This window comes from Adiantum capillus-veneris, chromosome 6 (genome assembly GCF_014529385.1).
Source record: "Adiantum capillus-veneris isolate H3 chromosome 6, ASM1452938v2, whole genome shotgun sequence".
In the NCBI taxonomy this organism is placed as follows: domain Eukaryota; kingdom Viridiplantae; phylum Streptophyta; class Polypodiopsida; order Polypodiales; family Pteridaceae; genus Adiantum; species Adiantum capillus-veneris.
Genome location: NC_140936.1, coordinates 91,185,062 through 91,257,150, shown reverse-complemented (window position 1 = coordinate 91,257,150; position 72,089 = coordinate 91,185,062). Strand labels below are relative to the sequence as shown.

At 43.8% G+C, this 72,089-nt stretch overlaps 1 protein-coding gene and 1 pseudogene across 1 annotated transcript; both read left to right on the top strand.

Moving 5' to 3' along the window:
• Positions 1 to 30,522: 30,522 nt before the first annotated feature.
• Positions 30,523 to 52,915, top strand: LOC147455881 (uncharacterized; annotated as a pseudogene).
• A 1,348-nt stretch (positions 52,916 to 54,263) lies between these two features.
• Positions 54,264 to 56,784, top strand: LOC147455880 (polyphenol oxidase, chloroplastic-like). The gene is made up of 3 exons (XM_086514509.1): positions 54,264 to 54,962; positions 55,334 to 55,677; positions 55,778 to 56,784. Exons 1-3 carry the CDS (start codon positions 54,525 to 54,527, stop codon positions 56,628 to 56,630), a joined length of 1,635 nt encoding a protein of 544 aa, XP_086370635.1. The 5' UTR covers positions 54,264 to 54,524; the 3' UTR covers positions 56,631 to 56,784.
• The last annotated feature ends 15,305 nt before the right edge of the window (positions 56,785 to 72,089 follow it).

Sequence of the window (72,089 nt, the reverse complement as noted above, 5' to 3'; positions counted from 1 at the left end):
AAGTAGCCACCGGCCTTGTCGGTGCATCAAAGATCAAGCTTGGAAATTCGTTATGTATGAGTCTAAAAAGTAACATCACATAGGGATTAAGAAAATCCGTGGAATGATGAAAAAAAACAAACCTGATGAGCATGGCATTCATCCATGGACGTTGCAAGCATATCCTCATCTTTGTGATTCCCTTGCGAGAAACAGCTTGCATGCCGCATAATCATCTCTGCCAAGCTTTCCCTGTCGAAAACCACGTTGGTAACCGACGAAAATGCAAAAATGGGGATATCTCCGTAAGCGGAATATCGAAATTTGCATGGCTCCTTGAGCAGTCTGTGACTATGTCCGAAAAACTTGCCTAATCAGCATAGGCTTTTGAGGTCTTTCTATAAGCAACAGAGGCTTTTGAGGTTTGTCAATGGCTCCTTGAGCCGTCTATAGTGCCCCCTTGAGGAAAGACCACCATGTGCATAGACTCTGTGTTCCTCAGCAAGACCACCATGTGCATGGCTATGCCTCGGATGCCAGTTACACAGGCGGAATCCAGTTCGCCATGGGTTCAAGCCCTTAAAAGAGATGGGTGCCCAAAATAGGGTGCCCAAAAGGTCAGAATATTTTCAATTTTCTGAAAAAAAATAAACCTGCACAGGCTATGGCGATTTTGGTGACTCTACGCAAGGTAATTTGCCAACATGCCGACTCATATGTTGCTCCAATCACTTCCATCAAGTGACGAAAAACCCTCTAGAGCCTGGGGCGCTTCCAACAAGGCCGAAATCGGAAATTTTTGTGCAGACCGAATTCATACCTGTCCTCAAGGAAGAAACCGTTCCCGCGTCCTCTGTCGACTTCTACTCCCAACACAGGGGTTTCTCCCCACGGCTTGCTTGTCCGAGCGGCAGCAATTTCTTTAACCATGCATGCATGCTTGCATGCAATCCTTCTAATCTTCTTCTTCTTTGATTCGGTTTTTCTGCGTTCTAATTCAGGCTTGCCATGAAAGAGAGTCCATCCTTCACTAGAGAGATCTAGAGAGAGAGAGAGAGAGAACGAAAGGGAGAGAGAGAGGACTCGAGAGAAGGCCCTGCCTCTTCCCCTCCTCCATGGCTGCTCCCTCCCCTGAGCTCTGCTACCAATGTAAGACCGCGGAGGACTGGACCATGCAACTCTCCACCCAACCGTGCCATATATAGACTCCTAGCCCCTAAATATAGCGCCCCTTGACCGCATGTCCGTCCTGGCCCTTGGCCCTGCCCTTGGCCTGACAGAATGAGAGAAAAAGCCTTCCTCTTTCTTCATGCACGAGAGAGAGAGAGAGAGCCGCTTTCTTGCTTTGCTTCTCCAACACGAGAGAGAGAGAGAGAGAGAGAGAGAGAGAGAGAGAGAGAGAGAGAGACTTCGCTTAGGTTCTCAAGCACGAGAGAGAGAGAGAGACTTCGCTTTCTTCTTCTTACCCTTCTTGCTTTACTTACCCTTCTCCAGCACGATGATGCCCTCCAAATATAGCCCCACCACGCTAAAAACCCATATTTTTGCCCCACCACGCAATCCCGGTGCCGTGGCATGGCAGTGGCGTCGATGATGTGGCAGTCAGCGGGGTCGAGCAACACGAAATGTCGCGAGCAACCAAACATGGTTGCCTTGGTAAGTTGAGCAAATTTCTCTTCTTTTGTGTGCTTGTATCAGCTTCCCTTGGCCACTACGAACCATTTTTTCCCTGCGCCATCTCTTCCATGCTGCCTGGTCGACCCCATGCCCCCTATTTCTTCTTTTGTTCACACTTGCTTCCCCTTTAATTGAGTGGCCATACTTTAAGTTCTTTGGTGGGTGGTCGGCTTACCTTCTTGGGCGGCCATAAGCTTTGTAAGGGCACCATATTTGGCATGCATATCTAGCAAAGCATTGCCAAGCATCTTTATAAGGGCACCACATTTAGCATACATAATGGTCAAGGCATTGCTAAGCACGGCATTCTCCTCCGACTTTCCACTACCATTTTGAGCATTTCCCGCATATAATGCTCTCCAAGCTGCAAGTGTAGGTGAATGCATTGGAAGAAACGCCTTCCCTTGCATTTAATTAACAAGCCTGATATTCTTTGCCGCAACCTTATCAACATCTGGCAGCTCCTAAATGACAATAATGTCTCGAATTTCATTGCTCATATGAGTGTCTTAAAGAATGCAAGAAATTCATCTAGCTCAGTAGCACCGACAACTCACATCGAGCCTCAAGCCGTCGACCTCAAGCCATATTATCTCATCAACCCGGACTCTGTCTGACGAGCTGTAAATTCTTGTAGACTTTTCAAGCTGCATAGACTGCATACAAACCTTACTGAGCCTATAAAATTCCTAGATGGCACACCGATCGAGCAGACCAGACTGGTACAGAACCGACCCCCGATGAAATTTAACCTGACGTTATCTTGGTAACCGTAACTCCGATCACTGATCTGAAAAGACCAAATCACTTTACAAAGTGAGCACTTCACAGCCATGCATTCATTTTGTTTCTGTCCCCTTAGTTGCACTTGCCCAATCCGCTACGGATCTGCAATCAACTTAAACTTCAAACTGCCATAACTTCTTCACAGTAGCTCCAATTGACGAGCCGTAAATACAAGTCGGTAAAGCACTTCAAGCACTGTAGTTCTAGATCATAATCTCCCATTTGTGATCACTTTAGGTATACTACTTTTTAGCATCATCAAGGCATCTGTTGGCCCTTCAAAGCCGCATCTTACATACATTAATCAAAAACTAGCTTGTTAGCAAGCAATGAACACTGACCAATTATCAAGTAAGCTTCAAATAAGCTTGACATGAATTTTTCTCGTATCTTTCTTAGCATGGGAGCGAGTTTCACGACAACGCATGTCGTTAGTTGGACAGTAGCAACAACGGCTAGTGCTTTCAACAAGCCATGTACGCAATCATACAACTAACGAGATCTGTTCCTCATGCCACCGAATGCATGATCCACCATGCCATGTGTGCACTACATCTCTCTCTCTCTCTCTCTCTCTCTCTCTCTCTCTCTCTCTCTCTCTCTCTCTCTCTCTCTCTCTCTCTCTCTCTCTCTCTCTCTCTCTCTCTCTCTCTCTCTCTCTCTCTCTCTCTCTCACACACACACACACACACACACACACACACACCACCTGTTGAGCACTTGGCGGTTGTTGACTATGGTTGGGCATAATGGCTAAGCCTAGACACGGGGTTAGCCTTTGGTATTCCCGACCTTTTTGAAGGCGCTATTATATCATTTCATCTCTCTCTCTCACCCACCCCTGAATTATCACTCTCTTTGTAACTTTTTTGGTCTCATAGGTCACTTTGGCCTTTTTGAAGACATTTATATATCATTTTATTTATCACTCTCTTCCTCCCTCTCTCTCCCCCCACGCCTTATCACACTTCACAACTCTGTGTGTGTGTGTGTGTGTGTGTGTGCACGCGCACGCAATCAGGTGCAAATAGTGGGGTTCAATAGCTTGCAGTCCTATAGTTGTCTCGCACATGTGCTAAAAGTTGAGATCTCGCAAGAGTTCTCTCTCTCTCTCTCTCTCTCTCTCTCTCTCTCTCTCTCTCTCTCTCTCTCTCTCTCTCTCTCTCTCTCTCTCTCTCTCTCTCTCTCTCTCTCTCTCTCTCTCTCTCTCTCTCATATCGAAGGATGCTTCGTGCTAAGTAATGGAGGTGGCCTTCAAAATTGAAGGCATCTCAACCTTTTTACCTTCTATCGCTCCGTTACCGCGCTTGATTCTCTCTCATTTTTGCTTTGGCTGTCATCAGACACACACACACACACACACACACACACACACACACACACACACACATGGAGAGGGTTGTGTCTACGTCTCAGTGACAGTGTTAATGGCCCTTGATGCTCTCTCTCTCTCTCTCTCTCTCTCTCTCTCTCTCTCTCTCTCTCACCAGATGTTGTTGGATCCTACCAGAGCTAGGAAATGATGACACTTGGCAAGGAGGGATGCCAGAATTCCTCCATCTTTTACTATCGTATAGATTAGCACATGCACAAAGGAATGAAAGAATGCATGTATGTAATTACCTGTAGGAATGCATGTTAACTTCACCATTCTCCTGAACTACAACAACTCAAAGCTGTTCCAAGAAAATAATAATGAGAGAGAGAGAGACTGCGACATAAAAAGTCTACATCTGCAATTGGTCGAGGTTTTTCATTTCCTGCGACATAAAAAGTCTACATCTGCAATTGGTCGAGGTTTCAATGAAAAACCTCGACCAATTGCAGATGTAGACTTTTTATGTCACAGGAAATGAAAAACCTCGACCAATTGCAGATGTAGACTTTTTATGTCGCAGTCTCTCTCTCTCTCTCTCTCTCTCTCTCTCTCTCTCTCCTCTCTCTCTCTCTCTCTCCTCCTCTCTCTCTCTCTCTCTCTCTCTCTCTCTCTCTCTCTCTCTCTCTCTCTCTCTCTCTCTCTCTCTCTCCCGCACGCGCGTGCGTGGCCTATGCTACACCCTTGAACTTTGGGACAATTGGGTGCGGAGGTTTTATTGAACTCCATTGAATCGACCCCACACTCTCCCTTTCGTGTTGCTTCTCCCATACTGAAGCTCAAATCTCATGCACTACATTTGCTCAACTTGCCTACACCCGTTGAGCTCTTCTTCTTAACGCCAGCCATGCACCCTCCAAACAACAATAGAAAATGGCAAATCCCCTCCATTATTAAACAACAACAACAACATACAACCTCGATAATGCAGTGAGGCTACCAAAGAGTGGGCATCTCGGAAACGCTCGAATGGCACCTACCCCTAGACCTACTGAGTCCTGCCATGGCCGGGGTAGACATTCTATCGTGGTTGCGTGGAACCTTCACACATGTGGGGTGTTGGATGGCATGCTAGCCGCAAAGTCTAAGCTGCCTACGAGCCACCCCCACCCTCCCACAGATCAAGCTAGTCCCAAGAAACCGCCCCAAAAAAGAGACGTGAAATGGCTGCAGCACTAAGATCAGGGCAACGGTGGCACAACCCCTCCCTCTCCCTCTCTCTCTCTCCAATTCACACGATGTCTTGCTATTTCCTGTATGGTGCACGACAAACTTGCCTAAGAGCCAGAGCAAACAGCTGCTGCTGACACGTTCCCGGGGGAGCGACCGAAATCTATAGATAACTATGCCTACCCTTTGTAGCTATGCGGATTTTGGCATAGTTGTGAAGTTCAAGGCTTAGGGCATCGTCACATGAGGCTTAGTTATCAGTAAGCCTTGATCGGGTCTGACCATGGCAGGTACGACGCTCAGAGTATGACGGGTAGAGAGAGAGAGAGAGAGAGAGAGAGACGCAACAGGTGAGCGAATGCTTGAGCTGACAGGCAACTAACCGGCATAGTTTGAAAAGTGTGTCTTTTTTGGCATAGTGACACTACTTTTGCCGGTGGAACTGATAAGGTAGGCTTCGCACGGGAGGAAGGCCGGGTTGAAACGAAAGTCAACAAGCTTGTCCCTTCTACCTCAATGCTCACAAAGAGCTACCATTCGAGGAGAGAGGGCTTGTCATGTAGCAACAACAAGAAGAGAAAGAGTGGCTTTGTTCAGGCTACTCTGCCAATTTTGGCGGAGTTAGAACTTAGAAAAGAAAATCTTTGTTCAACATCGCTGAGCTCACTTGGCAGAATTAAACCCTGTCGTGCGAATGCGCTCTAACTAAGCCTCGTGTGACAATAGCCTAATAAATGAAAAGTGGTGTTGCGAGTTCAAGTCCTCAATGTAAGGCCTGTGTCACACTGGGGCAGGCAAATGTTGGCCATGCCTAGGTGGCCGACTCTCATTTGCGAAGGAAAAAGGAAAGGATGGCCTGCAGCTTTTGCCAGAGGGGCGGGCAAGAGAGCCCGGCCAACTTGTGAGGGAAGCGGCCAGCTGCAAAAAGTGCGCGCGCGAACGAAGCTTAGAGGTTTTGAGCTCTGCTCGTCAGCCTGATACACGGACGCTCTACCACTTGGCTACACCCTATTTGTTGGAGACCTTGGTCATTGTACAGGTGATAACCCAGTGTGACTGTATTTGCCTGGCCACCTTCTGAAAAGTGGTGTGGCTGCCTGCCCAAGTGTGACACATAATTCACATTGAAAAGAGTTTGGACATGTCTTGCTTGTGGGTGGATGATGCCAACTGCTTTTTGGTGGCCCCAGATTAAATTCTCTCGGCAATTTATGCAATTTGAATGGTGCTTAACGCATATTTTAGAGCACTTTCACATGAGAGGCTTGGCAAAGTTTTCTTGATATCATCAAAATCGAATTATTTTTATTAGTGAAAATGTGTAAGCAACAAGTTAGGTTGGGTTCTGATGAGCCCAGCAGTAGAGCGCTCACCTTTGCTTGTTGTTGCCACTGCATCATCTGAACAGCCCTGAAGGTGGACGAATACACGAAAGAAGTGTGCTAAGAGAGGCAAGCACAAGCACTACTTCTGAGAGGAGGTCAGATGATATATGTCGAAGCCAGAGGAAAGACTAGTTTTGCTACAATTATTAAACTCTCTCCACGTAGACTCAATGCCCCTATGGAGATCTTTTTCACCGCATCGTCTGAACACACCCTTACGGTCTTCCTCTTCCATTTTGCTGATCATATTGCATTCGTTTATAAAGAAAGAGGAGTGAGAGAGTGGCCAGGTTGGTTAACTTTGCCAAAATTAGGAGAGTTGAGCAGCCTGTGGTATCGTTGAGGAGGACAAATGCCTAGTGACGTTAGCTTAAACCCTCCTTGCACTAGCATGCGAAAGACACCTTAGTCTGTGAGAGTTGAGCACCCTTTGGGAACGTCAAGACGAGGACAAGACCGTAGCCAACCATTGTTTGAGTTTTCCATTTCTTTCGAGCAACTTTGAAGGTAAAGGGTTTCTGAAGCAGAGAAGATAAATCCCACGATGGTGAGGTTGACTTTGGGAAGAGTGCGACGTTTTACGTGAATGTTCATGGCCCAATTAGCCATGAAATCCTTTCGATTAAAACAAACTGTGTACACTGTACACCATGTGGAGCATTTTATGGAGTCAATAAAGGTTGAAGGCCATAAAATAATAGAAGGTGGATTTAAAAGGTCGTATTTGGGGAAAGGAAATTGTAATGAGAAGAAAAATGTGGTGAGGGCTAGAAAAGACTCTTTAAGTCTCTCTCTCTCTCTCTCTCTCTCTCTGATATGCGCATATTGTAGGCCTATACTGGTGGTTGTTTGCACATGCATTGTCTAATTCACAAGAAGATTTAGAAATTTTCTCTTGTAGGAAAAGGGAGCCTTTTTCAGTGTTTTTCATACAATGCATAACATCATGAGCTTATGCTCGAGAGGCACCGCATACCTAGCTAGGTACGATTGGGGGCAAGGGACCACCGGCCCCTCCACCGGGCTGACGGTCCCTGGCCCCCAATCGTACCTAGCTAGGTATGCCTTGCCTCCCTCACAAAAGCTCATGATGTTGAGGTAAGTCATAATGTGGGAATTATTGTGAGAATCTGTCCAAAGCCTCTTGTATATAATGCCTTCGAGTGGGTTAGAGGAGCGGCCGTGAAGGACATGGTTATCACACACACACACACACACACACACACACACATTGAGGACCTTGTACAAAGGTCATAATATGTGCTCCCATATCGTCTGAAAATGTGGGCTCTTCATTAGAGGAAAAAGACTAAGCATACATCTTGATGTGACATACATTTTGCAGACCGATACTAGGGTTCTCCCTCCCCATTGCAAAAGCTCCCTGCAAAAATCTTGCTTGCCTATCAAAATTGAATTTCCTTTTATCTCGTATTGCATGTTGCTTGTTGTACTTGGCGTCCTCAACAATTGCCAGAGGATCGGAAGCACATAGACAACCTTCCACTCTCCACCATAAAGGGGATGTAAAGAGGCTCCTATTTGCAGCTACTACCCTAGGTTTGCTTTAGGTCTATGTATCCATGGTTGGGTTAGCTCTCTCTCTCTCTCTCTCTCTCTCTCTCTCTCTCTCTCTCTCTCTCTCTCTCTCTCTCTCACACACACACACACACACACACACACACACGCACATTGAAGAAGAAGACTAAATTTGGAACATGGGTAGGGCATCAATGAGAGATTGCAAAGCAGCATGTGGGCAATGTGGAAAAACTTTTTTTGTTACGTTGAAGGTATTAACTTTGGATTTGGTGAGAACTATAGAGAGAGAGAGAGAGAGAGAGAGAGAGAGAGAGACTCAACAAATCTCCTGCTAGTCTGAGAGAGAGAGAGAGAGAGAGAGAGAGAGAGAGAGACTCCCCACGCCATCTTCAATAATTGAAAACAGAAGCGCATGAGGAGGAAAAACAATATTTTATGGAACATTTGAAATTCAAAGGACTTTTCCATCCGTTTTCAGTATATGCTAACAAGCACAAGTAACTAGCATTGTCCGGGACAAGATATTTAGTGACACGTTAACATGCTTCTACCGTTGTATCATCAATCAACTCTATGGTAGAATCTATACCAAAAACATTTTGCTCTAATTTTGGTTCAGTAGCAAAAGTATCGGTTGGAGCTGAATCTTCATATGTCTACTTGAATATGGCTGCACTCATTCACCTGTACAATCTCTTCTTCAAATTCAGCCAATTCGTTGTTTTGATTCCCTGATTTCTTTTCCTCATGTGCTGCCTGTATAAGCTCTTTGCAAAATTCACCTTGTGTATCTTGAGGCTTTAAAGCCTCACCCTCAAAGACTTCTACTTCATGCAAGGCATCTGCAAAACCCAACTTTTCATACATAGCTTTAACTATGTCTTCATCATTAGCTTGTAAGAAGGTATCATCTTGTACAATACACTCATCAATCACAGTTTCTAATTTTGATCGTACTTGTCCTCGAGTATCCGTGTAGTTTGGTAGACTTGGACTCTGTTCTTGATAGCTTTCATAATTCTCATAACTTACTACGGTACAACAGCTTCTTTGAAATATTCCCACTTTTTCATTGCAGGCTTTGATAACCTCTTGAATCTGCTCCTTCAAATCTGAACTCACTAACTACTCAAAAAATCAGACCATTAACTGTTCAGGTATGCCTCTTAACTTGATTTCTAGCTCATAACACTCTAGGTAGCCCTCTGGATCATAACCATCAAATACTCGCCTCTCGTCGTATACCGCATCTAAAGATGCATCCAAAGCTTCATCCATTTGATTTTTCTTCTTTGCGGTCTCCAATTCAAGCACAGATCCTTGAACCAATTGAAGCATCTTTTTGAAAAATCTGGAATTGTTGACTTATCATCAAAACCATTTGCACCTTACTCTTCAATCAACTTCATCATCCGCTCAAAATTCTCCATCTACACCTTCCACCCCAGCTAGTATTGCATCGGGTTCACCAAAGATGTCGGGGGATATGTGTTCGAAACGTGAGTCGGGAAGGCGTCGGGCCTCTGGCTGTGAGAGGTGTGAGAGAGAATAAGAACAGTAGGTGAAAAATTCTATGGCAATCACCGTAAACTTCAATTAATCAAGTCAAGATTTGAGTACAACTTAATACTTGGATTGTTAAGAGCACCGTCACTTGGATCATCTGCTAGCTAGGAGTTTAAGCTCTATGTTATAGGATTAATCGAGTTGTTAACGACACCGGGCTTAACATGATGATTAATCAATCTCTAGCTGATGACGGTAATGAAAATTCTCTTCTGCCACTTTAACTGCTTCAACTGTCCCTTGGATTTTGCAAATCTTTTCTTTCTATGTCGATCTTTCCCTGCTTCGATAGCACTCAAGAGTTCTCTTTTTCCTACTGCCTCAATTACCAACAGTAAGTTTCAGACTTCTGCTTAGACTGTGGCTGCGGGCTGCGGCTTCAGCTACTACGACTTCTACCCCAACTCCTCCTTGGGTTGCTACTGTAGTTCCGCCCTCTATCTCGTCTTTCTGCCTTGCTGTTCCTCCCCTTCTTGCTCATGCACAAGAGAGAAAGATTGTCTCTTTCTTTTCTTCCTTGCTCGTCCGAGAATGAAATAGAGAGATAGTTATCTCTTTGCTTCCGAATGAGAGAGAAAGCCTTCCTCTTTCTTCATGCACGAGACAAAGAGAGAGCCGTTCTCTTGCCTTGCTTCTCCAACACAAGAGAGAGCCGTTCTCTTGCCTTGCTTCTCCAACACAAGAGAGAGAGAGAGAGACTTCGCTTAGGTTCTCAAGCACGAGAGAGAGAGAGAGAGAGAGAGAGCCTTCGCTTTCTTCTTTTTACTCTTCTTGCTTTACTTACCCTTCTCCAACACATTGATGCCCTCCAAAAATAGCCCCAGTATGCTAAAAACCCATATTTTTCCCCCACCATGTAGTCATGGCGCCGTGACTAATGTGGTGTGGGAGTGGAGTCAATGATATGGCAATCGGCGGGGTCGAGCAACACAAAATTTCACGAGCATGGCACCAAACATGGTCACCTTGGTAAGCTGAGCAAATTTCTCTTCTTTTGCGTGATCATACGAGCTTTCCCCTGGCCGCTACAAACCATTCTTTCCATGCGCCATCTCTTCCACGCTGCCTGGTCTACGCCATGGCCCCTTTTTCTTCTTTTGTTCACACTTGCTTCCCCTTTGATTGGGTGGCCACACTTTAAGTTCTTTGGTGGGTGGTGGGCTTACCTTCTTGGGCGGCCATAAGCTTTGTAAGGGCACCATATTTGGCATGCATATCTAGCAAAGAATTGCCAAGCATCTTTATAAGGGCACCACATTTAGCATACATAACTGTCAAGGCATTGCTAAGCATGCCATTCTCCTCCGACTTTCCACTACTATTTTGAGCATTTCCCGCATCTAATGCTCTCCAAGTTGCAAGTATAGGTGAATGCATTCAAAGAAACACCTTCCCTTGCATTCAATTAACAAGCCAGAGCTTCTTTGCCACAACCTTATCAACATCTGTCAGCTCCTAAATGACAATAACGTCTCGAATTTCATTGCTCATATTAGTGACTTAAAGAATGCCAAAATTCATCCAGCTCAACTGTGCCGACAACTGACACCGGCCTCATATTATCTCATCAACCCGGACTCTGTCTGACAAGCCATAAATTCCTCTAGACTTTTCAAGCTGCATAGACTGCATAAAAACCCTACCGAGCTCCCAGAAATGGCACACCGATCGAGCTGACCGGAGGACTAGTACAAAATCGGACCTCTATGAAGTTTCATCTGGCGATATCTTGGTAGCCGTAACTCCTATCACTGATCTGAAAAGACCGACACGCTCCACAAAGTAAGCAATTTAGGCCCATGCATTCATTTCATTTTTGTCCCCTTAGCTGTAGTTGCCCAATCCGGTACGGATCTGCAATCGACTTAAACTTCAAACTGTCATAACTTCTTTATAGTAGCTCCAATTGACGAGCCATAAAGACAGGCCGGTAGAGCACTTCAAGCACTACAGTTCTAGATCATAATCTCCAATCTATGCTCAGTTTAGGCATACTCCTTTTTAGCATCATCAAGACATCTGTTGGCCCTTCGAAGCCGCATTTGGCATACATTAATCATAAACTAGCTTGTTAGCAAGCATTGAACATTGACCATTAATCATGTAAGCTTCAAATAAGCTTGACGTGCATTTTTCTGGTATCTTTCTTAGCATGCGAGCGGAGCTGCACGACAACGCATGTCGTTAGCTAAACAGGAGCATCAATGGCTGGTGCTTTCAGCAAGCCATGTATGCAATCAGACGACCAATGAGATTTGTTCCTCATGCCATCGAATGCATGATCCACCATGCCATGTGCGCACTACATCTCTCTCTCTCTCTCTCTCTCTCTCTCTCTCTCTCTCTCTCACACACACACACACACACACACACACACACACACACACACACACACACACACACACACACACACACACATACACCACATGTTGAGCACTTGGTGGTTGTGGACAATGGTTGGACATAGTGCCTAAGCCTAGACACGGGTCAGCCTTGGGCACTCCTCGACCTTTTTGAAGGCACTAATATATCATTTCATTTCTACCCCTGAATTATCATTCTCTTTGTAACTTTTTTGGTCTCATAGGTCACTTTGGCCTTTTTGAATACATTGATATATCATTTTATTTATCACTCTCTCTCTCCCCCCCCCCCCCCCCCCCATGCCTTATCACACTTTATAGCTCTCTCTCTCTCTCTCTCTCTCTCTCTCTCTCTCTCTCTCTCTCTCTCTCTCTCTCTCTCTCTCTCTCTCTCTCTCTCTCTCTCTCTCTCTCTCTTTGTCTGCGCAATCAGTGCAAAAAGTGGAGGTCAATAGCTTGCAGTCGTATAGTTGTCTCGCACCTGTGCTGAAAGTTGAGATCTTGCAAGATCTCTCTCTCTCTCTCTCTCTCTCTCTCTCTCTCTCTCTCTCTCTCTCTCTCTCTCTCTCTCTCTCTCTCTCTCTCTCACACACACACACACACACACACACACACACACACACACACATAAGGAGGGATGCCTCGTGCTAAGTAATGGAGGCGGCCTTCAAAATTGAAGGCATCTCAACCTTTGAACCCTCTATTCCTCCCTATTCGCCCGATTCTCTCTCGTTTTTTTCTCTGGATGTCGTTAGACACACTCACACACACACACAGGGCTGTGTCTACATCTCAGTGACAATGTCAATGGTCCTTGGTGGTCTCTCTCTCTCTCTCTCTCTCTCTCTCTCTCTCTCTCTCTCTCTCTCTCTCTCTCTCTCTCTCTCTCTCTCTCTCTCTCTCTCTCTCTCGTGCGTGGCCTGTGTTACACCTTGAACTTTGGAATAATTGGGTGGGGAGGTTTTGTTGAACTCCACTAAATCGACCCCACTCTTCCTTTCGTGTTGTTTCTCCCATACACAAGCTCAAATCTCATGTACTACTTTGCTCAACTTGCCTACACTCGTTGAGCTCTGCTTCTTAACGCCACTCACGCACCTTCCAAACAACAATAAAAAACGACAAGTCCCCTCCATTATTAAACAGCAACAACAACATACAACCTAGATGTTTGAAAGCCATCAGATGCACCGCGCACATTGATATCAAAATTTTGGATCTTCTGGAGTAGAAAGTGAGGCTGCGAATGTCGAACAGGAGGCGATAATGCAGGGAGGCTACCAAAGGGTGCGCATCTAGGAAACACTAGAATGGCACCTGTCCCTAGACCTATGGAGTCCTGCCATGGCTGGGGTAGACATTCCATCCTGGTTGCGTAGTAGCTTACACGTGTGGGGTCGTGGAGACATGCTGGCCGCTAAGGCTAAGCTGCGTGCGGGCTACCCTCCCACTGATAAAGCTGGCCCCAAGGAACCACCCCAAAAAGGAGACGTGAAATGGTTGTAGCACTAAGAGCAGGGCGACGGTGGCACATCCCCTCCCTCTCCCTCTCCCTCTCTCTCTCCCTCTCTCCAATTTGCAGGATGTCTAGTTGTTTCCTGTATGGCGCACGACACACTTGCCTAAGGGCCAGAGCAAGCAGCTACGTTGACACGTTTCCAGGGAGCGTTCGAAATCTATAGATAACTATTCCTACCCTTTGTAGCTATGCCAATTTTGGCATATTTGTGAAGTTCAAGGCTTTGCGCATGGTCACACGAGGCTTAGTTATCAGTAAGCCTTGACCGGGTCTGACCATGGCAGGTACGATGCTCAGAGTATGACAAATAGAGAGAGAGAGAGAGAGAGAGAGAGAGAGAGAGAGAGAGAGAGAGAGAGAGAGAGAGAGAGAGAGAGAGAGAGAGAGAGAGAGAGAGACGTAACAAGTGAGCGAATGCTTGAGCCTGACTGAAAACTAACCGGCATAGTTTGAAAACTGTGCCTTTTTCGGCATATTGACACTACTTTGCCGGCGGTGAAACCTGCGCCGTCGTCAGATTTGGTCGGTTGCTGCAATTGAAAACTAAGCCTCTCGTTGACCATAGCCTTTGTTAAGAGGATGAATGAATAACTAAGCCTTGTGTGCCCATGCAGGAGGCTTAGTTGTTCGTTTAATGTTGTGTCTAGGAGTAGTTGACTTAGTTATCTATTGTCACACGGAAGGAAGGCCGGGTTGAAACGAAAGTCAACAAGCTTGTCCCTTCTACCTCAATGCTCACGAAGAGCTACCATTTGAGGAGAGAGAGCTTGTCATGTAGCAGTAGCGAGAAGAGAGATAGTGGCTTTGTTGAGGCTACTCTGCCAATTTTGGCGGAGTTAGAACTTAGAAAAGAAAAGCTTCTTTCAACATCGTTGAGCTGAGCTAGTAGAATTAAACCCTGCCATGCGAATGCGCTCTAACTAAGCTTCGTGTGACAAATAGGCTAATAAATGAAAAGTGGCGTTGCGAGTCCAAGTCCTCGATGTAATGCAAATTGAAAAGGGTTTGAATATGCGTTGCTTGTGGGTGGATGATGCCACCTGCTTTTTGGTGGCCCCATATTAAATTCTCTCGCTAATTTATGCAATTTGAATGGTGCTTAAGGCATATTTTAGAGCACTTTCACACGGGAGCATTGGCAAAGTTTTCTTGACATCATCAAAATCGAGTTATTTTTATTAGTGAAAATGTGTAAGCAACAAGTTAGATTGGGTTCTGATGAGCCGCGCTCACCTTTGCTTGCTGTCGCCACTGCATCATCTGAACAACCCTGATGGTGGACGAATACATGAAGGAAGTGTGCTAAGAGAGGCAAGCACTACTTCTGAGAGGAGGTCAGAAGATATATGTCGAAGCCGGAGGAAAGGCTAGTTTTGCTACAATTATTCAGCTCTCTCCACGTAGACTCAATGCCCCTATGTAGATTCTTTTCACCGCATCGTCTGAACACACCCTTATTGTCTTCCTCTTTCATTTTTCTGATCATATTGCATTCATTTATAAAGAGAACGAGTGAGAGAGTGGCAAGTTTGGTTAACTTTGCCAAAATTGGGAGAGTTGAGCATCCTGTGGTATCGTTGAGGAGGACAAATTCCTAGTGACGTTAGCTTAAACCCTCCTTGCACTAGCATGCGAAAGACACCTTACCCTATTGAAAGAAACATTGGCTAGCTTTGCCACAATCGTGAGAGTTGAGCATCCTTTGGGAACGTCGAGACGAGGACAATACCGTATCGAAACATTGCTTGCATCCATGTGTGCAAGGTACCTTAGCATGCCAAAACTTGAAGTTTGATCGGTAAACTTTTTTTTTTTTTTGGGGAAAAAACAGCTTTGAATTAGATAAAAAGAAAAAGTACAAGGACCCTAAGGTAGGATAGGATCAATCCTGGCTCCAAAAGGGAGAGCCTAAAGGAAGGGTTAAGAAGGAGGGAAGAGAGAACGATATCTGGAGATGACATACTATCTGATTGGTTCATAAAAGGCTAGCAGGGTTTTTCTCCATTGCTGCCATCGAAGGGTTCTTTGCATCTCTTTAACTTCTAGCTGTGAAGCTTCCTTTATGTGACTTTGGATCCCCTTCATGGTGTTGAGAAAACCCAAGGAGAGGGGGATGGGGGAGGTGGAGTGAGGTTGCCCAAAAGTGGCCCTGTTCCTTTCATTCCATACATGCCAAAGGTAGACTCCCTTTAAGCATGTCCAAAAGGGAATATCAGAAAAATTACACTCTCCAAGCAATACCGCTCTCCAAGATCCGGTAAACTTTGAATGAGTGTCCTTCGTGATTTATGAAGGTTTTGCGACGTGTGGGATGACGTTTAAGCTTCAAAATAAATTTGTAGGGTTAGACCTATGGATTTGTGAAACAAAAAATCTACAAGAAATCTACAATAAAAGAGACTAGGATTTGCCCCCAGTGGAGGGTTTTCCATTTTTTTCGAGCAACTTTGAAGGGAAAGGGTTTCTGAAGGAGAGAAGATAAATCCCACGATGGTGAGGTTGACTTTGGGAAGATTGCGACGTTCTAAGTGAATGTCCATGGCCCAAAGTAGGCGTGCCCAATTCTGGTTTGGGGTGAATTAAAGCGAATGTCACTAGATGCTCTTGAGGCTTTGAGGCAAAAGAGGGGCGGGGGGGGGGGGGGGGGGGCGGGGGCACGTGCTGGAGAGAGAGAGAGAGAGAGAGAGAGAGAGTGAAGAAGAAGAGAATTTAAACGTCGTGAAAAATATCCGACGAACAGAGTTAGTCAAGGCATCTTATGAGAGAGAGAGAGGTTGCGTCGGTGTAGTATTCGCAGAAGCAAGGCTGCTGATAGGAATTGTTCGGAGCCAAGGTTGGCCGCGCAGGAGTGGATAGGTTGGGAGGCCTGTTGACGGGTTGAAGGAGTGACAGGAGTAGGACGAGCTTGTTCGGGAAAGGGGCAAAAGCAAGGCGAATCTGCCGCCATGGGAGAAGAGCAAACGCGCGCACGTGTGTGTGTGTGCGTGTGCGCACGCGCAGGGCGCAAAGGGCGGACTGATGGAGGAGAGAGGAGAGAGAGGGGCGGGCATATCTGGGGAGATTCCGGTTAATGGTGCGTGTAGACCGATTTTCGAAAATAGAAAAGAGGTGAATTAGGGAGAATCTGGAAAGATCCTTTCGATTAAAACAAACTGTGTACGCTGTATACCATGTGGAGCATTTTATGGAGTCAATAAAGGTTGAAGGCCATAAAATAATAGAAGGTGGATTTCAAAGGTCGTATTTGGCGGAAGGAAATTCTAATGAGAAAAAAAATGTGGTGAGGGCTAGAAAAGACTCTTTAATTAAGTCTATCTCTCTCTCTCTCTCTCACATTCATATGCGCATATGGTATTGGTGGTTGTTTGCACATGCATTGTCTAATTCACAAGAAGATTTAAAAATTTTCTCTTGTAGGAAAAGGGAGCCTTTTTCAGTGTTTTTCATACAATGCATAACATCATGAGCTTTTGCTCGAAAGGCACCGCATACCTAGCTAGGTACCGCCGGCCCAGTGTTTTTCATACAATGCATAACATCATGAGCTTTTGCTCGAGAGGCACCGCATACCTAGCTAGGTACGATTGGGGGCAAGGGACCATACCCACCCCCCCGGGCCGGTGGTCCTCTGCCCCCAATCGTACCTAGCTAGGTATGCCGTGACTCCCTCACAAAAGCTCACAATGTTGAGGTAAGTCATAATGTGGGAATCATTGTGAGAATATGTCCAAACTTCTTGTGTATAATGCCTTCCAGCGGGTTAGAGGAGCGGCTCTGAAGGACATGGTTATCACACACACACACACACACACACACACACACACACACACACAGAGGACCTTGTACAAAGGTCATAATATGTGCTCCGAGTGCTCCCATATGATTTGAAAATGTGGCCTCTTCATTAGAGGAAAAACACTAAGCATACATCTTGATGCGACATACATTTTGCAAACCGATACTAGGGTTCTCCCTCCCCATTGCAAAAGCTCCCTGCAAAAATCTTGCTTGCCTATCAAAATTGAATTTCCTTTTATCTCCTATCGCATGTTGCTTGTTGTACTTGGTGTCCTCAACAATTGCCAAAGGATCGGAAGCACATAGACAACCTTCCACTCTCCACCATGAAGGGGATGTAAAGAGGCTCCTACTTGCAGCTACTACCCTAGGTTTGCTTTAGGTCTATGTATCTATGGTTGGGTTAGCTCTCTCTCTCTCTCTCTCTCTCTCTCTCTCTCTCTCTCTCTCTCTCTCTCTCTCTCTCTCTCTCTCTCACTCTCACACACACACACACACACACACACACACACACATGGAAGAAGAAGACTGAATTTGGAACATGGGTAGGGCATCAATGAGTGATTGCAAAGCAGCATGTAGGCAATGTGGAAAACCTTTTTTTGGTACTTTCAAGGTATTATCTTTGGATTTGGTGAGAACTATAGAGAGAAGGAGAAGAGAGAGAGAGAGAGAGAGAGAGAGAGAGAGAGGGTTGTAAGCATAGCAAAGATCATAGCCGGAAGCCGCACATTACTTCTAGAGATGATATTGATCGATGATGGGGTGTAAAAGCATGAGCTTCATAGCATCTTTGGAAGGAATAGCGCATGAAGCTCATGATTGCCTCATAGAACCAACTAGCTCGCGCGACCCGCCTACCGGCGGGTCTTGCTCGCTCTTGCCACCTCACTCTGTATGTGTTTGTGTGTGTGTGTGTGTCTTTATACAGCTCTCCGTGACACACACACGATCGACACTATCACCAATAATCTACGGATACTTATTTACCCATTGTTCAAATGCAAGTTTTTGTCTCACTTTGTCTTTGGCCCCTTTAGACTACTCCTGCGACATTGAACCTTTTTGCATCTTTCTCTTCTCCTTCCCCCTTTTGCACACACACACACACAGATTGCTCTAGGCAATTACATCAAGCCCGAGATCTTTGGAAACCCTCTCTATGACATTAAAATCTACGCCTATGTTTATGTATAAGTTTTAGATGAAATTGTGCGAGGACTCAAACACCCTAAGTGCACTTATAAAGTTTGATCTAATACGCTCTCACTATTTTTTAAATAATTTTATCTCTCTTTTTTTATTTCCATCTCTCTCTCTCTCTCTCTCTCTCTCTCAGATAAGTTATTTTGGCCTAGCTTTTGCAAACTTTAATATAAAATCTCATTTCACTTCATCTCTCTCTCTCTCTCTCTCATATATCTCTCTGTGTTTTTTTCTCTCTCTCTCTCTCTCTCTCTCTCTCTCTCTCTCTCTCTTGTTTAGGCTATGGACATGCGAGGCTTAGTTTCCTCTAATCCTCTCTGATGGCCATGGATCTCTCTCCTGTCTGTCCTTTGCTTTCCCTCTCTCTACCTACTGCTCACGATGATTCCCTAAGCTCTTGCCAGACACCCATTGTATCAGTGAGGACACACACCCCACGTAGTTCCAATTAGTAGCAACTCTAGATTCATTTTATCATCAGACACCCACTGTATCAGTGATGACACACACCCCACATAGTTACAGTTAATAGCAATTCTAGATTCATTTTAACATCTCTTTTTTTTAAAACCCAGACACTGACATCTTGAAGATGTTAATATATCATTTCATCTCTCTCTCCCTCTCTCTCTCTCTCTCTCTCTCTCTCTCTCTCTTCTTGAACATAAATCAATTAAATGAAAAAAAAAACCAGAACACTAATTTTGATTAATGAATGAAATATATCTAACACAATTTTTGCTTACCTAGTTAACCCCACTGAGAATCACTCTCGACCACCCGCTGACTCGACAGGTCTGCAATGGGCAAGAAAATGCTCTCTCTCTCTCTCTCTCTCTCTCTCTCTCTCTCTCTCTCTCTCTCTCTCTCTTCTTTCTATCACCCAAGTGTGGTAGATTGGTTATGCCATTTCCCTCTTGAATAACAGGTCTTGAGTTCAACTCCTTGTAAGGTCTCTTGAGATAGTTTCCTACGACGTTAAAACTCTCTTCTTCTTCTTCTTCTTCTCTCTCTCTCTCTGGCTGCGCTATGCCAACCTGCATTCATTAGGAAAAATGTGGACTCTCCTTGGGCCATATAGGATTAAGGTTAATTAGGCTCCAGCCAATAGGAAGAGAGCAATGTATATAAGTCTAGAGCCTAAGAAAGTAGAGGGAATAACAGGGTTGTCCACTCATTTATTGCTTTGTCTCGTAGAGGGAGGTGGATGGATAAAAGGGGGAAGGGGAAAGGGGGGGGGGGGGGGGGGGGGGGGGGGGGGGAGTGGTGGGTCCACATATACGTTTTTGCAAAAACTCTAAAATTTCCAAAATTTCAAAAAAAACTTAAATTCAAAATATTCCATCCAAAACTCCCCCCAAACCTACCCTATGATCAAGAAGTCATTTTCTCACTCTAGAACCTCTTTCCCAAGACTCCCTTCCTCCATAGCCCCTTTCCATAACACAAAGCTCCCACTCTCTCTCTAAACTCTTACACCCTCCTCCTTCCTCAAGCTCTCCATTGCAACTTTAAGCTCCCACTCTCTCTCTAAACTCTATCTCCCTCCTCCTTCCTCAAGCTCTCCATTGCAACTTTAAGCTCCCACTCTCTCTCTAAACTCTGTCTCCCTCCTCCTTCCCCAAGCTCTCCATTGCAATTTCAAGCTCCCACTTAAGCATCCATGGCCAACAATGGTCAAAATAGACGCCCCAAAACCATCATTCAAAGTATGGTTCTCCACAACTCGAAGAATGAGGAGCAGCAATGGGAACCTCAGGTTTTTCAAGAAGGTGCTTAGGTCTACATGCAACCTTCCGCAGTCGGTCCCCATCGTGTTCGTGAAAGAACAACGTTTATCTCCATTGAAAGGGAAGACTAATAGGCTTCAAGCAAGTAAGAGACAAGGGTACAGTGGCAATCGTTCAACATGTCTTCATGTTTGGACACATGCGTCTACGAGGGATCACCAACCCAAGGGATTTTCCTTGTAATTCTATGTCCCTTGCACTTCAATGGTTTTGGTGGTAAAACAATTGGACTTTTTACATCTCACGGGCTGTTTTGTTTCTATGTAGATGTTTTTCCTTCTAGCCTTGTGGAGGAGCAACCACTCTTGTGCCTTTCAGACATATTTATGGCCATGTATGCAAGTCTTGGGGATATGCTCTTCCCCAACACAACTTCATCAAACCTTGCACGGCAAAGGGTGTTCTTCTACACCCACAAGTACATTGTACCTACAGATGAGCAAGGCTACAGAGAGCTACAACCCTTGGAGGCTACAACCTTGCGTAGCATGGAGTGGCCAAAGCCAGATGCATTCACTGTAATGTCTTTGAAATCCAAGATTGTAGCTGATGTGAGAGCATCATTAAAATTTGGAAAAGCCTCGCGTTCCGTTGGGCTTGGATGGTGTTGTCCTGCTCATGTCTTCGCTAGAATAATCGGATGTTTTCCTTTCCATCATACAAACACTATGTATGTTTGCAAATATCTACATTACGATACATTGGAAGCCATCCTTGGCGAGAAGTGGGGGTATCTTGAAGGACTTCACAATGGAGATCGCTTTCGGTGTCAGGTTGGAAGTTTCGGCATTGCTATCCGTTTCATCAAGGTGCGCTCCACCCTTTACGTGCGGTACTTCTATGAAAGATGGATGTGCAAGCTTGGTGAATGGATTCCATTGCAATCCACCAATGCTATAATTGAGGTATTTGAAATTGCAATCAAATTGTCGAGTGGTGCCGTTGAGACCGTCCAAGTGAACAAGCATTGGACATTGGCCAATGTGCGGGAGCACTTAGTGATAATGGGTTCAGAGCATGGAGAAGCTACAAAGTTTTGCATTGGATGACGTAAGGTGAATGATCTTTCTCTCTTAATTATGTTATCTTTATGTTCTTTGGATTATTCCTCACTCTAAGGTGGGTATGCTATTTCTTATTTTTTTGCTAGATTGGTAGCCGCATGGAGAGCACGATTCAAATTGAAAAGGCGTGGCTGATGGAAGAGAATCCGATTTTATCATTAGAGTAGTTATGTTTTGTACTTAAATTTCCTATAATATCACAATTGTAAGTTCAAACAGATGGTTCTATCAAATTTTGGCAATGCACATTATCTTAAAGTCGTAGTGATGTGTTTTTAGAGTTAAATGATTGTAATTTAATTTGAAAGTTTTGTATAACTTCTTGTTATTTGTGTTACTGTGTGAAGATTGTTTAATATTTCAATTATTGCTATTATTTTTTTTGGGGGGGGGGGGGGGGGGGGGCGCTATATAAAACCTCCTAAACCCTACCATTTTCATAATTCACCTACATAGCCTGTTCACACTCTCATTTGAGCTCTAGCACTCTTTGCATTCCTACCTTAGCAGCTAGCATCATGGCATCCTCCTCCACCCCTCCCGTAGCCATTGGCGTTACAACGCTTCCAAGCATTTTTACAAACAACCGAGTGGCAAGATCGTGACGATCTCCACAATTTCTTCACCCAATTCCCTGATGTGAACGCAACTATTCACCTAAACATCCAATCTTTTCATCTTATGTTGGAATTTTTTGAAATCTACATCGACAAGTATGTTGTACCAATTGTCGGACAAGAGGAATTGTGGATTCCATGCTATTTGCTTCGCTACATACACGAAGGCGATCGGCCTTTCACCCAGCGGCTTCAACAATTTTGTGTAATTGCGGGTGAGGCAGGTCAGTATATTGAAGATTCACGTTTGATAAAGAAGAAGGTCGGCACCCAGTTTCTAAGTCGCTTGGCGACTTTTGTGTTTCTTCTTGCGGAGGAGCCTGAAAGATCTGAGGTGAGTTTGCCTCATTTGTGCCTTGGGGGTGTCGTCAAGGACACAAAGGAGTCCATTACAGCGCCCTAGGATGCAAGCAAAGAGGGCAATATTCTTGCCCTAACCTAACCAGGAGGTGTCATGGATGCCGCAAAATCCATGGGTGATAAGGGTGCAGAAGCATCCTTCAAGCCCGTTGCAGATGCGCCCGAGGAGACATTAACTCCGAAGGTTTTTTTTGAACACCTCTCCCCAATTGTCATAAATGAGGAGGAATATTTGTTTTTACATGATCTTGAAAAAACTTTTGAGATCCGCATGGATGAGTGCCTGTCCATCCTCTGTGCCACTGTAGAGTCCTCTGCCATTGACCCCTCCTCCGATCCACTAGATTGAAGCCTCCTAGCCCTTGGAGAGAGTGTGGTAGATACAATGGAGTTGGCAATGGTGGTGGTGATTGCGGTGACAGATGCACCGCACTCATCTGTGTCGGAGGATGAGTTTTTAGCTACACGCGCATTGCTTGAAGCCCAACGCACTCCTATGCCAGTTCATATGTATGAACTTGAGAGTGTCGCTATGGCTCCCAATTCATCCATTTCTCTTGACAGCAAAGGCATAAACGATGAGGATGACGAAAAACAAGAGGTATCAATTAATTTTTGTTTTGTGATTATGCTAATTTTCATTGCTGCATTCTGAAATCTTATTTACCTATTGATTTATTTGTAGAATGTTGTGGAGCTGGATGAGCATGCAGGCTGGGGAGGAGATGGTAGGCGCCAAGCTTTCGGATGGCAGTCATCCCTTGTGCATTACCTTGGCAAGCTCCCCCAGGACGGCTTTGCTATAATTTACAAGGAGTACACTCCTTGTGGTCAATTTTGGGTGTCAATGATGAAAGCAATGAGCCGCATCCTATGCCTGTCAACCATATCTCAAGCCTCCCAAGTCATTTATCTTGTAAATAAATCTCTGGCCAGTGCATTTGCGACACACATTCGTGGTCGTGTACTTTGTAACGTGGCCTTAAGCCAAGTTGTAGGTCTAAGCAATGTGGAACAAATTTCTTGGGATGTGCTGCACAAACAGCTTCCCTACGCCCAAGAGCGACGAGAAAACATTGCTCGCCATATCTTAGATGGCTCAAGCACTCAATAGCTGCATATATCTTACAATTAACTCTTTCAAATTTGTAATGAGATATATCACATCTTTGTACTTTGCTATTTCTAATTTGGAATGGGACTTGATTTTAACTGTGAAATTCTATATTAAGTTTATGGTACGATAGCAGTAGGTGATTGGCTCTATATTGTGGTATGATTGTGCAATTCTCTGAACCAAGATCAAGAATTTTTTTTCATATAAATAATAAAAAGAAGGCATAATATTAGTGCAGCCTGACAAACCTAGCCAAGAAAAGGTGGGCTATCTGGGGGCTTGCCGCAGAGGCGCGCGGGGGAGCAAAAGTAACTGTTACCCACAGTTACTTTTGCTCCCCGCGCGCCTCTACGGCAAGCCCCCAGACAGGCTTTTTTCACCTTTTCTTGGCTAGGTTTGTCAGGCTGCATTGATATTATGCCTTTTTTGTTTTTCAATTAACCACAATCGGTTGACAACTCTTGAAATCAACTTCTATCGACATGTCTCTCTCTCTCTCTCTCTCTCTCTCTCTCTCTCTCTCTCTCTCTCTCTCTCTCTCTCTCTCTCTCTCTACCTAGTTCTACTTAAAATCATTTTTTCTTTGAAAGCCATTTCAACCACAAGAACTCACTTTTGAAAGAAAGAACCGACATCTAGAATAAATCTCACAGCATCATATCACTTATAAACACAAATGTTCAGTACGATGGAAAAGAAATCACTAAAGCCACAACTCGTTATATTTGAAAAAGATATCTTTACATTGTCAAAATTGCATAAAAGTCAAATTCAGTCTCTCTCTTCTCTGATTCGACGCGCAAGAGCTATATCCTTGGGCATTATTGTCACCCGTTTTGCATGAATAGCACACAAGTTTGTGTCTTCAAAAAGAGAAACTAGTTGATATTCTGCCGCTTCCTGTAGAGCTTCTACGACGATACCTTGAACTCGAAACGTCATTCGATAACTTTGCATGATCTCTTTCACCAAACGTGCGAATGGTGCCTTGCGGATGAGAAGGTCTGAAGTCTTTTGATAGTGACGAATCTCTTGCAAGGCCTTTGGCATGCGTCGCTTCACAGCAGGAGCCCGTTGTTGAGGGATGGTAGGTTCTGGGACATGGGCCTTGCGAGGGCGAACCTTGAAAAACTTTTTCTTTCTACGTGAGGGCTTGGGATGAGGAACTTGTGCATCTTCAAGCCCACCATGTGCTCCGACTGGCTCTTGAACTCCACCGTGTGCTCCAACTGGCTCGTCTTCTACATCCTCAAAATCCTCTTCATTTAGTAACCCATGATCACGTCTAGGCTCATCTGACGGCAGAGCTCCGAAGCCACGTGGCAATGTCTTCCCAGCCGAGACTCAATGATTTCTTGGGATCTCCTGTCCACTCCATGGTGGGCTTGGTGCTTCGCTGTCCGTCTCGGTTTCAGTGTCTGAAGTCACTACCCGTTTCTTCTTGCGTGAAGGTTGTCCATCTTGTTGCTCTTCACCTGACCATTCCCTCTCCATCTCTTCTAGGAGCTCTTGTTCGTGTATCCAAGGTGGTTTTTGAGCACCTTGGACGGATGAGAGAGGGTGAGCAAAAAAGGGTTGATCTTTTCTTGTTGTTTGCTTTGTGCGTGCCATTGTGTAAGAAGGGGTAATATTGAAAATGAGACTCCCTCTTCTCTAAAAGCCCCCTATTTTAAAAAAATAGGTCTCTTCACACTTGACCAGGCCACTTAAAAAAACTCTTAATATCATGAAAATATAAAAAACAAAAAATCGATAAATGGAGAAGTATTATATGCAACTCAACAAAGACATCTACAAACATAAACATTACATTGCATAGCATCATTTGTTTTACATGTTGGGTAACCAACGTTTGCCCACTCTATGGCGATTTTCACGCCACCTAGAATGATTAAGGGGTCCGGTGGAGTTTCTCCATTTCTCATTAGCATTAAGTCAAGATTGTCTCCTAGCCTCCTTGGCAAGACTTGACTTTCACGCTCACTCTATGGCATGACATCTCCCCAAATAACAACGAAAGAACCAATCAAACATCTCCTTCATGTAGTTGGATATTGTAGTTCCACCACTGTGACGTGTATTTTTAAAGTAAACACCTTTGGCTCGATAATGTGATTTCTCCATTCCTTGAGTGCTCCACATGTCTAATGAACCATATTTTGACATAAAGAATGCTTCATGCGCATACAAAATATATTGCATCAAGAAAAAATGCTTAGATCAAATGAATATTTATGTATAGCATCAAAATTTGAACTGAACAAAGTAACTTACCATGTAGTGTGTGATATTGCTCTCTCCCCACGCTTGCACAAATGCTTTAGTGAAATTAGAAATGTGATCTTTGAATAAATTTTGTTGCTTGCTTGTGGTTTGGGGTTTCCACATGATTTGAAGCACTAACTGGAAGTGGTGCCACACTTGCCTATGCAGATTTACAAGCACGAGATTTGAATCTTGATCGGTCGTACACTTGCAAAGCGCTTTCCATAGCTCCCATGGAGCATCCTCCTCACCCCTCTCCTTTCGCATCTCTGGTTTCTTGAAAAACCTACGTGCTTTCACACCATTCATAGATACTTTTTGTGGCACTTCATGCATATTTTCCACCTCACCGATGATAGAAACATTTCCACCATGACATCCAATCGAATTTAGAATTTCTTCAACTATTCCAATGGCTTTCACGGATCTGGAAAGTGGTTTCATTGTGAAAGCGTACTCTATGTGAAGCTTTAACAAGCGATCAAATATACGCATGAAGGCATGCAAAGTGAAAATGTGTACATTTGTAAGTGGAAAATTGATAATGGGATGCCGTGTTCTATCTTTTGTCGACCGATTGGGGACCTCCATGATAGGACACTTCAACATCGAGCACACCCATTCCCTTGCATCATCATCCATTGACCCTGTTGCCTGACTTTCCTTGACACTTTTCTTTGAAGACGTGGAGCCACGAGTACTCTCCTTGTATCCTCGTACAAAATATGGACAAGGAAGATGTGATGAAGCACCTTGTTTACACCCAAGTATACATTTGATTGTTTTTAGATCACCTCCTAAGTGCCACTCAGCATCAAATGTACCTACTCCATCTACTTCTAGCTTTTCTCCCTCTAGTTGTGCCTTAATAACCTCTGTGATCCACGGGATCATAGAGAAGACCCATGCCAACACCTCATGAGTCTCTTTTGGAACTTCAAAAGCTCTTAACCACCATAATTCCTTTTCCGATTGTACACTAAATGATGGTTTCTGAGAATGATCACTGATAGCATCGACTTTTGCAAAAAACATTGTCTCATTCTTGAGTGTCACACTCATACGTTCCAATATCCGTCCTTTGACAATTTGACATTCATCTAGCTTAAGAATAAATATGAGCTTCTCTCCAAGTACTGAAACAACACAGGAATTGAATTGTTATACTAAATGATATTCAATACAGATAAAAAATGACATTACAATTTGTATTACCTTGTGGAGACAAAGCATAAAATTTAACCATAGCTCGTTGTAGTCGTTTCATGTCAACAAAACTATTGTTGAGTTGATGATAACCAAAAGACTTTGCCCCATTAGGAATAGTATTTCCCCCCTTTATATTACCACGTGACTTGGCACTTGTGGAAGAGTACATCATGGATCCTTCAATGTGTTTGTATTCGCCAAGGGATTCCCGAACGAGATCATTGTTTGATTTTTTTGCAAGTCAGACCCTATGTGGAATAGGAAACAAATTCTCGGCAATGCCTTGCTCTCGTAATGCATCTGTCATCAATCCATGAAGTGCATGGTATACATTTGTGCTGATCCCAACCTTACCACAAGCTCTCTGGACATCATCCTAAGACACAAGGTTAGAGATCTTTTTTAGGATCTCCTTTGTGATGGCATCTTTCATGTGTTTGGCCTTTTCGCAACCTATGATGTAAAGTATATCTTCCTTTGAAATGCATCATAGGAGAAGATTGCAACAGTCCTCTTGTCTAAAACTTCCACACACATCTTGTATATATGTCCTATTTCAAAAGGTGAACCGAGTTACAAATTGATGGAAATTATTATAAGTGATGAACACTGTGAATTCAAAAAAATACCTGGTTGCCGTGATCTGCTTCTTACGTGCCCCTCCATTAGAGGCTAAGTTTTCAATGGAAGAGAACTCTCTCTTACGCTCACGCATGCCAAATGGAGTGGCTTTTAGGTGCATCATTGCAATCTGTAGCTTAGTTACCTCTGTTTCTGTAGCTTTCATCTCCTCTTTAAGATCTTTAAGTTGTTTCTCTGTGGAATGTAGTTGTTGGAGATTTGTGGAATGAATATGTAACACTTGACATTGTTGTCGGAACCATGCCGACGCACCTGCGTGATTGGAGTCCAATCTCTTACAATACCCAAGAAGACCACGTTCTCCTTCTCCCACATATTTGATTAAGCTTGGGAGTGTACGAAATGTCAGATGACGGCCCATGAGCGGATCTTTTGGATACAACCCTCCATCAAGCCACAAGTCAACATTGGTTTCTCCTCGAAACCGTCGTACGGATGCCGGTTGAGATGCTTTCTCGCCATTTTTTTTTGTGGGAGCAAATTCAACTGGTAGACGCAGATTGACATTAGTTGACCTAGTAGATGAGGGTGCAGGTGATTCATTGGTTATGTCGCGAAGAGACATGGTGGAAAGTTATGATGGGAAAAAAATAAATAAGATATACTTTTTGGGATAAACAGACAATTTTTGGGATAAAAAGACTTAATATATATTTTTTCATATGTAAACATATATAGGTTCAATTTTTGAGCTCAAAGGAGGAAAATTTTTAATTTCAATTTTTAGGTTTTATTAAATGGACGTTTGGATGATGTGGCATTATCTATTTATTCTTGGAAATTAATGTAGAGAGGGACCCAAGGAATTTTAGATTTGGAGCTTATAAAAGCTAGATTGTTCTAAAAAAATACTATTATATATATATATATATATATATATATATATATATATATAGGGACCTTTTTAAAGCTTAATTAAAGATCCATTTTGAAGATTTTATAAAAAAATCATTTTTTGGGGTGAATTGATGCACGAGCTGAAAAGTGGATTTTGTCATAACTACTTACTCTCTTTGTTTGGTGATAGGTAGAGAGAGAATGGTTCTTCTCTGTACTTTTACTCCTCTCTCTCTTTTTACCCCCCTCTCTCCTCTACTTTAGCCCCCCTCTTCCTCCTACTTTACCACCCTCATTCCCTACTTTCCCCCCCTCTCCTATCTAGAGAGAGGTTAGAGAGAGAGCTACAAAAGTAGCCCTATTTATTGTCTTTGTTCCCTCCATCCCCTACAAAATTAGCTTTAATCCCTTAAAATTAGGAATCCTTACATGGCCCCAAGGGGGTCCAATTTTTTCCTAATGTGATCTCGTCTCTCACTCTCACTGGGTCATCAGTGGCTGCATGAGCTCTCTCTCTCTCTCTCTCTCTCTCTCTGATCTCTCTCTCTCTCTCTCTCTCTCTCTCTCTCTCTCCCTCTCTCTCTCTCTCTCTCTCTCTCACAAGGCTACACAAGCTCAATCTCTCTGCGGCTAGCCGGCTGCATCGCTATCTCACTCTCTCTTTCTCTGCATGCAACCTATAGACGCCGAACTCTCTCTCTCTCTCTCTCTCTCTCTCTCTCTCTCTCTCTCTCTCTCTCTCTCTGAGCCGCGTCCCACATACCTACTTGCGTGTGCAGGGGCTCCATGCTTGGTAACATGAAAAGGCGAGAGTAGTACGCAGCTGGTTAGCCTCAGCGTCCCACGTACCTACTTGCGTGTGCAGGGGCTCCATGCTTGGTAACATGAAAAGGCGAGAGTAATACGCAGCCGGTTAGCCTCAGAGAGAGAGAGAGAGAGAGAGAGAGAGAGAGAGAGAGAGAGAGGTTAAGCAGCGCATTGGAAGCATAAATCCAACGTTCTCTGATGGATATGAGCAGAATCTCTCTAATGCTCCATGATTGCGTAATTAGCTTCTAATTAGGGAGAGGATTGGTCCCCTGGCGTCTGTTGCCTGGCGACGTTGGTGGGGATAAAAACTAAAAAAGAAGGAGATTTACAACACGACGCTTTTAAAATAATGAGAAAGAAATGGAATATGCACCCCCATGTCTTTTGACAGGCACGAACTGTCATAGAGCTCGATAGCGCATCATAATGTCCTTTGCAGGATTTAGTCGTGCTAAAAATTCAATGGAGCTCGTAGCCGAATCTAATGTACCTGCACTTGATCTAGCCATAGCCTCGCAATAACTTTGCTTGGACACTTTCTTTGCTCCCCATGCGTGAAAAGCTCCTTAGTGAGCTTAATTTTTCAACCCTTGAATTTAATTCATTCTCTATAATAAACCTATATTTCATCGTGCTCTCTGTAATAACCGAGTAGAGAGAGAGAGAGAGAGAGAGAGAGAGAGAGAGAGCGCTTCCTTATTGCCATAGATTGTGGCAGCAACTCACGATGAGGCGAGAAGGAAGAATGACCTTTTATTTTGTGTAACCGATGGCCAAAGTGGGTCACTGACACCGCTTAGTTGGTGCATCAGGGCGAAGGGGTTGCAGAGATGAAGGTGATGCAAGGCGAAGGCGGAGGCGTTGTTGGCGGAGTGGGTACTACAGGCAGCACCATAGGGTGGTACAGGCAAGCACGACAGCGATTCAGATAGGGAAAGACCACAACGTCGGTGGTGGCTCAAGCAGGGAGCGAGCGATGGTGGGCGGACCAATAGCACAGGGCAGGCTATGGCCAGAGTGCAAGGAAGGAGAGAGAGAGATGGAGAGCTTTGGTGCTCGAGCTATGGCGTGGCCTTGGATACTTTATCCTCAAGAAAAATCCCTATCTATCTCTCTCTCTCAGAGGTCATGGCATTGGCGACTTTCTCTGCATGCATGCCTCGAAATCTCTCTCTCTCTCTCTCTCTCTATCTCACACACACACACACACACACAAAGGCTCTAAGCAGGAAAGCAGTGAGCTCTACTCTCTCTCTCTCTCTCTCTCTCTCTCTCTCACACACACACACACACACACACACACACACACACACAGAGTGTTGCAGTGGCACACACAATCAAATTTCTATCTCTCTCTCTCTCTCTCTCTCTCTCTCTCTCACACACACACACACACACACACACACAGTGTTGCAGTGGCACACACAATCAAATTTCCTACCTCGATGCAGCCCAAGCCTTTGAAATACCTTGCTGTTCTCGCACGGGCCTCTGCATACGGTAGCAGGGAATATGAGCTTGCAAGAAATTTGAATTTCACCATGCAGCTAAATCTACTTGAAAGCCTGGCAGAGCTGCGGCCCGCCACCAAGCTTCAGAATACTCATTCGAAGGCGCGTGCTTTTTTTTTTGTTTCAAGCCTTCAGCTCGCAGAAGACGACACGTGGCAAGAGTCTCCCCAGTGCCATACAGTGCCATATTATGTTAGTAGATGACCTCATCTTGATACATGTTCAACCGCATATAACATTTTCTGATCCTTTGCTAAACATTTACAAATATGGGCAAATAAAATCTTCTTGTGTGGGACGAAAAAACAAAGCGAAAAAAGAACCCACCAAGTTGGGTTGAGTTTGCAACATGAATGGTGGGTTGGAGCATGAGCACTCAAAGTGAGACTCCAGAGGAAACTAGTGAAAAAAGCATCTGCCTTAGGATTCTGGGTGCATAGTCCTGGTGGTTCTTCTTGTGCACTTTTCTGGTGTATGAGGAGAGCGGTCGGGCGTGCCCTACCGGACTCCTAAAACAAAACAAAAAACTCAAAGTGAGAGGGAGAGGGAGACCTTGAATAAGAGAGCCATTTTGAAAAGGATGCTTCCTCTTGAAAGTTGAGTGGGTACATAGAGAGACATTGTAGCCTTCCAGGTTTGTAGCCTTATGTGGACGCCTCACTTCGTGAATTCTCGAGTCTTGACTCACAAATGAGAAAGCCAGCCCAGCTGGGTGAAGCCATTGTCCCGTGTTAACCATTGCAATAACATCACTGGCTTCCTTGGAATTGGGCACTCAACCTGCACTCAACAACACGTCATAGATTAGAAAGAGACGGGGATGAATATGAGAGAGAGAGAGAGAGAGAGAGAGAGAGAGAGAGAGAGAGAGAGAGAGAGAGAGAGAGAGAGAGAGAGAGAGAGAGAGAGAGAGAGATTCACACTTCTGGAGTGGTTGGGGATTGCAATGACCTCCGAGGAAGGACTTACTGAGAGCATGAGGCTTGCCTCTCCTTTCCTTTATCAAAGCACCCCTTGATGCCGATGTTTTCCAATGTTGCCCGCTAGTATTGTTCTAGCATAATGCCATGCCCAACAACAAAAGGGCCCACTTCAAGTTGTCAGAACATAAGTGAATTGTGTGTGTGTGTGTGTGTGTGTGTGTGTGTGAGAGAGAGAGAGAGAGAGAGAGAGAGAGAGAGAGAGAGAGAGAGAGAGAGAGAGAGAGAGAGAGAGAGAGAGAGAGAGAGAGAGAGAGAGAGAGAAGACGAAAACGAAGAAGAAGAAGAGAATTTTAATGTCGTAAGAAACTATCGCAAGAGACCTTAAAGATCTATCCAATGAGCAGAGTTGAACTCGAGACCTGTTATTCAAGAGGGAAATGGCATAACCAATCAACCACACTTGAGTGATAGAAAGGTTATGCCATTTTCCTCTATTTATTAGCACACACACCCACACACACACCTGAGAAGAAGAGAATTTTCACGTCGTAGAAAACTATCACAAAAGACCTTAAAGATTTATCCAATGAGGAGAGTTGAACTCAAGACTTGTTATTCAATAGGGAAATGGCGTAACCAATCTACCACACTTGGGTGAGAGAGAGAGAGAGAGAGAGAGAGAGAGAGAGAGAGAGAGAGAGAAGGGGGAGGGGGGTGTCTACCTGCTTCCAACTCGCAAGAGTGGACAAAAGGATGCACTTGGCTTTGCCACAATTGCGAGTGGGCAATTACCTTAGTTAGAAACACCATGCTGAAGAATGAAATACTATCTTGATGATCGATCATCTACAACAACTACACCAGATACAAGGCTAGGACCTCGTCTACATAGACCATAAGGATTCCTCACTGCACAAATTAGGAGTTTGTATGGCTAATGCGGATGTCGATACTCTTACCTGTGAGATCATCAAGTGCACCTTCATGTCTGTCTTGCATACTACGCCTTGTGCTATGGTTTCTACCTCCATCTCTAAACTACATTGAACACCGGGCCTCTAGATTCTCAATGGAGTCCTCACATTCATGGTATCACTGCCCTTGAGATGTTATCATGGTTGCTAGTTGCGAGGCAGCACACTCAAAACACTATATTGGTTAATTCTCACTACTAAGCCAAAACAACTCAATTAAGGGGTAGAGCTCATGTTGCCTGTGGTCATCACACTACTTGTGAGTCACTATCGAAGTTGTTGAAGTTGCAGTGACGTGGTGGTCATGCGAGGCTCAATTATCAGCTATTTGGGAGGATATCTGAGCCGTCTTCGTTGTCAACAGAGCTAGGTCGAGGCTCCATTATCAGTTATTTGGGAGGATATACGAGCCCCCTTCGTGATCACACAGATCCTAGCTCCGTTCTACCAAGCACTCCCTTTTGTAACTATGCCAATATTGGCATAGTTGCAAAAGAGAATCGGGAGAGCCTTTATGGAAGGAGTGCAGCACTCACGTCACTTTATTAGAGTAATCTCTCTCGATGACGCTACAATCTGCACAGATTTCAGTTCCAACGATTCTCTCTCTCTCTTTGTCCCTCTCTCTCTCTCTCTGTGGAAAATCCCTTGTTCTATATTACATTATCTTACATGTTAACATCATGTTCCGGAATTCCATTCTCTCAGGCATTACACCTTCAACCTATTGATGACTTGGAGCACCCTATCCCTCAGGGCTCTATCTTGCAATGACACTATATCCTCCAACATTTGGTCTTTGATGAGACTGATATAGGCATACTTAAATCCTTTGTTACTGTCAAATGTAGACATATTCCTCATAGACCATAGTAAACCACAAAAACCAAACTGTGAATGACTGTACTGCAAATTCTAGGGCATGATCCTGGTGTGTTCACCTTGGAAAAAGTCAATTTGAACTTTGTAATTTGAACTCCCCAAGATGTAGACCACATATATTCAGCCCATTTCCACCACTTTGCAACTAATTTACAATGCCAAAATACATGTCTAACAATCTCATTGCCCTTATATCTGCTGCACTTCCCATCTGTAAATCACTTTTTTTGGAGGTTACAAGCTGTAGCAATATCCCTGTACATAATTCCATAAAAAGACTTTGAATTTGAACTGGTTTGGAATTAACCATATAGCAGATAAAACATTCAACCACCATTTAATGTGCATATGTAATCCCCATTGTTTATTACATCTCTCATCAATACAAGAACCTGGTAAAGAAGATGAGTAAAAAACTACAGGAGATGATTTCCACCAATTGGTCGTACATCCTGGCAAAGTCCAGTCTCTATGTCTGTCTTCCAAGTTTGGTTGTCCAAAAATAGGTAGGCTGAATACATGTGCCCCCAGCTGGTGCCACAGTCCTTTGAACCCGACTCCACGTTTGTACTGTCTTCTAGCTGTAGAAAATAGTTTCAACTCAAGGTTATAGTCTAGCATTTGATTAATTTGAATAACACCCTTTTTGAATAGGGTAATAATAGGTTTTTCCATCAATTTAGCTGGAGGAACTTTAAACACAAAGCTCCAAAATACATTTTTAGCACCCAAAGAATTATCAGTGTACCTTATTCTGCTTTCCCAATGCAAAACATAGAAACTCTTTTTTCATAATTTTACCTTCATATGTTAAACCCAGTTATTAATGGAGCAGTTGAAAATAATTTATCCCAGGTATTCATATGCCAAACACCATGAAAATACACTACAACTGAATCAATCAATTTCCACAAGCATACACACCAAGCAGTATCATTCTCCAACATGTGTTTTATGAGGCAAGCCCTTCTTGCTTGAGCATGGCATTTCATATTTAGAATGTGGAGACCACCCAATTTGTATGGGAAGGTTAATTTATTCCAGGCAATCAAAGCAGCGGGGCAGAATGAATCCTCCACAAAAACCTAGACATGGATGCTGTGCATTTTTGTTCCATGCATTGAGACATCCAAATCGCATTTAGCAATGGGCACACTATTAATTTCAATTTTGACCAAAAGAACTGCATAAATTCCTTTGATAGTCCACAAATTCCAAGACATTTTTCATTTGGTAATTTGCTCAAAGCATATTCCACTTATGCCTCATTCAGTGGGTGCTCCGATCTGTTAGCATTTGCAACCTCAATGCATGGAGTAACTGAACTCAAGAGAGACTCAATAGCATTTATTATTTCAAAAGATACATCTGGGCTTACATTAAGCAGAGCATTGTAATATTGTGTAGCCATATCCATAATTTCAATTCCCTTGGTTATATGAGGCCCATCACCATTGTGAACAACTGACAAATTCTATCTTTTCCTTTTGTACCTGAGTTTTTTATGAAAGGATTTGGATGAGTCTTTCCCATATGGAACCACCCATTGTCTACATAGACATCTCTGTTTTTTACATTTATCCATTTCCCAATCCAAAATTACATCTCTAACAGCAGTTAGATCTTGTATTTCCCTGTGACACAATGTGGTAGATTGTCTGCCAGCTTTTTGTACAAGGTGTTTTGCTCTTTCTCCGGCTTGCATTATCTTTTGACTATCTTTTTTAGCAATCAACTTACCAGTAGTTCTAATACAATGTTGCATACTAGAGATTATACATAGCCAGGCAGAGAGAGGGTTTGAGTTAGCAACATACGCAGATTGAATAAGATCAAGGACCTGATCCTAACAGTTTGTGATTAAGAAATGAATTATTAATCATTAAGGGTTTAGAATGCCCTACTGGTTTCATATTTTGCATTCAATATCAATAAGCTATAAGACAATAGAAAAATGATCAGATAGAGTAGTACCAACATCAACCTCCACTTTTTTGAGTGTGGGAGCCAAGAAGATCCAACAAAGTAGAGTCTATATAATCTGGACAAGGATCCTTGGTGGGATAGGGAGTGAAAGGTAAATCCTGTAGAGGGTCTAGAAGCAACAGTCTAGGCATCATCCAAATGAGCTTGGCTCTGCAAAGTGTCCCATTCAAAGCTTTCAAAAGTCGGCATTACAATAGATAAGGAAGTGGTTTGGTCTAAGTATTGGACCATGTTAAAGTCTTCTCCAAGCATACCTTGTGACCAATTTAGTTGGTCAAGCCATCTCCACAACTCTATTCGAGATGTAGCATCATCAGGAGCATAAACATTAGTTATTTGCATTGGTCTCCATTGGGATTCCACTTGGAAGACAGAGCATCTCCCTAATTGATGGTCAAGGGTCCATTGAGATTTGAGAAAGTTTCTAATGTAAGTCAAAGTACCTGAGTATTGTCCTTTTTTCCCACCAAAAAATAGAATGTATCCTTTAAAGTGCATTACATCCCCAGCTTTATCATGCAGCTTATGCTCTTGAACTAGACAGCTATCCAAATCACAAGTCAGCAACCAATTTTGAAAGACAAGCAGCCTAGAAGCGTGGCTAAGGCCCTTAACATTGAAGGATGCAATTTTCATGAGGAGAATTATTGAGGGGTGTGTATAACTAACTGAGTGTCCTCATCACTAGGACTATCTATCATCAACACTTCAATATTGACATGGGAGAGGTTTGGAGCTGCATTACTCTTAGTGAAAGAGTGTTGCATGAGTAGAGAGTCAATAACTGCCAGAGTATCTGGGAAAGGGATATCTTGAAGAACATCAAACACATTAGGTGAGGTATATCCTGATATACCTGGTCTAGTCTTGAAAGTTTTCTTTGATAACGGGTATCCTTCAGAGTCAACCACTCTTTTGCACTTGTCTAGAGATCTTAGGTTCCTAGAAGAGGAGGGAGGGGAGTTTGCCTCCCTACATGAGGGGAGTTTTTACTCCTACCTGTCTGAATTGCTGCTTTATACCTACCACGAGGGACTTCATATTTAGGGGTAGTTGCCTGAGCAAGGGGGGGAAGGTCTCTCTATAGAATTTGAAGCTGTTTTACCAAAAATCTGTTCTTTGGGCACCAGTTGATTGCTACTAGGATAAGAGGGAATCAACTCAACTGAGCCTTTAGCCAATGTAGGGAAATTCTTGGAGAAATGTCCCATATGTCCATAGTGATAGCATGATCCTGAGAGATTTCCCCACTTAAGGTAAATAACCACCCTGCCTATAGATTCTAACTCAATTTCCATATTGTCAAGAATCTTCTTATCAGTGTTCCACATAACACAAGCTCTGTTCGTGTTGGGACAATTAATAGTGGGGGCAAATAGAACTTTTCCTAGGGAGGCAGCCAAATCCTTCATACAAGGCCACAAAAAAGGAGGTAAGTCCACAAAATCAACCCATACTGGACGTTTAGACAACAATTCCTCCTAAATTTTCTTGATCGGTTGCCAAGGCAGAACATGAACAGCTTGCCCACATAAGATAATTGTTGAGGTAGAATGAAAGGCTTTCTAATCCTCTGCAGAGAAAAACAGAACTTCATAGAGTCCTGAACCATTGTAGAAAACCTTGTCTACTACTGCTTTCTTAAAGCCCTAGTCCAAATAACCTGCTATCTCATTTAGGGCCGAAAGTCTGCTTGTGAAATATAGCACTATAGGACGACTCTTAAAAGCAGAAACTTGAGACATTACTGTTATGGCAGGGATGAAAACTATATGTTGCCCTTTAACCTGAGGGTCTGAGGTTAATGCCTCAGTAAGAAAATTGGTTAATTCAGCTTGGGAGAGTGTTCCCTTGTCAGACCTTACAGGTGGCATGGATGCTTCCTTAGGATTCAAGCGAAACACAGTGGGTAAATCCATGGCTCAAAGAAGTAAAATGAGGACCTGATAGAAGACGTATGACGAGAGTGCCAGCGGGAGGAAGTGGAAGCTCAGTCGGATGGGGTGACCTCCGATTTGGAACCCCGGTAGAAGACACACGATGAGGCGACCTAACCCCAGCCGCTGGGAGAACAAAGAGCTACAATAGGATCTCTCCACCTCTCACTATACTCTAAGAACCCTATAGAAGACGAGCACAACATACCCTCTCTGTCTGTTCACCATCTCTCTCTCTCTCTCTCTCTCTCTCTCTCTCTCTCTCTCTCTCTCTCTCTCTCTCACACACACACACACACACACACACACACACACACACACACACACACACACACACACACACACCCACACGCACACGCACACGCACACGCACACGCACACGCACACGCACACGCACACGCACACGCACACACGCACACACGCACACACGCACACACACACACACACACACACACACACACACACACACACACACACACAATGTACCAAGTGCAGTCAACTTTCGTGCACACATGGATTTTTTAAGGTGGAAACTGGCTGGTGTCGTGCACACAACCTCCAAAGTGGCAGCAAGATATGATCAATTTTTTGTGTGTGACCATATCAATGGCTTAGTAGATGCGTTTAAAATTTAAAAAGAGCATAGTAGGCTCAATTATCAATTATTGACAATTGAGCCTCATCTGACCATGCTCTGATGCAGGTAAGGTACCATCTCTCTCTCTCTCTCTCTCTAAAAAAACAAACACACACACACACACACTATGCATGACCAAGTCGTTCACGTCACATGCTCACCTATAGTGAAACAGTCAATTATCTCTCTCTCTCTAGTGTTGAGCTAGATGTTATAGAGTGGCTGCTAGCCTACTATACAAATTTGAACAGGCTTTGTCATAGAGTAACGGAGTGATATTGCATCATTGAGGCCGAACCCTCACCCAGTGGTTGCTCAGGGTCGCTTGAGCTTGCATTTCTCCTGAGTCCCTAAAGAAATGAAGCGATTTTGTGCTAGAACTCCACCCATAATATAGACAAGCTCGCATGACCCCGGGTCTCACTCGCTCTTACCAACAATCCAATCCTATACATCGTCTTAAGATTTCTCATAAGAACACTCATACTATACCTCTCTCATGCCTCTATTCTCGCTTTCCAATGTCTCTATATATTCACGTATGCATGAAGGACTACAATGTATATGTGTGTCATAAAATCTAATATCTACCTATCCCAAATGGTTTTCTCATATTCAACTGATCATTTAATGTGGAAAAATGAATGGGAATAAGAGTTAGAACATAGATATGTGCTTTTAGACTTATCTTAGCACATGACGAAAGGGAGAGAAAGCTACATCTTATTGAGGGTCCAAAAAGGAGATGGTCTACCAAAGAGCAATGAGCAAATAATGGAGCTTAAAAGACCTTAGGGTTAGCCTCATTAAAGACCTCCAAATTAGGTTAGTGTTAGAAGTCCTTAGACCTAGGAACTTTAGGTACTTTAGACCTTAGGCAAGCTAGGCATGTGCTTGAGCTGTTCAAGTCAAAGATGAGTCCGAAAGGTAGGAGCATGAGAGAGAAAACTTACACACACACTCAAGGCAAGCCAAAGACTCAAGAGCCATTAAGACCACATGTCAGGCCCCTAGCAATATTGCCCTCATAATGTGCATGAACCCTATTGGATGACCTATAAGAAGGTCCAATGAGAATTTAGATTCAATTTAAAAATTAAGGTCTTTCTCTTAGAGGGAAAAAGGACAACATTTGTCCAATTGCTACAATTCAAGAAATTAAAGTCTTTCGCATAAAAGGGAGAAAGGAGGACATTTGTCCAAATGCTACAATTTAAGAAATTAATGCCTTTCTCTTAAAAAGGGAAAAGGAGGACATTTGTCCAAATGATACATTTAAGTAATTAAGGTCTATCTCTTAAAGGAGGAAATGAGGACATTTGTTCATGTGCTACAATTAAGTAATTAAGGTCTTTCTCTTTAACGGGGAAAGGAAGGTGCTTATCCAAATGCTATAATTAAAAAATCAAGATCTTTCTCTCAAAAGGGTTGGAGGACACTTATTCAAATGCTACACCTCTTGCTCTTTAGGACTAGAGCCATTAATTGGCTAGCCCAAAAGCTTGAGCCAATAGGCTTGTAGGAAGAGTAAAGTAGCAAAAACAAATTCTCTCTCTCTCTCTCTCTCTCTCTCTCTCTCTCATATACTCCACAAGCCACACACACTCCCCCATCGTGTGTTGTGCACACAAGTCATCTCCTTTTGCAAGCTTGAGAAGTGGAGAGCCTATACCAACACGCCTTGGCTATGGAATGAAAATCCAACCAAGAGTCATGCTTTAGCCTATACCAACACTCCTTGGCTATGGAATGCAAATCCAACCAAGAGTCATGCTTCAAAGAAATACTTGCGATCTTCTTCATCTTCATTACTATGCTATGCTATGCTCTATGAGTAATGATATGAGAGGAAACTACTTCTTTCTTGTATGATACATCTTCTTTCAATTCCCTTCCCTCACTTCCTTCTAGCTCTCTCCACCTTTAAACGTGTTTGAGGTCTTGAGATTGAGTCCGGGGACAAGTTAATGTTTTTGCAAGGTAGTTACATGCATAAGTTTGGTGCATGAAGTTTACCATCTTCATTGAGAGGAAACTACTTCTTTCTTGTATGATACATCTTCTTTCAATTCCCTTCCCTCACTTCCTTCTAGCTCTCTCCACCTTTGAACATGTTTGAGGTCTTGGGATTGAGGCCGGGGACAAGTTAATGTTTTTGCAAGGTAGTTACATGCATAACTTTGGTGCATGAAGTTTACCATCTTCATTGAATTAACAAGGTCTCAAGGAACACAAAGCACGTATTATACCAAGTATCTTTTCATGGGAGAATCTATAATACAATAGCCTGTCCTCAACTGTTGTTAATTTCTCTAACTTTTCATGGCTCCAAGTAAATTCGGTCCTCAATTGTTGTCAATTTCTATAACTTTTTCTCTCTTTTACAAGTATTGTTCATGCCAAGATAATTAGATATAATGTTCATTTTTCTACCTTTAATCAAGTTCTTTCCTTATGCTATTTAAGAATTCTCTTAAGGAAATGCTTACTATTGTTACTTTAATTTTGCTACAATCAATGTTATAGCCATATTTTATTAAATTTGTATTAGAACTAATGGTTTTTCTTTTCTTGCTTAAGAAGAGAGTTCCTTAAGTTGTCCATGAAAGTTTGGACTTGTTCATTGTTGCAAGAGGGTAAGTGGGACATGGATTTATTATCCCGGTTGAAAAGAACTTAGTTCTAGGTACACCATTGGGAACTGTAGACTTAATAATGGAGTCTTTCGAGGCTTCCCTTTGGATTATCCATTATTGAGCTACTAGAAATCTCAATGGGAACCATAATCAACCAAGAAATTTTAGACCCTCTCCACTACTCTTTGAAATCAATAGTCTCCAAACCATGGGTGTGGCTGCTTTAGAGCTAATTTTCAAAAGTAAAGAAGAGTAGCAACTAAAGTTTTGAGTTTCCAAAGTGCAAAGTAGAACAAATATAAAATTAGTTAGCATAGATGATAGTAATAAAGAGAGTAGAATGAATATTAACAACTTTGATTTTGAACATGAGGTGCTAGTAATGATGCACCCATGTTTGTGAACTATCTTGTTACTAGGTTGCAATAAGCTATGGGCAACCTTGCCTTGCAAGCCGAAGTTGACCAACAACTTTGTACTCATGAGATTCTCCAAACTCCCCAAGTGGAGAGAGAGAGCTTAGGAAACCTCTTGTATAGACTTCTAAAAGAAGACTCTCTCCGGTAAGGGAAGAGGAGGAACGCTATGAAAGAGAAAGAAGTGAATCTCCAAATTTGGAGGATGTGTCCCCACAAAGACGCCGGTCTCTATGATCCCCAACTCCTCCCAATAGGAAAATATTGTCATATAGTCCTGCTCCTCGTCATTCTGAGAGGGAAGAGAGGTATCAAAAAAGAAACAGGCGAGAAAGAGGTCACCCTCTTCTCCATCTTCATTATCTTCCTCCTCTTTCAACGAAAGAAATGGTTTTTCTCCTAGAGATTACAAGAGGAGAGGACATCGCAAATCTTATGCTACTCAAAAAAGGTCCTACAAGCTCAAGAAGTTCAAGGAGGGAGGAAAGAGCATCTCTTTTCTCACCTATGATGGCACCTTTGGTGCTACGAACAAAGTTTTGGCTTTCATCCAACAATTTGATACGGCCTTTGTAGATGAGGGATTCATGGAGTCCTCCAAGCTACGTCATGTAGCTATGCTTTTATAAAATTCTCTCCAACAATCGTGCGTTAGTCTACGAGGTAATGTCGAAGCTCCCAAGACATGGAAAACTCTACAAGTTTTTCCATAATGAAGCAATTGCTTGCAAGAAATGCCAAAGACAAAGTTCTTACCGAATGGCGAACTTTGAAGCTAACTCCCGATGAGTCTATCCACAAGTATGTGGACAAGTTTTGGGATTTACATATTAAAGCTATCGTTTACCAAAGATAGACTTTGCCGAGCAAAAGCAACAATTTTGTGTGAGACTACCTGAAGATATGGCTGAGTATGTCATCTCTCAAAGGCCTAGGATCATCACTGAGGTGATTCACCATACTATGGTCTCTTCACAATTTATTTCCAACAAGGGGCTAAAAGGAATTTTAAGCCCATGGAAACTAAAGACCGAAATGAACCTAGAGGGAAGAGAAATGCTCAAAACTCTTCCCAAGGAAATTCTAACAACAACAACAACAAAAACAACAACAAGAGGAGGCCAAGGAGAAAGGAGTTTACAAAGGTAAAATAAACTCTCTTCTAAAGAGTTAGAAGCTTTTCGCAAAGACCATAAATGTTTTAAATGTGAGGAGCAAGGACATGGCTATTGTTCTTTCTCCAAAAGAAATGCACACAATGAGACTTCTAAAGCTTCCATGGTCAAAGATCCAAAAGAGGATACTCATTGCAAAGGATCGTCCCTTTCCTATGCTTGGAGAAAGGTGAGGGAGCATGATGCATTTATCCTTTTTGGCCGTGGCTCTACTCACAACTGCATATCAACGGAGTTGGGCATTAAGTTGTGCATACACGCTTTTGACATGAGAGATACGGTGACTGCCGATGGAGCTTTCAATAGACAACAAGCCTCCGTTACTCCCTTGATTGGGAAATTGACGCTTCATGTCCCCAAAGCTACATCAACAAAGAGGACTTTTTCATGTCCCCTCTCCAACATGAGAATGTTATCCTTGGGGCACCATGTTTCAACCGCATGGCTACCAATATGAAGTTCCATGAAAGAAGAATTTATTTTACCTACAGGGAAAAGAACATGTATATAGATGCTAAGGAATCAGGCGAGTCAGGATACATCAAAAAGTGGGAGATGTGATTGCCTTGGTGTATAGGATTTAAACATTGAGACACGTCCTCCACATCTTGACTAAGCTCATGTTAACCCTCACGGACACCCTATCACCTTTGACGACCGCATATTATTTATTTGATTGAGTCATGAACCGGGCTTGTCCGTCCAATAGGTGTGTAGGTGATCGCCAATGAGAGGTGCACCACTTATCTTATTTTTATAGTAGTTTTGCAATGATCGGCCACTGTCGGTGCCCATGTGTGAATGGGTCAAACTCTTATAAAAGTTCCATCTGACCTAAAAATCCATATTCTTGGAGGTGTAAGCTGATCTTGCTCCATCTCTGTCTCCTTCTCCTTTGTGTGCTCACGTGTACGTGTGTGTGTGTGTGTGTGTGTGTGTGTGTGTGTGTGTGTGTGAGAGAGAGAGAGAGAGAGAGAGAGAGAGAGAGAGAGAGAGAGAGAGAGAGAGAGTATGTGAGATCGAGCATTGCAACGGCATCAACGGTGGTAAGGCCGTTGAGGACGGAATCGACGGCGGCTCCTTCTTCTTCGTGGCACAGGATCCTTCCGATGAAAGCATTGAGCGGTGAGTGACACACTATTGTTTCTTTGAGCTTGCTAGGTCTCTCTAGTTGTGTGCTTGCAACCGTTTTAGGCTCGCACACAGTGTAGAGGCAAGTTCCCAACCTCCAACATGTTGAAGAGGGGGAACGCACCCAACACAAAAAAGGCTGCCTCTCTATAGCCCAAGGCGTACACAACACCCCAATCCACTACAATTCACCTTTGAAACTCATGAAACATGCTGGCAGGCCACCTCCCACACATCGACGTGTAAACATGCACACAATAGCTAACCATGCATTTCATTGCTCGTCTTGAGCAACACACCGCTGCTGCACAAAAAACCACACTCTCACTTCCATTCAGCACACAAAGAGGGGCCCTGGGGGGCACACACATCTGCACCAGCACCACACACACAAGTAGAAGAAGTATATAAGGGGAGCTAGGGGAAACGACATGAGAGAAACAAAATGTAGGATTCACCACTACTCAAATACTCTTTACAACCCATTTACATCAAACGGCACATCCACATCGTCGCCGATGGGCAAGAAAATGCACGCTTGGGGCTTTGCAGGCACACACCTCTGCACAGAAAGGCAACCCAAGAACTCTCTCTCTCTCTCTCTCTCTCTCACACACACACACACACACACACACTCTATCATGGCTCTCTGCAAGCTCGCTTGCTCAAGCTCCTGGTGCAAGAAGCCTACTATGGAAAAAAGCATGAAAAATGGTTTAAAAATGGCTAATATAGAGGTGCCCCTTTCAATTTGGGCATTTGGGCTTGATTGGTCCATTTTGCATCCACATTTGGTAACCTTGGGAGGGTAGCTGCCTTTGGATTCATCTATTCTTTCTATTTTCTTTAGTAATTGAGGAGGGTGCACTAGCGACATCTCTAATGCCCCTTGGCATTTTTCTTTTAATCTTTTAAATTTTCCATTTATCCCTTTGGGAGGCTTACTTTTGTAGCTCCTTCGACTCCTCACTTTTGACTCTTTTTGTCTAGCCTTGTACTTGATTCACCCTCCACCAATCTTCTCTCTCTGTTTCTCTCTCCTCATTCTCCCTCTTGGTCCCGACCTTTGGGTGGGCCTCTGCTCTGCTTTGCCCTGCTCGGCCATTTCCTCCTTTGCACATGGCGGTCCCCATGGGCTCTCTGCTCATATGAGCATCCTCTCTCTCCTGTCCTCTTTGGTCTCCATTTGGACTTTCCCCTTAGTCTCTCTCTCTCTCTCTCTCTCTCTCTCTCTCTCTCTCTCTCTCTCTCTCTCTCTCTCTCTCTCTCTCTCTCTCTCTCATGGGAACTACCCCTTACCTCACCCCTGCCATATTGCTATGGGGGGGGGGGGGGGGGGCAATGGGCGCGTGAGAAAATCTCCACTTCGACATCAACTAGAAGTATCAAACCGCTCCTCCGTGGGGGCACCGAAAGATGGAGAGGGGAAATGGGGAAACACAACCGGCACAAAAACGATCGCCTCTCTATAGCCTAGGGTGTACACATCACCCCAATCCACTACAGTTCCTTTAAACTCACAACACACACTGGCAGGCCACCACCCGTACACACACCATCATGTAAACACGCACACAACAACTGCTCGTTTTGAGCAAGACACCGTTGCCGCACACAAAACCACACTCTCACTTCCATTTCACACACAAGAGGGGGCCTAGGGGGCACGCACATTGGGACCGACACCGCACACACAAGCAGAAGAAGTATAGAAGGGGGGGGGTAGGGGAAACGACCTGAGAGAAGCACAATGGAGGCTTCACCACTGCTCAAACACTCTTTACAACCCATTTACATCAAACAGTGCACCCTCATACACTTGGGACTTTGCAAGCACACACCTCTGCAAAAAAAGGCCAACCCAAGAACTCACACACACACTCTATCTTGGCTCTCTCCAAGGTCTCGCCGGCTCAAGCTCTTGGCAAGAAGCCTACTGTGGCAGAAAGCATGAAAAATGGCAAAAAAAAAAGGCTTATATAGAGGCGCCCCTTTCAATATGGGCATTTGGGCTGTGATTGGTCCATTTTGCATCCACATTTGGTAACTTTGGGAGGGTAGCTGCCTTTGGCTTCATCTGCTCTTGCTCTTTTCTTTTGTACTTGAGGGGGGTAGTGCACTAGAGACATCGCTAGTGCCCCTTGGCATTTTTTATTTTTTTATTTTTTCCCTTTATTTCCATTCTTTGGGAGGCTTCCTTTTGCTGCTCCTTTGACTCCTCCCTTATGTGTCTTTTTGTCCAGCCTTCTGCTTGATTCACCCTCCACCAGCCTTCTCTCTCTCTCTCTCTCTCTTTCTCTCTCATCATTCTCCCTCTTGGTCCCTGCCTTTGGGTGGCCCTAAGCTTTGCTTTGCCCTGCTTGGCCATTTCCTCCTTTTCACATGGTGGCCCCCATGGGCTCTTTGCTCATATGAACATCCTCCCTCTTGCCCTCTTTGGTCGCCATTTGGACTTGCCCCTTAGGCTCTCTCTCTCTCTCTCTCTCTCTCTCTCTCTCTCACACACACACACACACACACACACACACACACACACACACACACACACACACACACACACACACACACACACACACACACACACACACACACACACACACACACACACACACACACACACACACACACACACACACACACACACACACATGGGAACTTCCCCTTGCCTCACCACTAGCGATATCATTGGGGGAGGGGCGGGGGGGGGGGGGGGGGGGGGGGGGGGGGGGGGGGGGGGGGGGAGGGGGGTCGGGGGCATGGGAATATCCCCTACCATGTGCAGTGCCACCTTAGCATCGCGTACATGTCCTACTATCCGCCACTGCTTACCGTCGCCGCCACCTTATCTGGCCAAAATGACGCCAGGCTTCGGCTGTCCTGGCCGCAAGAAGTGCCTACGCGCCGCCCCAGCTCCTCGCCATCGTTGAGATCCACGAGAGCTCTCACACCTCTAATTGAAACTCTTAAGGGGTCCCTGGCCCAAATAGCTCAGAATTCGTCAATGCCATCCCCCGTGTGGGTTCAAGTGACCTGCCTCGTGGCGTCCACTGGCTCATCAAGCCTTTGAAGGTTTTGAAAATTCTCAAAAAACACCTTCATACCTTCTCTTTTTTGGGCCAACCTTCCCCATCTCCCATGTATTTCTCCGAAGTTGGATCCCCATCATGTGGGTCCCGGGATCTGCAAAACTCACCGCCTTCTGACTCCTTTGAGCTCGCTATCCGAAGTCGCAAAAACCCGAGAAAATTATCTGCATGCTTCTCTCTAGCATTTGCCGCCAATTTCGACTCGCTGTATCTTGCTGACCGAGCATCCAATTGATGAATTGTCGATTTGTGCTATCCTCACATGATGTCCTCCACCTTCCAAAACCTTGTCGAGGCTTAAAAGATGCTAAATGACATGACTTGCCATGCAGTCAAGTGGGCGCCAACCCGGCCCCTGACAAATCTTCAACTAGCCATAACTTGCTATCTAGAGCTCTGATTTGCAATCCGAGCATGCTCCATAATTTGAGTAGTGTACATTATCCAGTGACATCAGCCTCGGCCACTTGTCCCCAGCTACCCTGTCTGTCGGGGATCTAAAACACCTCCTAACTTTAAACCACGATATCTTCCGCATTGGGGCTCTGTTTGATGAGCCATCTGGGCCAGCTTCTAGAGCACATCAAACATCACACTTCATAGCACTGACTCGGCACTTCGAGCACCTTGATCTCTCATCCTAACTAGACCATCCTTGAGCCTTTTTGACCTAAAAAATCACATTAAGCATACATTCTCGCTCCCCTTCGGCTGCCCAGGACCTTGATACCTGCTATAGCCTTCTGCACTGCACCTGCCTGGACCCTTTTCTTGGCATAGACCACTTTCCAGCTTGGACCAACTTTGGCTGCACCAACATGCGAAAAAGCACACATTTTTGGTGCCGCTGCCAAGGACTACCTTGCATTAAGCTTGAGGAGCACTCAATGATACCGCTAGAAGCCTTGCTTCCATCTATTTTCATGCTTTTGTTTGAGTTTGTGTGAGAACTGTTAAATAAATGTAATATGCAATTTTAACAGGTTTTTGTAAGATCTATAAGTGCTGCATTGTACTTGTTTTTGTTAGATTTGTTAGATATGTAATGTGCAGGGTTAGCAAATCTGTTAGTTAGTGCTTAGACCAGTAATGTGTAGTGTATAGAGAACAGTAGAGTAGACAGTGAGAATGTTGACTCTCTGTGAGTGTGGAGTTCTGTGTTATACAGTGTGTTAGTAGAGGTAATTAGTGTTAATTAACTGTGCTAGTTGTTTATCAGCTGCAAAGAGGTTAGACAGATTTAGATAGAGCTGATGTGTGCGCATGTGAGCTCGGTGCCCATGCGCAACATTATTCACTAAAAAAAGTTTTTTTCCAAAAAAAGTTTTTAAATAAAATAAAAGGAAACTTGTAGCAGAGCCACTCACTCTGAACATGGAGCTAGAGATGTGAATGAAGGGGGTGGGGAAGTAAATTTTCCATTCATGACCAATGTAGACCCCATGCTCCTGGAGAGTGTGCATGTGAATACTCCATTCACTGCACCCCCTCACTCTTAAGAGCTACTTCCCTTTGAGGTTATACTACCTGATGGGAGAAGCGTTGCCAAAGTGCAAGAGGTTGAGCGATATATCCTTGGAGCGAGGGAAAAGGAAATCAAGAGATCCACAACCACAACGAGTGCTACTAGTGTAGAAGATCAGCAACAAAGGGTTTGTGAGGTCATCCATAGGGTTATTGAGTTGGAGAGACAGAACAAGGGGATCCACATGCCTTCTACGGGTCTCATGAGATTCTTAGATACAGGGAAGTCTAAGAAACCAACTTTATCACAAATAGAGACTCCCTCGGTAAGCCTGATGGATCCTTCATATGTTGTTTTGCCACTGGTCTCAGTAGAATCTGAGCCCACAAGTGATAACTTTACTGTTCCAAGTTTAGCTCATCTTTCTCTTTGATGACACCATGGCTACCATGCCTACCCCTGTGATGGGCATGCCAAGAAACAGGCCATGGACCTCTTCTGTCAGTAAAGCACCGCTACATGGTAGCTCAATGCCTGCAATAGTAACTAAAAGTGTGCACCGATCATATACACCTATGGATCCTCGTACTCATGTAGCTCCTACCCTCCCATTCTTTCAACAACTTATGCTCCACAACCACAAGCTCTTATTGCAATGGGACCATACCAGTTACCACATCTCCTATGCCTAGGGCCACACATATGAACTTTGGGCTACCACATGGCACGACACCGTACCAAACTTGGAACCCAAGGGCTTCCTATACGCCAAGCCCAATGCAAATACCTACTCCACATGCAGTCCCAAGAGCGCCTGTCTCCACTATACCTGCTTACTTAGGGGACTTGGAAACCTTTGCTTAAGCTATTGGTCGATCCATTACTAAAAATATGTGTAACACGCCTGATAGAGAGCCTAGAAGTAAGAATAGCCAAGCTCACACAAAAATTTAGTGGAGACGGAGATGTGAGAAATCATATTGAAGTGTTTGAACAAATACGCGATTCACTAGGAGAACACAATGACCTGCATAAGAGTAATGCTGTAAGCATGCTTATGAGTCATTGAAAAAGACCTTGACAAGGACCCCCATTCTACGAGTGCCCAATTGGAATGTAATTTTCCATGTGCATATTGATGCATCGAACTTTACTATTGGGTGTGTTCTAGCTCAACCACGAGAACATAAGCTGGACTACCCCATTAGCTTTGCAAGTTTTCAATTAAATGATGCTAAGAGAAACTACACCACTACAAAGAGGGAAGGTTTAGCTCTGATTTATGCAGTGAAGAAATTTTTGCTACTACCTTCTTGCCAAAAAATTTGTTTTCTATGTTGATCATCAAGCATTGTTGTATCTAGTAAATAAACCTTGTTCCACGGGAAGAACGATGGTTGTTAATTCTTCTTGAGTTTTATTTTTCTGTTGTGGTGAGACCTGGTAAAAGACATGTCATGGAGGATCATTTGTCTCGCATACCCAATGGTGAATCCCCTACTGGAGTTGATGATGAATTGCCCGATACTTCCCTATTCCTAGTTGAGACCATGCATGAATGGAGTGAGAAGATTGTGAACTTTTTAGTTAACGCTATTCTACCCAAAGAGCTTCGTAAGGATATAGCTTGAAAACTATTAAAAGAATGAACCTGATTCTCTAATTGCAGGAACTTCCTACAAGCTAGAGAAGGACGATATTCTTAGATGTTGTGCTCGTGAGGATGAGTACTTATACATATTGTTATGACAATGAGGTTGTGGCTCAAGACTTTTTGGTCATGCCTGCTGGAACTATGGAAGGCAATATAAACTTAGAACGTGCGTGAATGATAGCCACCAAATGCACTATTGATTGGGAGACTAGGAGTTTTACAACACCAAAATCAATTCTTAGCCCTGCCATCCAAGCCATAGTCCTTGAGATATTGCCTCTTGAGGAAATAAAACCCAAAACATTGCATGTCTAGAAGGTTGAACCATATGTCCCTATAGCCCAACTCTCTAGAGCTTCAACTTTCACTATAAAGGTCACTTAAATTCCGGTGCCAAATTACAGGTGTCAATGGTGGGCATTGGTATATGTGTAGGTAAGTATGGAGGGTGATGAAGTTTTTTTCAAAAATTCAATTTTAAATTCTTGATGCGTGTTTCGATGTATTTTCGATGCCTGTTTTGATGCGCTTTTTGAAGCCTGTACGAATGCTTTTTTCGATGCCTGTACCGATACCTATTCCGTCAAACCCTGCAAAAAACAAACCACAGGCTTTCTCTGCACATTTCTCTTCTTCTTGCGCCTTTTCTCTTGCTCTCTTCCTCCTCACCTGTTACAGATCTGGTGCGAAATAAATTGTCGGAGGTGCTAATCTTGCTCATGGACTACTCCATAGCACTAAGGTGAGGTTGTTTTCAAGTTGACTTGTAGGTTTCGGATTTAGGGGTTAACATGGTGCTTGTGTGTGCGTTTTTGTAGGTTCGAGGACGTTTGCAACACCTTTTCTTGCTCAAATAGGCCGCATGTGAGTGCTTGAACTTTTATTGCATATTAAATTTATTTAAATTAATTTGTATATTGATAAAAGAAAATTTCATGCTTTAAACTTTCAATGCTTTAAACTGTCAATGCTTTAAAAGAGATTATGGTTTGTGTTGTGAAATATTATGAAAAAATTTCGTTTTGGTTTATGAAAAAATCTTGTTTTGAAGAAATTTTGTTTTGGATTATGTCGTTTTTGAAATTATGCGATTGATTAGGTTTAAGTTTTAGGTTTCGGCTAGATTTAGTTTAGGTTATATGTTAGGTTATGGTATATATAGGTTATATGTTAAGTTATAAGTTAGGTTATATGTTAAGTTACGTTAGGTTAGATTCGCTTATAGAACGTTAATTATGTTAGGTTAGCTTATAGGTTAGGTTCTAAGCTAGGTTTAAATTAAAGGTTAAATTAAGTTATAAGTTAGGCTATAGGTTATAGGATAGGTTCGCTAGATTATAGGTCAGTTTTAGGCAACAAGTTAGGTTTGGTTAGGTTATAGGTTGTACGTAAAAAGTTAGGTTAGGTTATATGTTAAGTTAACTCATGTTTAGGTTATAGATGGATGTTGTGTTTGAACAGTTAGAACCTATGTACTTTTATGTTAATCTAAACACTTATTGGTGAAACGTCCCAACATGACCATCTACCAATGTCTAAACCATAACCCTATAACCCTATTAGCAGACTGAAATGGTCAACCACTACACTAATTGGATTTGGAGCGACCAAATCAAAAGTTGCCAAATCTAAGCGGATCTACATAGCCTACCCTAACGATTCAAATATAGTAATGTATTAGCGACCAAAACAAAAGTCGCTAATCTAAAGTTGATAACCCTTAGTAGCTATCCCTAAGCAGACTAAATGGCCTAACGATACCCTAATATGTTTTAGAGCGCTTTACCATAGTGGCTTTACATAGTGTGCCTTAACCGTCCGAACATGGTGCGTCATATATTAGTGGCCAAACCAGAATCCATAGAATCCTAAGCGGCTAGCCCTAAGAAAATTGAAATGGAAAAATGCTACACTAATCCAATTTGGAGCGGCCTAACCTAGGCAACTTTACATAGCGCACCCTAACACTCCAAAATACGGCCATCTATTAGCGACTATAGTCCTAAGACGCTAACCCTAGGTGGCTAGCCCTAAGAGGATTGAAATGGCTAATTGCTATCCTAATCCAATTTGGAGCAGCATAACCTAAGCAGCTTTACACACCATACCATAAGTTCTAACTCTCCGAACACAACGTCCATCTATTAGCGCCCAAACGAAGATGACTTGTGTATATGTTTTTTTATTTATGTTGAGATTGTGGGTGGTGTAGGGGTTGAAATGGGTCAAGAGAAGCTCTTCAAAAGGGAATATCAATCGTGAAAATCAATCACCAAGGAAGCCACAAGAGGTAAATTTGACTCAATGCGCTAAGATTTGTCACATATCTCAAGATTAAACAACTTATACAAACTCATGTCAGGATTCCAAAGTTCCACCTTGTATGGTTTATTGTCTTTGTGTACCACTTTGTGATTGCGTTTGAATTGTGATATAGGGGCTAAAAATGACAATTTTGAAGAAGTCTAATGTTGATAGTAGCATTCCACATGAGAAGCAACCTTCATCCAAAAGTGAAGCTAAAAAGGCTTCAATGTTTGACCAGCAAAAAGTGAATGTCCCAGTCGGTGGAGATATGCCAGCCTATTGGGATTGGAAAGAAACGTAAGTCTGTATCAATGCAAAGCTATTTTTGGAAGAGGTCAAAGAGGCCGGTGAGGTTCCTAAGTTCTTGAGGAAGATGGAGCCGTGGAATATAGTATCCTCGAAGTGTGCTGAAAATGGAGTGTTTCATACATGGAAACAATGTGTTGATCGGTAGAATCGTGTCTTGAAGGACTTTAAGACAATCTACGACTATGCTTGAAATACACCTTCTGGTTGCAGCTCAGATTGGGCCATGGACTCCTCTGAACATAAGTACAAAAAACTTCCAATAGGCTTCTCTCAACAAGTTTTCTCAATCATGGAAGTGCGATATGGTGCAAAGCGCTCAGTAGAACCTGGCGACATCCTAGTGGATACTTCTGATCATGTCATAGGTGGGGGCTACTGAAATTGCATAGACTCATAAGTGTATACTTACTAGTGTTGAAGTTGTTATGTGACTTTGTTGTTGTGCAGGTGATGGAGCCACAAAGGGCCAAGACCAAACAAAGATAGATGAGAATGAGAACCCACCTTTAAAAGAATAGTTGAGTGGTCATATGCGTCATCAACTAGGGAGAGTTGTTGAAATGCTAGAAGGGCTTGAGACGTCAAATGTAAAGCTAGTTGATGTCTTTGCTGCTAGCGAGGAAAGGAGGACCAAGATGGACCAAGACCTTATTGAAACCACAAGGGAAGGATATGAGGCTGCCAAATAGTTGAATGCAAATCGCCTTGAGTTGGAATGTGCACGACTTGATAACGAACATGACAAGAACTTGGCTTTATTCAAAATTGCAAGTGCAATCGAGTAATTCTCCTCTAAGCTACACGTGTAAACTAGATGATATGTTAGCTTGTTTGGATAAGCTCTTTGGTAGGAAGACCATACTTAGGATTTTTTGATATAACCTAGAAAGAATATGCTTAGAGGAGTCTCTTTCATAAAAGATTAGAAACATAGTCCAGAACCATCTTTTGGTAAATTTTTGGGAGCAAAAGAGCTTTTTGTAAAACTTTTTTGATAATATGATGATGCGAGAGTATGTCGAATATGCGTGGAGTTGCAAGAGCTTTCCTCTCTCCTTCCCAGAGCTTCTCTTTGTGCTCAATGGTAGTGCAACACACAATTAAGAAGACATCACAACAGGTGGGCGAGGGAGGCTTTCAGGTGAGGAGAGAAGGGTGAGATGCAGGGAGGGAACTTTGGGCCTGTTTCGAGTTTGAATTGGAAGCGTGACTTTCAAGTGTTCAATGTGTGGCCAGAAGTTGTTTTGAACATTGGCCATTTAAAAAAGTTCGGAGCCTTAAGTGGCTCACTTTGAGGACTCATTTCCTTCGTGGAAACAGGCCCTTTGTAGACGTGTAAAGTGAACTCCCTTTGCCATTATCTTGTAGGTATAAATGACCATCGATTAAGGTTGCACTCTGCATTACCATTGACTAAGGTTGGATTTTTTTGTTTCACGTGCTGCGAGCCTCCGGCCTGACATGATGGCCTGCCTCGCTGTGTCTCTCTGTGATAAGGACCGGAGCTGGACCTCTTCAACGCGTCGGCCCCCCACGTCCATCCCAGTGATGATTGATCCCACACTAGCTTTCTCGCCAACTTGAAAATTTGCCAAAAGATCACTAAAAACATGGGGAGGGAGTGCGCGCGTTGACATCCCCGATTTGGCGGAAGTTAAGCAACTCACTTTCTCACGTCTCTCTCAGCTCTGTCTCTCTCTCTCTCTCTCGCTCGCTCGCTCTCTGATCAGCACTCTCGCTGTCAAACATAATCCAGCTCACAGCACGTCGCACTCTCATGCCACTAGCGGGCCGCGGCAACTCCGGATATCGACCACGACACACCGCAGTAAAGTTCTGCAGGATTTTAGTGTGACGTTATATCTTATCGCAGTCTATCTCACAAACAGTAGCTGCATTTATAAGCCGCTATAATTACCAAGTTACCAGCGTCATTTAATCTAGTTTTCACAACCCAACCCAACCCCCCCCCCCCCCCCCCCCCGGCACAGCTGCCAACTTGCCTCCCTCCCTCTCTGTGCCTTGCTCGCTCATAGTTGCCAACTTGCCTCCTCCTCCTCTCTCTCTCTCTCTCTCTCTCTCTCTCTCTCTACGTTTCTCTCTCACTGTAGACTTCCGTTCGGCAACCCTAATCCGAATGCGTTTCGATCAGCTGGAGATCGAGAGTGGGACGGGAGACTATAAAGAGCCTAGGCCTGCACTCTATCTCCATCTTCTCTACACTCCCGCACAGCTCCTCTCCTCTCCTCTCCCGCACAGCTCATGAAAGAGAAAGAAGAGAGGGAGAGAGCCGTTCCATCTCCTCTCAGCACTAGCTGCTCTCTTGTTTAGCCTAAAATTCCCTGCAGACCTCCCCCAACGATTAACCTCCCTTTTTTGCCTCCACTTTTCCAATTAGCATAGAGTGCAATATCTCCAATGGGAAAAATGAGAGAAAAGAGCAGAGATCATCTCCTAAGCTTGTCCCTTGTGCTTTCACTAATAGCGCTTTCCATCACTGCAGGTGTGCATGCAGCTCCCATCACCATTCCTGACCTTACCAAATGCGAGATTGCAACTGCCTCCTCTGTTGGAGGCCCCCCTCTCACCCTCTCCTTCAATTGCTGCCTCCCCTTAACCTCCACACCCATTATGGATTTCTCGTTTGAGAAATACAAGCCCAAAAGGAAGCTTATCAGGAGGCCTGCCCATACAGCTAGTGAAGAGTACATTGCCAAGTACAACAAGGCATATGAGCTCATGAGAGCACTCCCCGACAGTGATCCACGCAGCCTCAAGACGCAAGCTGATATCCATTGCTCTTTTTGCAATGGTGGGTACAATCAAGTTGGAGTCAGTGGGGACATTCCTCTTCAGGTACATTATGCACAAGCATCTATGGATCACCAAACTCTGGTGAAAAATACATTAGCACACGAAACAAATAATGTTTTTCTTACTTATCCTTGGCAGTCATGGATCCAGCTAAGTAATGAAAATTTTAATAGATTCCATCCTTGTTAGTCTAAAAAACTAATTCCATCATTAAACTGCACCTTTCCAAAGACTGGGTCATTAATAACTACATTATAGTGATCATCCCAACTGATTATCCCATTCCTTGAATTGGGTTATAAACACCTTGAAAGATATTGCTCTCTCATGTCTTGATTTAGAGCTTGCTTCAATATGCAACTTTTTCACTGTATTATGGAAAAACCTTATTGGTCTTTACATTATATGCGTAGGTACACTTCTCTTGGTTGTTCTTGCCATGGCATCGGTGGTACCTTTACTTCCACGAGCGCATTTTGGCTAGCTTGATCGGAGATCCTGGCTTTACTTTGCTCGTCTGGAATTGGGATGACCAAATTAATGGTGGAAATGTAGTGCCAGAGATGTTCACACGCAATAACACTGCTATTTATGACCCGAAACGCAACGTTGCCATTCAACCACCTGCCTTGGTTCCTCTGAGCGCCACAACCAATAACACTGATAGAGCGGTTATCATCAACGAGAACCTCAATAACATGTATCAATCAATCGTCACCGCATCTACGGCGACACTCTTCATGGGAGGGGCCTATAGGTAAGCATGGTTCTATGTGTCTAGATCAGAGTTTATCAACAGACAGAGCTGAGCATTAATATTGTCAAGGAGGTCTTTCTGATTTGAATATTCTTCGCAGAGTGGGCACCGATTTGTCGAATGCAACCGTGATTAATGCGCCCCTCGGAGGCGGCATCGAGAATGGAGTGCACAATGGCATTCACTTTTGGACAGGAGATAGAAGGCAGCCTCTCCTCCAGAACATGGGCACTTTCACCACCGCCTCCCGCGATCCCATCTTCTACGCTCACCACAGCAATGTTGACCGCCTCTGGGACATCTGGCGCTTCAAAATGCCTGGCGGCGAGCGATTTGACCACACTGACTCCGACTTCCTCGATGCCGAGTTCCTCTTCTACGACGAGAATGCCGAGCTTGTCAAGGTGACAGTGAGAGATGCGCTGGACAACAAGAAGCTTGGTGTCAGCTACAAGAAGGTGAAATCAGATGATTTGTGGATCAACTACTCTCCCAATGCAACAACTAATGGTAGTGCTGTGCCAGCGGCGGTGGCAAGCGGTGTGCCATTTGTGGGCGCTGTGCCGATGAATGGGACGATCATGTTGGGGACGAAGTTTGCTGGCATTGTCAAGAGACCGACGGAGAAGAAGCCGAGCAAGGCGTTAGAGGTTCTGAACATACAAGGGGTGGAGGTTGTGAGGGATCAGTTTGTGGCGCTGGTTGCCTTTGTGAATCTTCCAAATGCAGGGGCTACCACACCCACAAATAGTGCAGAGTATTTGGGTACTTTCAACATTGTGCCGAGTGCCGGCAAGCAGCGACACCTTCTCACGACGGTGAAGTATGAGATAGGTGACAACCTCAAGCGCATCGGCATTCAGAAAGAGGAAGAGGTGGTCATCACCTTGGTGGTGAAGGGCAGCAATCAGACAGTTACCATCCAAGGGATGGAAATCAATTATGAATCATGAGCATCAAAAAGCCCCTCCCCTCCCCCCCCCTCCCCTCCCCCCCCCCTAATTTCTGTTGGCCATTCATGCCTATTTCCTCCAATTATTGCAAGTCCTCACTTGATCTCTGAGGCGCCCTTGATCGCGAAAATCAATAAACAGTTTGTTGTTCCCATGTTGGTTTTTGTTACAAAACTATAGCTTTCAATCCCACATCCTTGAAGGAGGGTTTGGGGCAATGAGGTTCTTGATCTGGTTTTCCATTTGAGAAAGACAAACATGCTAATCACTAGCTATAGAGCACTGCTTAATTGTAGGGAATCGTATATCGTATGGGCTTCAATGAAGCCTTGATGTGATCTCGCCTTACTGCACTCTCATTCATTATCAAATCACGCCACTATCCCATCCCTACCAGCTTGGAGTACAGCTAATGACGTTGTTACTGTGCAGACCCTGAGCCAGTATTGACTTGATCATCATCCATGCAATCCCTAATCTAACCCGGCACGCTAATTCTAAGCATAAAGCACTATGCAGTACCTTCATTGAAGAAGAATGTGTTGATCAGTAATTAGTGATGGTGGCATGCCTACCACAACAATATTTGGGGAGCGCCTTGCGAGAACTTAGAAATTAACTTTATGTGACTAATGTCAATGTTAATCAATAGGCTAATGTCAAGAAATAAGAGAGTGAAGATAGGAATAGAGCAGTGGCATTAGATTCCACTTGATGAGTGGAGAAAGAAAACCTTGTACAAATGAGGGCATCATATGTGCTTTATATACAAGGTGATGTATTGTGGAATATCCATCACATGTGAATTTTATGTAGGTGGGAAAGGAGTCACAAGAAGTTTTGGATAAATTATCACAATAATTCCCACATTGTGACTTATCTCAACATCACGAGCTTATGTGAGAGAGGCACCGCATACCTAGCTAGGTACGATTGGGGGCAGGGGACTGCTGGCCCAGCCACTGGGCCGGCGGTCCCCTGTCCCCAATCGTACCTAGCTAGGTATGCGGTGCCTCTCGAGCAGAAGCTCATGATGTTTTTCATTGTATGGAAAACAATGGAAAAGACTTCGTTTTTCTACATGAGAAAATTTCAAAATCTTCTTGCGAGTGTGAGAATACAGGTAGGTGGAAGGAGTCCTCCCTTACTAAAATAATAAGTAACTTTTACATCCCCCTTAAGGATGGACTTCTCGCTGTAACACATTGAGATTGTCAAAAAAAACACTTGTGACGTAGCCATGCTGTAGATACATGTCATTTTCCCTCAAAGAGAAGTTCATCCAGTAGGGATCAAACTCAAACCACAAGATGAGGCTATTTGTTTGGTCGCGGACGGCACATACTTGGTGGGAAAATCGATCACTGGGAATTCGTGAGAGATGCACTCGATTGCTTGTAGCAGCATGTACTCCGATGTGCCAAGAAGAGGGATGTCATCCCCAAAGAGGCCTAAGATAGACATGCCTTTAGAGGTCTGTTATATGTTGATATTGTAGATGGTAGTGCTTGGCAAGACTTCCTGGGAGTTGTGGAAAAAAGATTGCGATCGTGAAGGTGAAGCTGGTAGCGAAGGTGATCGGAGCTCACGAGGTGTAGCAAGGGATAAAGGGGTGGTGCTTTTACGTGCCATTTGAAGTGCACACGTCATGTTGGGGTCGCCTCAAAGCAAGAATGAGGATTGTCTAGGTGAAGAAGCCGAGGTGCAATGAGGCAAGGATGTAATTGTAGGTGCATGCGGTGAGCAAGAGCGACGAATAAGAGGCAGTGATGAGAGTGGAGCACCGAGTGTCTGCGGCGTGATGAAAGCAGCAGCAGCCGGGGCGGATAGTGTTGGTGATGGTGTCAACTGCGAGGACATGGGTGCAAGAGATGGTGCAAGAGTGTTCTCGATTGGCTGTTCATGAGAATGCAGAGCATGAGGAGGTGGATGGGCGATGAGGGGAGGCCTTTGGATGATCAAGGGAGGCTCAAAATTATGCCCCGAAGGGTGGGGAATTTGGATGGGTGTGTGTGTGCGTGCGTGTGTGTGTGTGTGTGAGAGAGAGAGAGAGAGAGAGAGAGAGAGAGAGAGAGAGAGGCCGTCAACAAAAATTGATGAGAAGAGTGGAATGGTGATGAGAATGTAGTGTGCAGTGGTGGAGAAGATTTACTTGATATGATAAATTCTTCATCAAAGACGATGGTGCGGGCGAAGATAAACTTGTGATGGTGCGGGATATAGAGGTGGTACGCCTTGATACCAAAGCAATCACCATAGCCCATAGCCGCCAAAAGTCCTGTGTTGAGTACGTGGTGATAATTTTGATATAGGTTGTGTCACAAGTGGGTATGTAATGCTGCCAAAGATACGAAGGTGGCCAAGATGAGGTCGATGACCATGTCGGAGGGTATAGGGCGTACTAGTAGGATTGGGGATGTACGGGATGCGGTTTTGAATGCAACAGTCAGTGGCGGTAGCTTCTTCCCAATAGGCATCTAGGAGGCTAGCTTGAAGAAGCATGGCACAAGCAGCTTCCAATAGTGTGCGATTCTTGCACTTAGCACGACCATTTTGTTGGGGGTGGTCAATGATGGAGAATTCCTGTCGAATGCTAGTAGAAAGACAAAGATCTGTGCATGAGAATTTTACTCCCCATCATGATTTGCGTGGAGAGTTTTAATGTGGTGCCATGTTGAGTCTCGACTAGTGCCTTGAATGTGCAAAAATGAGAGAGGATTGTGGATTTCTCGGCCATGTAGTAAGTAGCTGCGTATTTTGAGAAATCATCTATAAAAGTAAGCATATACTTATTGCCAGTAAGTGAGTCGATGGACAATGGGGCACAAACATCAGAGTGGATGAGATCAAGAGGTGCAGTGGCTTGTGATGATGACATGGGTCATGGGACGTGATGAGATTTAGCAAGAACGTAGCCCTCACAAAAAGTGTGATGTGAGTGAGGTGCTTAGGAAGACGTAGTGCAAGTTGGCGATGAGTGAGTTGGTGCAAAACGTACCGAGAAATATTTCCTAGTCTATATTCCATTTGAGTGTATTTTCTTGTGTTTTTATGGATGATGCAGATGCATGTGCAGGGGATGAGTCACCTAATGGATACAGACGCCTAGTTTTGGGGACCAAAAGTGTGACATATTGATCATGTTTGTCTTGTGTAGCTAGAAATTGGCAGCCTTCTCGCATGAATTTGATGATGATGTCGTTGTCGGTTATCTCACTGACAAAGATGTCATTTTTCTTGAGCAATAGTAGTGTGTAGGCCATTAGGTAGGTTAATGATAGCATCTCCATAGGCTTTGGCAAGCTTGATTTTGTTATCATCGAGGCATACCTCTAGAGGGTGTTCTAGATAAGTGATGTTGGATAGCTAGTGTAGATAATATTTCAAATGAAGGGTGTCACCTTTATCAAGTAGCTAGATATTAGGATATGAAGTAGCTATATTGGTGGCATATAGTTGCAAAGGATAAGATGGGCTATCATAAGTAGATATGTTAGCATAATGAGATTGACCATATATAGAAGGAGATGCTTGGCCGCCATGGTGTGTCTCCCCTTGAGGGTAAGAAGGATATAGATTAGAATGAGAGATACGACAATAACCCTAATTTCATGGTTGCCGATAGTCCTTTCTGAGGTGTCCAAAGCGATGAAAATTGGCACATTGCTTCAAATTTTTATTGATTGTGGTGGCCACGTGGCACTGCAAAATTCCCACATGGGAGGTTGCGGTCTAGGGTATAAGGGTATAAAGGCTGAGGCATGCTTGCAACTTTCTTCCAAAATTATTGTGTTGCCAAGGAGGGCCCAAATATTAAGGATTCTTGCCATTGTAAGGGTGTTAGTTTCTCGTCATAGTGAAAAGCGCTATAGAATTTTACGAGTTGCTAGTGTGTTTGATAAGCGTTTTCTCCTGATGGATCTTGGCTACAAGATCCAGTAGCTGCAAGAGCTGTGGTGTCTTATGTAGTGATAAAGGCTCTCCATGATGCAGGTAGGGAAGCCAATAAGAGCATACTTTTTAGCTCTTCAAGGATGGCAAGCCATGAGATAAGTACTTCATCCAAAAGTATTTGCCATGTCTCCAAAAACTTGGAGGATGACTCACCCTTTTGCATGGTAGTGTTTACCAATATTCTTGATCAACGAAACTTGGTAGACAAGGTCAGTGTGCTCATAGTTCTTCTCGAAGAACTTCCAAATGGTGCTAGCAGTAGTTAACTTCTTTACCATTTGACCTTGTCGATCTTGGAAATGGAGAATGAGCTCCATCTTGACACTATTGTTTTTGCTATACCAATGGTGTAGTGTTGATGAAGCTTGTTGAATCTTTGTCTTTGGGGTGGTCAGGTTACTCTTTGACTCTTGACGTAACAACCCAAAGTTGTAGCTAAGTGAGATTGATTCCATCCAAATCTTCCACGCTTGGAAGTTTCTGCCTTTAAGCTTGTTGATAATGTAGTGGGGCTTGTAGGAGGATGTGGAAGATGAAGAAGGTGGCTCAGCCATCTTTCAAGGGTCCGGATTCCTTGAAAATAATGGAGACGGAGGATTTGAGTGTGGGCCAGAGAGGATGGAATGCTCTTAGCGCTAATTAGAAAACTAACCTTAAGTTCTATTGCTCTAATACCATGTGAGAACCTAGAGATCAATTTAATGTGACTAATGTCAATGTTAATTAATATGCTAATGTCAAGAAATAAGAGAGTACAAGATAGGAATATAGCAATAACACTAGATTGCACTTGATGAGTGGAGAAAGAAAACCTTGTACAAATGAGGGCATCATGTGGGCTTCATATACAAGTTGAGGTATTGGGGAATATCCATCCCATGTGAATTTTAGGTAGGTGGGAAAGGAGTGTGGGAATAGAGGTAGGTGGAAGGAGTCCACCCTTACTAAAATAATAAGTAACTTTTACACATCGCACGGTACTAGTAGTACAACTTTCAGGAGGCCCCACTTTGAGAAATGTAGTATGGCTTGCACTTGTCAAGAATTCCTTGAGCTCATGAGATTACACGCTCTTTATATAAGCGTCTCATCTAAGGCCTTAAGAAACACTTTATTTTGATCACCGGAACAACGTCCATCTTGGGCTTAGAAGACGCCTCTAAGAAGCAAGGACGAGCAATTTACTGAGGTGGTGAGTAGCAGTAGCAACGATGCTCAGGAAAAGAGGTGCTGAGCAGATGCGAATTTGATGTCCAGACTAGCCTAAATTCAAGCGTTCAAAAAGTGAACCTCAAGTGTCCAGTTCATCCAATTTAGAAAAATGGTGCGTATATGTATTATGGTATAGTGCCTATGTGTGCGTGTTCGTGTACTGCATGCATGTGTGTGTAGTAGTGTCACGATAGAAAACTGAACCTTGAAGTTGATGTGAAATTCTCTCTTGAGAGCTAGGCATAAATTCATTGAAATAGGATCCATGAGATGACACCCACTACGTGTGCTATGTAAGCATCAACAAGGGCCATACAAAAGAACTCATTAAGTCACTATGATAGGAGCCATCCAAAAGCAAGATTGCTAAAGATCGTCTGAACACGTTGGTGCATCCAAACAATGCTAAGGGTGCAAACATGGGCATGGCAGGTTGCTAGAGCAGGTATGAAGACCCTGGTTAGACAAAGGGTAGGGGAAATGTATGCCTGATGCGGTCTTTTAGGTAAAACAGGCTCCAGAAAGGGTCAATTGGGATGGAAGTTGGTCCAACATCCAAAGTGTCAAGTATGTGCTCTGGAATGTGATGTTTGAGGTGCTCTAGAAGTTGTTCCAGATGGATTCTCAAATGGATCCAAGGTGTGAAAGTTGTAATGGAAATGGCCTATGAACTTTGAGAGTAGTGGAAATTAGAGGTAGCACGTTTGTGGAATTACTTTGTGAGCATAGAGGGTGAACTTAATTTATGGTAGCAACATAAACATAGCATTTAGTTAACTTGGCATGTATAATAATTTTGCAAGAGAGAGAGTTTAGAGAACATGAAAATAGTTGAGGGCCGGATTTATGTGGAGCTGGTCTCTCCCCCGTGGTCTCCCCCCCGATCGGCATTTGTATTATAGTTTATCCCATCAAGAGAGACTTGGTACAATACAATCTTTGTGACCTAGGTGATGCTATGAATATGGAAAGCTTCATGCATCACGAGCATAACATGAAATTTGTAAAAAGAATTAACTATCCCAAGCCTCAGTCCCAAGGCCTCAAACACCTTCGAAGGTGGAGGGAGCTAGTAGAGAATGAAGGAAGGGAAGAGGAAGAAGAAAGATTTCATAGGAGAAAGAATTAGTTCCTCACTTATCATCACTCTTCTTGCTAGCATACATAATAGCATAGTAATGAAGATGGAGAAGATGGCAAGCTTAAGCATTGAAGCATGGCTCTTGGATTGAATTTGCACTCCATAGCCAAGAGTGTTGGTGTAGGCTCTCAACTTCTCTACTTGCTTGCAGAATGAGATGGAGCTCTTGCACTTTGCACACTACAAGAGGTTGTGTGCTCTTGTGACGCTGTTAGCGACGGAAATACATTGGGTTTTTATAACCCCCGGCGTCGCTAAAACCGTCGCTACGAGCGTCGCTACGAGAGCGTCGCTATAGGCGTCGCTATATGCGTCGCTATAAGCGTCGCTCATAGCGACGCTTACACAAAAGACTATAGCGACGCTCATAGCGACGCTACAGAGCCATAAATAGCGACGCTTATAGCGACGCCCGAGAGAATTTTGTTTTGGTGGCAGGGCATTGAATGCCCTGCCACCCATCAACCATATTGTACTTGATTCACTTTTTAAAAAAAGTGCAAAGGTAGATAATAGACCCAAAATAGTCACCCACAAGACGCATTGTTTGCAAAATTGACAATTGTACACATCATAGGCAAAATGAATTGATTGGCAAATGTAATAATGACAATTGTACAACATCATAGGCATAAAGAATTGATTGGCAAAAGGAACTGCGGTGACAAATGTAATAATATACATGGTTCAAAAAGACGTATAAAATCCGTCTCATGATACATAAGCTATGAGAAACCCTAAACTAATGCTATCTAGCTACGGCTAAACTGACGTCGTCTAGTCAGACGTCTCATCGCGTCCAAGCGGCGTATCTGTCGGATTCTGCAAAAAAAGACAATAAGACAGCTTTCAGTAAGTATAAACATATAACGACATTTATAAAACAATACAAAAAATAAAAAAGAGTAAACCCTAATACTAACCATGCCGCCGCGAGAACTGAGAATGTCCATCAGGGCGTTTAAGCCCTTCCTGCCTGCGTACTCGCGCTCGTACGGTGTGGGATCACGTCCTGTCATCGACCACTGTCAAAACATACAAAGATTTCATTATGTTAGAACTAAAAAACTCATAAACCCTAAACTATCGAACATGCATAAAGAGCAATGTGAAAAGACTTACAAAATCGGCCTCAAATGATGCCCATCCACCGCTCCCCAAGTGGTGCGAGCTCCCTGCCTCTACTCGCGCTCTAGCTGCATCCTTTTGTTGCTTCCACTTGTCGGGATTCTCGCGCGCTGCTTTCTTCGCATTCTTCCAATCTTCTTTGGCCATCCAATCTGGCCTGTTCCACCCATTCTTGATTGCTTTTTGCACTTCGGAACGCTTGTGTTTGCAGTATTCGCGCATTCGAATCTTCATCAGGTCTTCATTGAAGTGCTGATCCCGTGTTGGAACGGGAAACTCATCATGAAGTATGCTGATGACTCTGTTTTTTAAATCACTTGGTACTTCACTCCATTTGTTTAGTATGTAGTGTCTAAACAGCTGAGAGCAAAGACCACGCATGCGCGAGATCACCTTCTTGCCGTCATCATCCATGAGGATGCCGTCGCTGATGTCGACGGAGTAAGGCAAGCCCTATGGCCGGTGACGCGTGAACCTGGGTGTCCTGGCAGGGGTATCTAGCGGCGTGTCGGTGGGGGTACGGACGTCAGGTGTCTCCACCGACGTCTGGGCCCCGAAGCGAGGAGTGTCGAGTGGGGTGGCTCCTGGAGGAGTAGGTAGAGGTGTGTAGCTTCTAGGAACAGTCAGCTGTGCAAAACCTGGCGTAGATGGCGATGCTGTGGCTGGTGTGGGGGCGGGCAAAGAAGGGGAGGGTAAAGAGCCTCGTCGAACACGAGGCGGTGTGGAGGCATCGGTGGCGGAATCCCCACAACAACCGCCACCGCCACCACTAGAGCGCCAGTGTCTAGACGAGTGTGAAGCTCGTCTCGTCGACGCCGAAGCTTCGGAGCGCGCCGAATGCTCCGAAAGAGAGGGAGATGCGGATGGTGTAGGAACGCGCGATGATGCGCCAGAGCGATGATGCTCCACGTACCACTGTCTCTGCTGCGGTGACAAAGAAGAAAGAAACTCCTCATCATCCATACCTGCATTAAACACACGAATATTTAAACTTAATATTGAATGAATAGAGTAGACAATGACGCAAAGACCATTAAATACAATGACGTAATGACGCATATAAATACAATGACGCAATGAATCGAGTGATAGAAGAGGCAAGTCGAAAACTCAGAATTTTCAATCAAAAGATGTGAGCGCGAGTAGAAAAGAGCGTTATACACCATGGAAAACACGTTCTTTAGTAAAACACGTTCGGAGCGAGTGCATTACGCCAGTGGGGGTCCGCAAAGATCGAATGGCCTCTTTTACTTTGCGTTCTTGGGCTCCTGTGAAAATCCATGGTGCTTTAGGGAGTTTTATCGATCCATCAGACGCTGTTTGCGGCCAAAATTTCTCCATACGATCCACATTTCTAAGGTCAACTCTGGCTCCCAAAGTATCTTTCTTGCCGGTCAAATGGTCCCATAGTAGATTACCCACATTCTTGAATATGTGCATTGGATCGAGCAAGTGATTGATCATTAGTCGGGGCCAGTATGGTAACTCGTACCATAGAGATAGTCTCTTCATCCCTGGAGGCAATCCGTCATCGCACATCTCCTTCTGCTCTAACCATGCTTGTGCAGACATCCTTGGTGGCTCTCTTCCCAAAAAGCCGTCGCGTAACACATGATTCTATGGAAGATACGCTTGATGACCTTCGTATATTTGCTTCTTCAGTGAGGGTGCCCTACGTGCATTCAGTCTAGGTCCACATGTGACACATGCTCTCTATCCGCTTGTTTGAAGCCCTGCATGTATACACATGATAATAGATCAACTATGGGAAAAAACAATATTTACAGTGTCTGAGTGAGGAGTGTCAATAGATCACCTGAGCATTCTGTTAGCCCGGGATAGTCATGCATGGTCCACATTAGAATGCCTCTGATCAAAGCATTCCATCGTCCTGTGTGTCGGCTCATATCCACCACCTCTATGCCAATCCACAATTGTTGTAGCTCTTCCAATAGTGGACGAAGATACACATCCATATTCCCCACTTTATATCGCCCTGGCACAATCAAGCTTAGCCATAGGTGCCCCTTCTTTGTAGTCAACCATGGGGGAATGTTGTAGTTGACGATGACAACGGGCCATACACTGTAAGATGTTGATCTTTGACCAAATGGATTTACGCCATCCATAGCCAGGCCTAAGCGCAAATTTCGAGCTTCCCTGGCAAAATCCGACCATGTTCCATCTATATGTTTCCAGGCTGCGCAATCTGCAGGAATTCGTAGCACACCATCCGAAGATTTATTCTCCTCATGCCATGATGCTAGGGCGGCCATGGACTTACATTCGAAGAAATGCTTGATGCGAGGAAGTAGAGGAAAATGTCGCAAAACCTTTTGTGGAATTTTTGTCCCGTGGAGATCTACTCGATATCTTTCGGAATCACATTTCGGACACTTCTCCATGTCTGTGTATTCCCCTCTGAAAAGAATGCAGTCATTAGGACAAGCGTGGATAGAATTGTAATCCATCCCCAAGTTTCGCAAAATCTTTCTTGCTTCATCTCGGGAATCTGGCATCACATTGTCAGCTGGTAGTATGTGCTCTTTCAGCAATCTACACAACATAAAAATATGATACAGTCGTGTAAAAATCTATCAGATCATTGTACATTTAGAGTTCTATTAAAGTAAACTAATTGTAATAGATCACCTAAAAAGCGCTGTGACGCTAGTGTCACTCCATCCAAAATTTGCCTGCATGTTGAGAAGAACCAGGAGTGCTTTCAATCTAAACATACGTGCTCCATTATACAATGGCGTATTGGCTTCACTTTTCATATCATCATAGATAAGCCTTTCTGAATCCATGATCGTCTCGATCATTTCATCAATCTCGGGCTCAAGCATTGCCTCGTTGGGAATGTGATCTGCATGATCATCCCCCGAGCTGTCAGAGGCTACATCTTGTGGCCTCACATATGCTGCTTGACCAAAGCGCCTGCGAACACGTCTATTGGGTTGCAAGATTGCTGCTTGTTGGCCAGCGTCAGAGTCCGACGAGTTATAATTGGCAACAACTCGATCTATAATAGATGTTCTGAAGACATTTCACCAGTACTTTTGGATCGACGGAGCCCACCATGAGTGAAGGCAGCAATACCCTATATTCCATTGAGGGCTTTCTTCACCCGCTTCATGCAGGCATCGCAGTCTATGGAGACCTAAATCTAATCTAATATAACGTAAATCTAAATCTAGCTTAAATAAACGTAAATCTAGTTAAAAATAAACCTAAATCTAATTTAATGTAAGTCTACATATAACCTAATCTTTAACGTCTTTTAAGATAGTTTCCTACGACGTTATAACTCTCTTCTTCTTGTGTGTGTGCGCGTGTGTGGATGTGTGTGCCAATAAAAAGAGATAAATGGTATAACCTTTCTATCACCCATGCCAAGTATGATAGATTGATTATGCCATTTCCCTCTTGAATAATAGGTCTTGAGTTCAACTCCTCGTCGGCTAGATCTTTAGGTCTTTTAATTTTAATTAGTTTCCTACGACGTTAAATTAGTTTCTCTCTCTTTCTCTCTCAATGTGTGTGCGTTTTTTTGGATCGTATGCATGTTTTCTCTCTCTTTTCCTCTCTCAATGTGTGCGTTTTTTGTTTATGCATGTTCTCTCTCTCTTTTCCTCTCTCAATGCGTGCGTTTTTTGTTTATGCATGCTCTCTCTCTCTTTTTCTCTCTCAATGTGTGTGTGCATTCTTTGTTTATGTATGTGTGTGTGCGTTTTTGTTTTTGTTTGTACTCTCTCTCTCTCTCTCTCTCTCTCTCTCTCTCTCTCTCAAAAACACTATGTGTGTGTGTGTATGTGTGTGTGTGAGAGAGAGAGAGAGGGAGAGAGAAAGAGGGGAAGGGAACATGAGAATGAGGAGAGGGAAGGAGCATACCTGGCTCTCCTTCCTCTCCTCGTGTGTGTGTGTGGAGAAGAAAAAGAGAGAGAGAGAGAGAGAGAGAGAGAGAGAGAGAGAGTGAGGGAGAGCGTTACCTGCTCCTTGCTTGAGGGCGCCGAAAAACTCAGATCTGAGATCTGAGTTTTTGGGTGCGCTCGGTTATTTTTTTACCCCAGCCGGCATCGCTATGAGCGTCGCTATGAGCGTCGCTATAAGCGTCGCTATGAGCGTCGCAAATTTACAAAGAAATTTGCGACGCTCATAGCGACGCTTATAGCGACCCTCATAGCGACGCTAGGAATTTTTTTTTTGAGCGTCGCTGTGTGAGCGTCGCTAATATGAAGAGCCTCTTGTAGTGGCACTTCACACAATGAGAGAGAGTGTGTGTGTGGGAGAGTATACCCCCCAAGCATGCCCCTAGCTTCCTTGGTCAACCCCCCCTTGTAGCTCATGTTTGAAGCTCATTGGACCCCTCTAGGCCTAGCCAATCACAAGCAAGAGGCATATCAAGCAAGCATGATAGTCTCGGGACAAGTATCCCCCTTTCCCCTTTGAGAGAGAGGACTTGATAAATGCAAAAATAATTAATTAAATTAACTAACGTGTCATTGGACCCCTTGGGAGGCCAACCAATAGGCTTTAGGCACACCATGAGGGAAACATGAGGAGGATCTTGACAAGTTTCCCATTTTCTTTCTTTGTAACAAGCTTGCCTTGTGTTATGGTGTGTGTGTTCTCTCTCTAGCTCCCTCTTGTAGGGCTCGACCCCTCCTTGTAGGGCTTGCCCCCTCCTTGTAGGGATAGTTGTTGACTTTTTGAACACCTTACCCTCAAGCACCTTAGTCAGCAAACATGACAGAGTACCTCAAGCTTGGATAGTGTTCCCACAAGCACCTCAAGCTCCCTAGTCGGCAAGTATGACAAGCACATCAAGCATCTTAGTCAAGAAGCACGACAAGCACCTTATTCATCAAGCACGAAAAACACCTCAAGCACCTTAGTCATCAAACACAACAAGCACCTCAAGATTGGGCCGGGTTCGCACCTCAAGCTCAGCCCTAGATTACCTAAGTTCAAAGGACTTTTAAACACTAACCTTTGCAGGTATTTAATGAAGCGAACCCTAGGGTCTTTAAGCTCCATTATCATTGCTCTTTGATAGACCATCTCCCGTTTAGACCCATTACCTTTGGTCCCGTGCGGAGATGCAAATACCTATATTCTAACCCTTGTTCCGGTTTATTCTCACACATTAAATGATCAGTTTAATATAAGAGAATCATTTGGGTTGGTTAGATGTTAGATTTTATGACAAAAAGTTATGGATGTCTAAAGATGGAATGCATTGCAGATTCTCCACGGACAGGGTCAGTTCAAAGAGGTGGCCAGAGATAGTGTGAGTGGATAGATGCAAAGTACTCAAGGTGTGGAGCATGCTGGTCTTCCCAGACTGTTAATTGGAGATTGAAGGAGTAAATTATGGCTAGTGGAAGATTTGTTGTGGACGCATAATGGGGCATTTTGACCGCTTTGGTAGATGTGTCGTGTGAGATTTTTTGGGCCTTGAAAAATCCTCAATGGTAGAGCACATCATGTGAAGTCAACAAGAGCCAACGGCTTGTTAATCCGATTCCCAATCAACCAAATACAACCCGATGCAATTGTGGGCCAATGTCAAGCAAGTAAGCACATATAATTTTTTGCCACCTTCTGGCTCTCGGTTCAAGTTTAGGACGGAGCTAGAACGTGACGGGGTTTTCATGAGTTGAAGCCAACAAGTTGAAGTTTCGGGGGAATCTTGCGGCTCGGCCATCGGGTTTTGGAGCAAAAACTGGCAAGGGACTGAAAGGGTGAGGGCAAATGGTTTTTAGAGGTACCATTTTTTTTGGTGCTCTTGGTTTACCCCAAGGGCGAGGCACCCATGGTGGAAAAATTAGTCCACATGCGTGACCAACTTAGGAGTATGAGAGAGAGAGAGAGAGAGAGAAGAGAGAAAGCTTCTCTCCCATGGCTATGACCGAGTCCTTTCAGGCACTATGTGCAACGTAGGTGGGCGGCCGATAGCCCTAATGGGTGGCGTTGGGCCAGATTCTATTGGAGACGATGATACCGGCCAACAATGAGAGGTGGACGGTGGGCTTGCGTGTTGATGATGTGGTAGAGCCGCCTATGGCCACGGACATGTTTCCACGCGACCCTTTAATTTTGAAAGAAAAGTGAAGAAGACACTAGCGCGAGAGCTAAATGCCCCCCTCCTCAAGCTCAAGATGGTGTGATCGTGTGTGTGTGTGTGTGTGTGTGTGTGTGTGTGTGTGAGAGAGAGAGAGAGAGAGAGAGAGAGAGAGAGAGTTGAGAATTCGATCGAGAGACCCCAAAGCTTGTATAGATTGATAAATCTGAAGCCCGAGAGGCCCAATAAGGTTCAAGTTACTAAAAAAGGACGGGGCCCCTCTTTAAAACCCTTTTTTGACTTTTTAGAGGTTTTTTTTAGTTTTTTGAATTATGAGTGTAAGAAAGGCAAGAAGTGGAGCCTTGAAGACCGTTCTTTTTAGTTAGAGCTCACCGTAGAGGTGTTGTAATGGTGATATGTGCATTGTGATCAACAATTCAAAGCCATTTTCCCTCGTTTTTGGCATCGTTTTCCCCTTCCCCTCTCTTTTCTCTTGCTCTTTGAGTTTGTGTCGGTATCGACAAAGGTGTGTGCCCGCAGGCCGCTTTGTGGTGCAAGGAGAGTGAAATTGAGTTGTGGTGTGTGTTGGGTGTGTTGAAATGTGCATTGGAGTGAATAGCAATCAAGCTAAGCTTGTGTGTGTTGAGAGGTGTGGAGGCGGTGGCTTGTTAGCGTGTATTGTATCTTTTGAAGTGTTTTTGAGAGGATAGGAGTGTTGTGAATGCTCTGATATATAGGGGGCATTTGTTTGTGTTTCAAGCTCAGGGAGGTCATTATATAAAGATCTTGTATAGCACGTGCGTCAAGAGGTATTTATAAAACCCCCTCTTCTACATTTTTTGAGGTATATAGAGACCCCTTATGTACCACTTTTCTCAATAAAAATATCCTTATGTACCACTATTTTCACTTTTTAAATTTAAAACACCCTTTTGTTGAACTCACGTGCAGTTCTACGTCCACTGAGGAGCGCAGTGATTGCTCCCACTTCCACAAGAAGGTGTAATTTTTTGTGTTGGTGGACATAGCGATGCGTAGCTATGGGCCAATTTTCACAGGGAAAGAGTTCAAGACAAGTGGATTGCAGACTTTGAGTTGTATATGCTATCATTGTGTATGCCAAATGAGAACAGCAAGATGCAGAATTTTTTGCTTTCGATGCACGAAAAAGAGAAGGTGTGGTATGAAGCATTGGAAGGTGAGGCGAGGCATGCTTGGCCATCTCTACGGGCGTGTTTTCTACACGATATCTTCAAGGAGGCGTCCATAGTCGACATGGATGCAAAATTGAAAGCACTGAAACAAGATGTAAGTGAAGAATTAAATTTATTTGTAGACCATTTAGAAGCATGTTGGGAAGAGTTAGCGGCAGCCACACAATTGGCTAATGGAGACTACTTCAAACTGGACAAATTCATGGCATGCGTACATCCTAAAGTGAGGGAAAAGGTGGACTTTGAAACCCTGGAAAATTACAATGGTGCACATTAGGGAAAAAAACGGTTAAAAAAGGGTTGTTTACTAATTCATGGATTAAGAAATAGAGTATGGCATTATTGTCTCCTCTATGTTGGGCTTTCATGGTATTCTTTTGGTGGAGAATGGCTAAATGCCTGGGTCCTTTGGTCAAAACCGCTATATTTGAATGTTTTCGGTGCCTAACATCAAAGTTTGGACCTAAAGTACTATCCTTTTGCTCTATTTTATATTACAAAAAATTGGGCTAGAAGATACGAAATCTTCCTTTGTAGGTTCTGAAAACAATGCCATTAATGATGAATAACCTTTTTTTTCAAACCTCTACTTCTTTCACTATTCCTTCATTTTGTGAGAGCTTTGTCTCTTTTCATTGCATTTTCACACTCTTTCTCTCAGATCTCTAAATTTTCATGGATTCGTCTTCTTCACTCGCCCTTCTCATAGCATAACATCTTGTGAATTTCATAAAATTAGAGAG

What these genes read in the sequence shown, in the direction of transcription:
- LOC147455880 (XM_086514509.1), top strand. Translation starts at nt 54,525, where the DNA reads ATGGGAAAAATGAGAGAAAAGAGCAGAGATCATCTCCTAAGCTTGTCC. An exon ending in GTGGGGACATTCCTCTTCAG is followed by an intron (nt 54,963 to 55,333) that starts GTACATTATGCA and finishes TTATATGCGTAG; the next exon opens with GTACACTTCTCTTGGTTGTT. An exon ending in TTCATGGGAGGGGCCTATAG is followed by an intron (nt 55,678 to 55,777) that starts GTAAGCATGGTT and finishes TATTCTTCGCAG; the next exon opens with AGTGGGCACCGATTTGTCGA.